Raw genomic sequence first — 52955 nt, 5'->3', positions numbered from 1 at the left:
AGAAAGAGTTTTCAAGCTAATTCTAATATTACTTTTTTCAAAATAATATTTAGAATCTAAAATGGAGTTAGAATATTTTCCAACCATTCTAAATCTTTAGGAATGAAGAACAAAAACTCAATCATAAAATAGATCAAAGCATGAACCTCAAATAAAGTAAGACACTTAGATTAATAATTCATAAAAAGATTAACAGAGCTCCTAACCTTAACAAAGGAGATTAGTTGCTCATGGTGTGTTGAAAAAAAAACTATGAATTCCAAAACAACTAGGGGGATTTGGCAAGGAATCACAAGCCCTGGAAGTGGCCCAATTTGGTGCGTAAGGTGCAAGGTTGGAGGCATGAAGCGTAAGCCCAAAAGAGGAGGAATTGGAGGCTTCTGTGAAGCTACGTGAGGTGCATGGACAGCTATGTGAGGCACATGGTGGCTGCATGAAGCGCATCAACTCATGCGTGAGGTACAGGCATGGAGGGCAACCCTTGGAGGGGAGGTTGGGGCTTGCGTGAAGCGCATGGTGGTGAGGCATGAGGCACATGAGGAGTGGCATGAGGCGCATGCAAGGAAGGTAGCCCCTGGGAGTGGGTTTGGAGGCTAGTTGTCTTAGGAGCTCTTTGTGATGTACACAAACTCCTTTGTCCAGAAACTTCTCTTGTTTAGCTCATTCCATCCTTGTCTTGCTTGTTGCTATTGTTTGCTCTTCTTCCTTCTTGTCTTTACTTGATTTCTTTCAAGATTCTCCTGTAACAAAAGAAATTCACACACTCAAAGTAATATACACTAAACTATGAATTGATTACTTAAAATAACAAGAATCATTAGTTTATGGACTAAAATTAAGAAGAAAAAACTACTAAAGATGCGGATGCATCAGCTAGCAGTTGGTGTTTTGTGCAGCACGGCATGCCCTTCTTTCTTCTCTTTGGAATTGTTCACAAGGGTGGTTTTTTTTATTATAGAGGTGTACCTGTGGACTTGACACCAGGCCCGTGATTAGAAGATTGTTCGCCTAGTCTTCTTGTCACGTTGGCCTTATTTGGTGAGAGCCCAACATTTGAAATATGGTTAACCTTTTGCATATTTTTACAGTTGACTTGGACTCACCCATCATCATCACTTACATGATTTTTACCATTAATATATGAATCATGCAATGTTCCTCCCTTTAAATCTGCAATATCCTAATTCTTCTCTAACACATCACCATTAATGCCAAATTCAAATAAAGGCTTGACTGGCATTGCCGTAGGAGGAGCACTTGACGTTGTTAGAGTGGTATGATCATTCGATTTGGGAATTTTTGAACTTGACGGGACACTTGCACTACTCGTAGGGGGTATCTCTTCCGTATTCCCTAGTAACATGTCCAAAGCAACTGCATTTGGCACATACTTTTTTTTTTTAACAAAAGGAGCTCAATACACTAAGGTGGAGCAGGTAGGACTAAAGGAACGCAAAGAAAAACACAAGACAATAGACACAATAAAATAGATTATAATCCGTTGTTATCTCCAGCATTGCCATCAACAACTAAACGGATCAACACCACACCATTCCCTGTAACTAAAAAATGACTTATCCTTGATTCCATCAACACCTGTCTCTGAGTTCTGAAACACTCTGCTATTCCGTTCCAACCAAATGTTTCAAGTAACCACAAAGAACCCTATCAACCACTTCTTTTGTTCAAAGTTACGACCAGGCACTCCAATCTGACTCTCAAAAAGTTCTTTGACAGTCCCCGGAATAGCCCAAGTTCTATCAGCACACGTCAACCAAGCACACCACACCTGCCATGTAAACTCGCAGCCAAGAAACAAATGATGCACATATTCTATTTCTTTCTTACATAGAACATAAATATTATCACTATGATGAATAATTCCTAGCCTGCTCAGTCTGTCTTTAGTGTTGATCCTACCTACTAAGGCAAACCATGCAAATAGTTCAACTTTTGGGGGAACCAATCCTCTTCATATGGTACTAGTGAAGCTATAGCTTGTGATGTCCTCCGAGAGAGTCTCTTTCTGCAACACCTACACAAATAAATTAGTAGAAAAAAATACTTGTTCTGTCAACTTTTCATATAACTGTATCCTCTCTACTAGACAATAACCTTACTAGTTGTAACCAGACGTGAAGTTGATTGAGCAACTCTAACTCCCATTGGAATAATTCTCTCCTCCACTGAAAGTTTCACACCTACTCTAACCCATCCCAGAACCCACAATCCCCTATGACAGATCCTTGTTGATTTGAAATAGAGAAGAGTCTCAGAAAACTATCTTTCAAAGAGCCACTTTGTAACCAATCATCCTCCGAAAATCGAATATGCATGCCGTTTTCCACCTCCATAGACAAACCACTAATCATCATATCTCTTATCCGTTGCTCCTTAATATTAAGCTGGCAAATATCTTTCTACGGGCCACCATTTGACGGTAATGGTTGTTTTGACAACATAACATTTGGGTTCAAATGATTACAAGAACATACAATCTTCTTCCACAACAGGCAATTCTCCTTCAAAAAGCGCCACCACCATTTGAACAGAAATGACGCATTTTTTATCAATGCATCTCCCACCCCCCAATCTACCTAACTTTTTCGAAGCTTGCACTACCTCCCATTACACAAGTAGTATACCGTTATTTCCATCTTCTTTACTCCAAAAAAAATCTTCTCTGTAACCCAATTATCTTTTCTGCAACCGCCTTTGGCATCTTATAGAAGCTTAAGTAGTAAACCGGCAAGCTATTAAGAACATATTTTATGAGACCCAGCTTACCAGCTTTGTTGAGAGACTTCCTTTCCATAAACTAAACTTATCTTCCACCTTGTCTATGATTGGTTTCCAGGTCTTCACCAACCAAGGATTCGCACCTAGGAAAATTCATAGGTACCTGACAGGTAAAGCAGCTTCGGCACATCCCAACAAACCACACATATTCGTCACCCATTCCTGCTCATAATTAACTGAAATCAAGTTGGACTTATCAAATTTAATACTTAGGCTAGACATCAACTCAAAGCAACGCAAAAGCCTTTTATAATTCACGAGTGTTTTCGTTTTCTGTGGACAAAATAAGATTGTGTCATCTGCAAATTGGATATATGACAACTCTATGTTGTCCATTCTCACCAGTAGTGGAGAAATGCGTTCATTCCTGACTGCCTCACCCACCATCTTGTGTAAGATGTGGACGACAAGAACAAATAGAAAAGGAGAAAGAGGATCTCATTGTCTAAGACCCTCTCCATCCTGAACGGCTTTGATGGTGACCCATTGATCAACACCGACATAGATGTTGTAGTCACGCATTCCTTCACTTATGTCCTCCATCTAAGTCCAAAACCTATCTTTTGTAGCACAATATCCACAAAGCTCCATCTCACCTTGTCGTATGCTTTCTGAAAGTCTAGTTTGATAATTGCCGCCTGCTTCTTATGCAACTCCAGCCATTGGACCGTCTCATAAGCAATGAGAGCACCATCATGTATTTTCCGACCCTTTACAAATGCAGACCGAGTCTCCCCCACTAAACCTAGCATCATCATTAAACGCATTCTTCTCACCAATACTTTGGATATCACCTTATAGACACAACCAACCATACTAATTGGCCTTAGGTCTTTGATTTCCTTGGCTTTTACAAATTTTGGAGCTAGCGCCACCTATGTTACATTGGCATCCGTTGGTAGCTTCGCACTTAGGAAAAATCCCAACACAGCTACAGTAAAATCCTGGCCAATCTCACCCCAACATTTCTTTATGAAGTTCATATTGTAACCATCACTACCTGGCACTTTACTGGACTCACAATCCCATACTGCCTATTGTATTTCCTCAGGTGATGTCATCACCTCCAACAATGTTGCCTCTTCGTCATCAATCTACTTTACCAACCCATCACGGATCCCAATCATAGAAGCATATTCTTGCCGATACAGATCTTTATAAAATCATGTAATCGCAACCTTTATTCTGGCCTGGTTCCGCACCAATCTGCCATTAATTACTAGTGAATCGATTCTGTTGTTCCTCTTCCCAGCCGACGCTATGTTATGGAAGTACCTAGTGTTCTTGTCCATATCTTTAGCATGTTGAGATCGAGACATTTGCTTCCAATGAATCTCCTTTTTGGCATACCACTTCTCACAATAAGTCACAAGAGCCTCACGTCTAGCCTCCACTGTTCCATCATAACTACCAACACTATCGTCAATCTTCTTAATCTCTTCCTCAAACTTCTTTATCCTGTTGTCCATGTCCCCAAAATTGTCCTTATGCCATCTCAATGGTACCGTCAAGACCTTTAGCTTATTAGTGAACTGAACATCACCCAAGTTCCTCCAGTCATCCTTCACCATCTTCAGAAATCCTTCATGTGTAAACCAGGAATCCAAGTTTCAAAAAGGTCTTGGAGTCGCACTGAGCCTTGTATCTTCTAAAATCAATAGACAATGGTCTGATAGACCTCTAGGTCCCCTTTTAACCAAGTATTTGAGAACTCCTCTAGCCACTCTAAACTGACGAGAATCCTATCAATGTGGCTACAAGATCGACCTCAAAACCATGTGAACTTCCAATCAATTAGCGATAAATCCACTAGCTGTAAATCTTGCACCCAATCCTTAAAATCTTCCGCAGTTGCTGGTAAACTTTTCTTTCCTCCAACCTTAGTATCTCGTTAAAGTCTCCCATGAAACAAAATGAAACCTGACATAAATCAGTAATATAGCTCAACTCCTCCTGCATCACCAGTTTCTCACTCCACACATGAGCTCCATACCCCAAACAAAATGCACAGTGAAAGTTATTTTTTGTCAGCAAACTTATAAAGCATAGCCAACCATCTCTTTTATAGCAGTTCGAACATCCCACATTAACAATAAACCGCCAAAGGCACCTACTGATTCCATATAATCCCAACCCACCGTGTCACAACCCCATACTCGTGCTACATCAAACTTAGTCACTACCTCCCTCTTAGTTTCAATCAATCCTAGCATATTCAACTTATAATTTTTCTTCAACTCTTTCACCATACTTAACTTCCCATTCCCTCCTAATCCTCTAATATTCTAACAACTATAAATCATTTAAAAGTATTTCTACACACCTTGTTATGTTGTTTGGGCCTGATCCTCCTCGCTTTCTCCTTTTGTTTTGTCATCCTTTTTTTTTGCCGTAATAGCTTCATTCTGACTTTGTAAAATCGCCATAATATCTTCTTCTTCATCATAAAAAACTGCACCAGATTCGACTGCTAGCTTCCATGTTTCCTTATTTTCTGTTAACTGTGCTTCCTGCGTAGCCCTCTGATAACCATTTTAATTTATATATTTTGTTTCGATTTCGGATCCAACATCCTCTGTGACCCGTTCTTTAACGTTCTCATGTCTTGCAACATCGTATTCACCTCTTACCTCTGCCACGTTGTTCCCTCTTTTCTGGAATTGCTTCTGTTGGCCTCCCTGTTTATCACAGTCCATATAGCTCTCCAACAACCCCTCTGCTTTCGTTCCCTGGTCCTGCCCCTCCACCATGTGTCGCTCCTTCAAGCTCTCGATGATCCCGCTGCATGGACCTCAAGCTTGGCTTCCATTCCGCGCTTCCTAACCGCGAGGACAAGCCATGCGTCCCCTCGGTGCTAGGGAACGCAAATCGCACTCCGTAGCCGTGGCGTGATTATCCTCAACGACCTCTGAACGTGGTATGGCGCAGCTCATCTCGTACAAGCACTCGCTGTTTAAGAACGGATCCACTTGCCCTGGTCTGAACCCGCTGCATAGTGCCTGACCCAGTCTTGCCTCCCTTGGTGGCTTTGTTGCATCTTCTCTCCACCCAACAGGCCATCACCTCTCAATGGCCCATCTATTTCAAATTCTTTCAAAGGCCTACCAGCTTTATGGTCCAAAAGGAGGCTATCCTTATAGTGATGTTTGTGGCCTTCCTTATTTTTTAAACCCAAACCGCTATCATATCACCCTTGTACACCCGTTTTTAATTTTTTGGCCCCACATCCCCTTTCAAAGCGTTCTTCTATCACTGTTCTTTTAGACTCAATTTTCACACAATCATGAAATCCCTCATAATCAATCTCTCCATTAATTCCTTTGATTTTGAATGAAACCATTTTCCGTTACACATGATACGAAATTAAATTCTCTTAATTGCATTCATTCAAAAACAAATATTTGGAATTACCATTCTACCCTTATCTTCATCACTGTCCCTAGCTCATGTCATGATGAGCTCGGCCGCCGGATTCTACACCGCTGTCATCGACAACATTCCTTCGGCATGTGAGCTAGAGCTTTCACACATTGGCCTGACGCTTGCATCTTCCAAAAAACAATTATCTCCATATATCTCACGTCCCACCACCTTTACAAAAACATCGAAACCACTAATTCCTACAGTTATATGAACCCATTCTTTAATTACGTCAAATACACAAGTGTCAATTAACACTCGGCCAACACTGAATGATATGGTGGACTTCGTTAGTTCATCACACTCGACTACTTCCCCCTATAGACCGCCTATTGTGTTAAACGTCTTCATTGACCAAACATGTAAAGGCAGTCCATAACACTCTAACCAAACTCTTCTAGTCTCACTGTGTTCCAATTCCTCCTATCTCCATACACTATGAAAGAATTGTAGGAAACTATTCATTTTGAAAGTAAAAGCTTCCTCCACATTCTTCACAGTATCAAAAACTAATAGGACTTTGTATGCTCCAAACTCTCTGACTTCAACAACCTGAGGAAAGTTCTTACTGATTGCTCTTTGTAACGATTTGAAGTCGATGGCCATCATCGTTCTTCCAACTAAACTTCTTAACAACCAATCGAATTTCTCTTTTGCAACTGGTACTTTAACCTTCTTTGTCCAACCATTCTCATGCGGGTCCTTGATGGACGTAATCTTCTTAGTTCCTTCCATTCTTGTAGAATTTTCACCTGTCTGTGGTTGGCTGTTCCCCACATCAGTTCTTGCAATGTCCCCTCTGCGTAACCCAGTGTTCTTTCCCTCCACAGCCCTTCTATACTTAGCCTCGCTTACGGAGATTATCTTTCCCCTTATACTTGTATGGTGTATTTCTGCTCCCCCTTTCATCGTATAACGAACAAACGCGAACAGATAAACTTTTTCATTTTTCAGCTTTCGAGTTAGCCAGCTAGGTAGATTTATTGACAAAAATGGAAAAAGAATCATTTTCCAAACGTTGATACTCTTCTCAATTTCAAATCCTAAGTTGTAAAAATGTAAATTCCTAATTGTACCTCTCTCACTCATTTTCTCTCCCATTTTTGAAATGCATTTGGCACATACTAGGTGCAGATTTTCATATTCAATCTCGTAGACACTTTCATCGACACCAATCTTCTTAATTATTAGCAAATCAAGATCAATTTGAAAACATGTTTTGCGTATTTTTATTTTTTATTTTATTTTATTTTTAATAGCTAAATCTACCCGAACAATCCTGAGCATGGCTTCCTCGTCATAGTACCAAATGTTTAGATGTATTATCTTATTATCTTATAATATTAAAAGATATAAATAATTTATCATTTATAAAAAATCTTTTTTTATTTTAAATTGATCGATTTCTAGTTTTGTTTGACCGATTTATTCGATTTTCGAACAGTTTTTAATCAAATAATTTTGATTTAATAACCAAATCGTATAGTCAAATGGTTTTCGATCTATGTGGTCTAATTTTGAGAATATTGATTAAAACACATTTATGTTGAAAAAAAAGACATTTATGATTTATGTAACATCCTTTGCAGATGTGAATCAAAAGACAGTGTAACTAAAGTAGACAACAATTAAAGAAAACCAATATTCTGGTGTTCTCCCTCTTCTCCTTACTACTGCACCTTCCGCCACCGAAAATCTTGTTTAGTTTCAGAAATTTTTAATTTAGGCAAAATTTCCAGAGAGAGTGAGGGTCACAATGTTGAACTCGTCGTCGATAACCTATTCAGCCTTTATCCGGACCTGCTAAGCCCAGACGGAGTCTCACCGAAGGAGAGCTCGTCGGCCGCCTCGCCTGTCGGATCTACTGCGACTCGGCGGACATCACTTCCATTACCAAAACCCCCTCGTTCTCTTGAAATATTTTGACCGTTTTACCCTTCCGAAAGCATGGCAGAGAAACAGGTCATCATAGTCGTCGAAAGCACCGCTGCTTTGGGACCCTATTGGGATACAATTCTCGTGGATTACATTGACAAGATCATCAGGTTCCTTGTCTCTGTTCCTTATAATGTTTTGTTTGTCTCTCTACTTAATCACAATTAGGGTTTCGTATTATTGTCTGGATTTGAGTATTTTATTACCATGTCTCAGAGTTGATTCTGGTTGATTGTTAATCCCGTTTTCCGCTTTTGATTTTCTTGCTTTTTAGTTGTTGATTAATGGATGGTTCTTTTATGTATTTGGTTCCTTTTCGAGAGAGAGTGAAGCTATGGGTAACTGGTTTATGAGACTGGAGTTAGTTTTGAAGTCTCACATCGAGTAAGAATGAATTAAGTGAGGCAATATGATATGGAGCGTTCAGATTAATTGCTTTAGGGCTTGTTGTCATGAGTTGGTGTCGTGGTGAAGTACAACATTAGCTTAAAATGAATTAAATGGGGAGTAAATGACATGGAGAAGCCCACAATCCCATTGTCTCAAGGGTGTTTTTTTTTTTTTTTTTTTTTTTTAATATTCGTCTTCGGAGTTGTCCAGAGGTTTATGCAGTATCTTTTATTGCTTGAGGGTTTTGATCAGCTTTATCGTGTGGCAATGATGGGCTATTCGTTTGCATGTTCCTTTTACGTTTAGTTCCATGAAAGTTTACAATAGTTTGTTTGCTTGTGTCATAATATTTGGTTTGCTTGACTCCCATATAGCTTTTACTGTCTAGGCATAGAAGTTCTTTCGAATGTCTTGCAATAATTACAGTTTAGGTAATTTTCAATGGAGAATCAAATGTGGTTTCATGGTAAGAGTGGCATGAGGCAAGGAGATCCTTGATCCTATTTCTTGTTCACTTTAGTGGTGGATCTTAGTTGCTTGACCTCTAGAGCAGTGACAACTGTGTCAAATTTAGTGGTGTCAATGTCAGGTTTTAAAGGTATTATAATATCTGATTTGCTGTTTACTAATGACACATGTTCTTAGAAAATGATAAGAGATAACTTTTTGAATTCCCCCCTAAATTTATGTTCTGAGTTGTCCTTTGGATCGAAGATTCAGGATTTTGCTCTTCTAAAGTGCAAAAGTAAGGGGCTAAACATCACTAGATTATTTAATGGGTTGCACTTGCAGTGGAAAGTATTGATTCAATGGTGTATATCTTCTCACTTTTGAACTTATGATTTTGTGCACTTTAGAGGAAATCCAACAATCTATCTGTATTAAATCGGTGTAGCTGGTATTATATTGGTCTGCTCCTACTAAGGTGCAGGCAGATTGTTTAGCCATTATTGAGGACATAGATTGATGTTGTTTCTTACCACAGGGTTTTTCTTTCCCTTGATTATTTTTTCTCTCTCCTTGTGCTTTTCTGGCTCCCTTTTGTGCGGTTTGTGGGGTTTCTTATATCACCTGAGTTGTTATTCCCTTTCTTCTGTACCTAATAAAATTTAGTTTAACTCAAGATTTCGAAATGTTGAGACTTTTTGTTCCTCTAAAGATAGCTTAGATGCAAAAGTAGTTTTATTTTATTCGAATATGTAAGAGAATCTACAAAAGAGGTTAAGCATACTTTCTTGGAGAAAGATCTTCTAAAGTGAGGAGATTGGTAAGTGAGAAAGTGAAGAGTTAGTCAATATTGAATTTGTAACTTTTATCACATGTGAGCCACACTACTTTGATTCAAAGGGTGATTAGACCCTCACTTTTTCACTTTACCAATTTCCTCAGTTTAGAGGATCTTACCATATTTGCATATATACAAAAGTCTTAAAAGGCTTAGCCTGGATCCCTTAAATATCAAGTCATTCTTTTCCATTCAAACAAATCAATAGGTAGCATAGGTAGATAGTATGTGTGCATACCGAGCTTCCTCTTCCCCCCGTGTCAAAACCCAAATAAATTGTTCCAAAGTCACAAATTCATGAAACAAAATATATATATTTTAGTTTATTGTTCACTTTTGAATTAGGCTTTTGGATAACCATTCAAGTAAAGGGTGTCAATGTTAGATAATTTTTCTAGTGTGGCAATACATGATTAGATATTCTTTTAGATTGATGAGACATACAAATGAAATCCTTTTTATTTTATTTGAACATTTTGAGTGGAAGTGGTCGATAAATAATGCCAAAGAAAGATTGGCGGTGTCTGATCGGAACCAAATATGACTCATTTATCAGTCTTGTAGTTATTTAATGTTTTCGGAGTTGACATTTTATGTTATAACTTAAAATAGCTAGGCTTGTTCCTCGCCAGCTTAAGATTGTGGTATTCGATAGAATTCACGTTTTGCCTTAGTGGTTTATAATATCATTTTCAGTATACTCCTTTGCGTGGATTTTAAGTTACTTTAAAGGTTACACATCATAGGTTACATGATTGACACATTTCGCCTGTTGTGGTTTTGTTGCAGGTCTCTTGTTGGAACTGACTCCACTGGCCAGGTATATCATTTTGGTTTGACTAAAATTTCACAATCTTTAAAAAGGGAAAAAAAGAAGAAAAATTAAACTATGTATTATGGAGAATAAATGAACTAGCAAATGTAATTACAACAAGAAATAGCAAAGAAATAGTAAAATGTGTATGGTACTTCACGAGGCCATTCCTTTCCCACTGTTACACTTGGAGATGCCACAACTCTAGATTATAGTCTGTGATGCACACCGAATGGAATATTTATTCATTGCAAAAGCAGCAAATTGATGCTTTCATCCTTGCCACATTATTCAATGCTTTGAACAGTACTTTTAAGTTTTGTTTTGATTAAATTTTCTAAACTTATTGCTGGATTTTCGTTTATGTTCCCAGTTACCTCATAAAATTGATTTTCTCTTAATCATGTTTATATTATTGTGTGCATTTCTTCGGCCCAATGGAAGTTAAAGTATTCCTTTAATCATGGCCAATTTTGATCTTGCGGTTGGTCTATTGATTTTATTTTCCCATTCATTTGCAGAAGCCTTCTGTATCCAACGTTGAGTTTGCCCTAGCCACCTTCAATACTCACGGATGTTATTCTAGTAAGGGTTGATAATTTTTTTTTTTTTTTTTTTTTTTTTTGTGTTCAGTGAATAATGTCTGTTTAAAAGCTGCTTGTTAACTTTCTGCCGAATTATAGAATTAATCATGATGATGAATTGATGATGATGATGCTTCTTCTTCTTAACCCCATGTTACATTTTCAAATAAACACGTAGCTAACAAAAAAAGAAAGTAAAAAAGAAGAGGAAAACATGCAACAGTCTTTAAAATTTCAGCATTTTGTTTTCTTGCCTCAATAAAAAGTTAAACTAGAAGACGGAAGTCCTTGTTTTCTTCTCATCAATCCCTGTTAGCAATGAAAATAATTGCATATGAAATGAGCAGCTGCTTACATAGGCATCATTAAATGCAGGTGTCCTCGTGCAACGGACTGGCTGGACAAGAGACCCCGATATTTTCTTCCTCTGGCTATCAGCGATACCCTTTACTGGTGGTGGTTTTAATGATGCAGCAATTGCTGAAGGGCTTGCTGAAGCTCTGATGGTACGTATGCTGTATACTATAGTTTCCTTTTTGTGTTCTGTCACTTTCCATTTGATAGGTGTATATATTTCTGATCTTGATTCATCATCTTTATTGTGTTTTGTTTTACTCCTAATATGGATAAATATGTCTACATATCTATGTGTGAGGACATGCTGGATAACAGTTTTTAACCAATTTCTAGTAATTGATTGCACCGTGAACTAATAGTGATATTGTTCAGTTTAAATGTTTAATGTACATGAAGCAGAGAGTAAAATGTAAGATAGATAAAATGAAATACAACTACAGTGAAGATAGATTATTAACTTTTAACGTGTTAGGTGAAAAATATATTGCTTTCTAAATGCATTTTATAGTCTTATTAAAATTCAATAATTCATAAAATTCGTAAAACTTGATTGCAAATATATTGATTTAAATGATTAATTATTGAATGCATATGCAGCATTCTTATTTTATTTAGCAATAATTTCTTAAAATAAAAGAATATTGACTTCTTGAGGTTTAATATGTTATTTAGAATTATTAAATATATTCTACTTTTATCTATGGATTTTATTCTGAAAGTCAATTTAACTTTATTCATTTCAGAACAATTTTAATTAAGTTTTGAGAAAAGCGATGTAATTTCTCATTGAATAGAATCTTATGAATTGAAACATCAATTGTATGTTTGGTTTTTATGCATGAAGCTTTATGTTTGGTTTCTATGCATGAAGCTTTATTTATTGTGATGTATTTTTTGCAATTATGCAATCAAGGGTTGTCATATTTTTTCTTCTCTTTTTTGATTTCTTTTATTTATTTTTTCCTTTCCCTCCTCTCTTTAATGTTCAATTAATGCACATAGATTGATAGACATCTTTGGAAGAATGCCTTGGTTGCACATACGTTTAATCGTAAAGGCTTCAACAATTTCAGTTTCATTTCATACTCTGTATTTTTGCAATTATGTAATCAAGGGTTGTCACGAGACCCTGTTATTTATGAGCTTTATGGGCATCTCTATTGATCCTCTTACCCCAATGTGCGAATGTCTAGATGTTCCCAAGTTCTCAAGATGGTGGGCCCAATCAGCAAAATGTGGACATGCACAAGCATTGTATCCTTATAGCAGCAAGTAATCCTTATCCACTGCAGACACCAGTTTATGTTCCAAGACTGCCCAACATAGAGCAGAGTGAAACCATTGACTCAGATGCAGGGAACCGTTTATATGATGCTGAAGCTGTAGCTAAAGCATTTCCTCAGGTACTTATTGCGTTATTTGTTTATTTACATCTACTGTTTTAGTAACACACTTCTTGTTGCTATTGTTATGATTATTTATTTATTTATTTATTGTCTTTCTGCTGTTAATCTTTGTTCTGATGGAATGTGATCTTCTGCATGCAGCTTTCTGTTTCTCTGTCAGTCATCTGTCCAAAACAACTTGCAAAAATTAAAGCCATCTACAATGCGGTAAGGATGACATAGCATGGGTGTACTGTAATCATAATCTGTCCTTTATAAACTAAATCAATCATGAGTCTTAACTTTAGACTAATATAAAACATCAAGATGGTCTGCTTTCTAAACTAAAATTAGAGAGAATCAATAGTATAATTACAATATCAACTAATATTCCACATTTCGAAATGCACACTTCCTTAGTTATTGTCACTGCTTTCCATTTTGAGCACCGAATTGATCTCTTACAAAAGATCCTTAGTCCAGAGCAAATACATGTGCTGATGGCTAGATTTTTTAATTTTACCAGAGTTTTCCTCTTTTGTGATTTGAGCAGACCTGATTAAATTAAGAAAGTGTTTTCTCCTGTGTGAATTTGTTTGATGTTTATTTTATTTCTTTGGTATTGGAGGGGAAGCGTAACAATAGAGCAGCTGATCCACCAGTTGATGTCAAAGTTAGTCATTTCCTTGTTTTAATATCAGAAAGTTTCAAGGAAGCACGCGCTGCTTTGAGTCGATCTGGGGTAACAAGCGTGCCTTCAAATCAGAGTCCTGTTAAAGTAGATGCAGTTTCTGGCATACCTGTTACAGGCGCACCACCGACTTCTATGCCATCAGGTATTCAGGATTCAATTAGCACTGAAAACTACTTTGCTTTCTGTAGTTATATTTCTTGTCTATCATGTCACATACATAATTTTAAAGAACAACTAGATAAATCATAATACATATATCTAAAATTTTACTCTAATTCATTGATGTGGGGGCAAGGATAAAATTAGTCAACTATGGATCTGTTACTCAGAGGTTTCTGAGTTAGCTTTGGATCATCACTTCTTCATATTAGCAGTACCAGTTCAATTTTATAGATCAAATGGATCTGGATACCCTTTATACATTATCTACATCTAAAGAAAAAAGATAGGTTAAATTCTCCGTCAATATAGTATGCACTGTCTTCTCTGTTTGGTCGACAAGATCAGTCTGAATTTCTTGCCTTATGTATGCCATGTTTAAATAAATGGGCATCAGTTAATAACAATCTTAAGTGGCTTGGTTGTTCTTTTGGTCTTGTGGTTGAATATCTAGTATATTTATCATGATATTTCTATGAATTTTCAGTGAATGGATCTATCCCAAACCGTCAACCAATTTCTGGTGGGAATGTGGTCCCTGCTACCGTGAAAGTGGTAAACTTAACATACCATTAAGTTTATAGAATTATATCTATAGTATGGTATTGTTTTCAGTTTTTCTTGCTTGTTTTTCAAGTGATCCTAGATACATATAATACTTCTACAGGAGCCAATTCCTGTAACAACAATGGTACCTGGACCTGGATTTCCTCATAATTCATCAGCTCCTCGTGCTACTGCTAATAATCAAGGAGTACCAAGCTTGCAGACATCTTCTCCATCTTCTATGACTCAAGATATTATGACAAGTAATGAAAATGCACAGGATACAAAGCCTACCGTATCCATGTTGCAGCCCATGAGACCAGTGAATTCTGCTCAGGCAAACATGAACATTTTGAACAAAGTGTCTCAAGCACGACAGGTGATGAATTCTGCTGCATTAGGCAGTGGAACCTCTATGGGAATTCAGTCAATGGGTCAGACTCCTGTTGCCATGCATATGTCAAACATGATATCCAGTGGGATGGCTTCTTCTATACCTGCACCTCAAAATGTATTTTCATCTGGACAGTCGGGAATAACATCAATCTCAAGTTCTGGACCTCTTAATGGTCCTGCACAAGTTGCACAAAACTCAGGTCTCAGTTCGATAGCTTCAGCCACTTCTAATATGACTGGAAGTCCAAATATTGGGATCTCACAACCAATGGGTAATGTTCAAGGTGCTGTCAGTATGGGACAGCAGGTACCAGGTATGAGCCAAGGAAACCCTTCGGGAGCGCAAATGGTGCAAGGTGGAGTCAACATGAACCAAAATATGATTAATAATGGCCTTGGTCCATCAGTTGTCTCTTCTGGAACTGGCACAATGATTCCTACTCCAGGAATGTCTCAACAAGTCCAACCAGGCATGCAGCCGCTTGTGAACAACAATGCAGCTGCTAATATGTCTTTGCCACAACAGACATCAGGTGGTATGCAATCCACACAATCCAAATATGTGAAGGTCTGGGAGGTATGCCCATTACCCCGTTTTCATTTTAGCGAGTTTTTTCCTCTTTTTTCTTGTAAATTTCAGTATATATAGTGTGGAATAAATAATTTCATTTTATTTAGAAATAACCAAAAAAAAATTTTCCATTTTCTATGTGAAAACCATTTTCTTCTCACGAAAAGGAATAAATAGTATCTTTCTTATAATTTGCATTAATTGTTGTAATCATTATCCATATGGTGGGCATTTTGAAGATTTTAGTTTGTATCTTTCAATGCTATGGTGTTTAAGTGCAATTGAGTGTAAGACAAGTAATTCACACATCTTAATTCCTTAGTTCTTTGTAATCACCTTAAATAGCATGCAATATCTTTTCATATGTCAACAAAGATTCACAGTGATATTTACAAGGTCTAAACTACTATATCAAAGTTATTATATTTATGTTGTTTCTAGTTGCGGCTGATTACCAATAAAGAGTAAATACCCAATACAGTCCCTCTGTCAATTTTCACAAAGGACGATGCGGTCCGTAACCAAAAACAAATGAGTCAATGACCCCTAACCATTCGCTTTTGAGACATACCTATCCTTTTTCACCCAAGAATATATAGAATGTAAGATCAGCACGAGGAAGAGAAACACTAACATAGAAGTAAAAATTAGAAAAAACACCCTACCGCAAGTAAAGAGATTTAAGTTTCTTGGATACATTATATAGGATAATAGAAAAATCGAAGAGGATGTAGACCATAGGATTCAAGCGGGTTGGTTAAAGTGGCGGAGTGTGTTTGATATTGTGACAAAAAAGTACATCTAAAACTTAGACTAGATATGTTATTTGGATTGGAGTGTTGGGTGGCAAAGGTTGAGTTGCTTGATATCGGGCGGTGGTGGAAAGTTTTTGGATTTCACTTTAGCTTTATTGTGCTTTGGTCAAAATTTAATAAGTGAAATTTTTGCAGGGAAGCTTATCTGGGCAAAGGCAAGGGCAACCTGTATTTATCACTAAACTTGAAGTATGTTTATCCCTATAGTCTTTTCCATCTCATTATGGCAGTTGATGTAATTTTTTGGCATCTGGCTTCTTATTCACTTCGATTTTTAAACCTGATGTATAATTTTTGTCATACAGGGTTACAGGAATGCTTCTGCCTCTGAGACGTAAGTTCTTGAATTTGCTCTCTCTTCCCCGAATACTATTGTCCTTCATATTTTACATCCCGGCGTTGAGTTCCTTTTGAACTTTAAACTGAATTTTTAAAGAAGTCTTTACAACTTCATCCTGCACTTTATTTCATCACAAGTATTGAGTTTATCGGGGAAATATGTGGAAGACCATATGTTTACTAATAACACCCTCAAGCTGATATCAATGTAATATCAGTTTTAAGGAAGAAAAGAAAAAAGAATTGGAATTGCAAAAACTGGAAGAAATCCAAATTAGAGCACTATAGAAGCTCTCTCCCTAAGCCTATTCTCAAATGGATGCCTTCCTCCTAAGCTTCTTCCGTCAGCCCTCTAATTTAATTCCACAAATAGCTTCTCATGCCAACTCCGGAGAATTGGTTACAGTTCATGCACCCACTACTTCCTATCTAAATGTGTATTGCTTCCATTTACCTGTTATTTCCATACACTATTAATATGTAGGTACCTAAAATACTCCCCGCTTAGAGAATCACTTTGTTCTCAAGTATTTTAACTACGGGGAATAATACAACAACAACAACAAAGCCTTGTTCTATTAGGTGGGGTCGGCTACATGGATTAAATGATGCTATTGAACTCTATCATTTATCATGTCTATAGAGGGACAGTTTTCACATAGATCTCGTTTGACCACCTCATGGATGATCTTCTTAAGTCTTTTTCTGTCTTTCATTTCTTGTTCATCTTCCATCTCATCCACCTTCTTGACTAGGTGTTCTGTCGATCTTCTTTTCACATGTCCAAACTACCTGAGACGCGATTCTATCATTTTTTTTAAAATAGGTGCTATTTCAACTCTCTCTTATATCTTCATTCCTTATTCTATCAAATCGCGTATAACCACTCATTCATGTCAACATCTTCATATCTGCCACATTTAACTTATGTTCGTGTTCCACTTTGGCCGCCCAACATTCTATACCATAAAGCATAGCCGGTCTGATAGCAGTGCGATAGAATTTATCTTTAAATTTTAAAAGTTTGTCATATATAAAATCAGACGCACTCTGCTATTTTGACCAACCTGCTTGGATCATATGATTTACGTCCTGTTCAATCTCTCCATTATCTTGTATGATGTACTTAAGATATTTAAAATTTTTAATTTTTCGTAAGATCTTTTCTCTAATATTCACCTCTGTATTAAGGTTTTACCTTCGGCGACCGAATTTACATTCCATATATTCTGTCTTATTATAACTTATGTGCAGACCATACACTTCTATAGACTTAAGGATGATCCCTGGTGCAATCCTATACTAATAGAAAATTCTTCTGTCACACCACATTGAGTCTTCACACTAGTTGTAGTCCCATCATACATGTCTTTAATTGCATGAATATATGCGATCCATACTCTCTTCCCTTCCAAAACCTTCCATAAGACCTCCTTGGCACCCTATCGTATGCTTTTTCCAAATTAATAAACACCATATGTAGATCCCTTTTATTATTATTATATCTCTTCATCATCCTTATTAATAGGTATGTAGCTTTAGTGATGGATCTCCCCGACATAAAACTAAATTGGTTCTCTATTACTTGTGTCTCGTTTCAGCCTCCGTTCTCTCACCCTTTTCCATAACTTCATGGTATGACTCATGAGCTTGATTCCTCTATAATTTTCGTAATTCTGTATATCCCCTTTATTCTTGTAGATAGGTACTAAGGTATTTTTTCTCCACTCATCTGACATATTCTATGACCTTAAAATCTTACTAAAAAGCTTGGTTAACCAACTAATATCTTTCTCTCTAAAGGCCTTCCAAACTTCAATCGGAATATTATCGGGTTCTACTATCCTGCTATTTTTCATTCCCTTCGGAGTGTCTATTACCTTGAAGTCTCGAATCCTTCAATTATAGTTGAAGTTTTGATATTCTTCTCTCATGCATAACCGACCAAGGCTCGGAAGAGTCTTCTGTCTTTCATTAAATAACTTGTAGTAGTAGTTCTTTCACCTTTCATTGATCTTCTCATCTTGAGCCAAAACCTCTCCGTCTTTATCCTTTATGCACTTAACATAATCCAAGTATCTTGTTCTTCTTTCATGGCTTTTTGCAATTTTATATATACATTTTTTCTCTTTCCTTCGTGCCTAAAGACTAGTAGAGACATTCATATGTTTTTGTTCTTGCTTCACTTACAACCACTTTTGTCTCTTTTTTAGCCACCTTATATTTTTCCCAACTATTTGCATTGCGGCACAAATATCACTCTTTAAAGCACTCATTTTTTGCCTTTATCTGTTCTTGTACATTCGTATTCCACCACCAGGACTCCTTGTCTCTCGGTCCTATCCCTCTAGATTTACCAAAATTTTTTTTGCTGTTCTTTTAATAACTTTTGCCATCTCCCTCCACATTTTCTTCGCTCTTCCATCCCCTTCACTTTGTCTCTTCTCCTACCCGTTTTAGGAAGTTTTTTTGTTCCTCACCTTTCATTCGTCACCACCTCGTCCTTGGGTTCTTCGTATGATGTATTTTCTTCAACTTTTGCTCAATGCGAAACTCCATGACGAGCATTCTATGTTGTTAAACTCTCTCCCAGAATAATTTTACAATTAATGCAAAATTTTCGGTCGACTCTCCTCAACAAGAAGTCGATTTAAGAGTTTGTCATGCTACTCCTGTAGGTTATAAGATGTTCGTCTCTCCTTTTAAAACATGTATTTGCAATGAGAAAGTATCCTATGTATCCTGCGGTACATAGCCGGTAAGAGGAGGGTTGTGTTACGTCTTCGACAACCAACATAACAATTTAATCGAATCTTCATGACATGGAACTACAGGGAATAATAATGTGGGAAAAATGTAATGTTCCCAGTTCCTCCGGGGTCCCAAAACTTGAAGAAGTCAGAAGCAAGTGTTCTCACAATCTAGAACATATACATCTTTTAAATAGAGATAGATGGAGACCCAAAATAACCATGGAAAACTGTAAAGGGACATAAAAAGAAATTGATTAATCTGGCTAATCCCTTTTGCTGTGTTTGGAATGAGATAGAGACAGATATACAAAACATAGTGTCTCTGTTTCTTTTTTTCATAATGAAGTAAATACAAGACAAAACAAACATTTAGAAGTCCCTTTGGCCTGATCTTCTTATGCTCACCATCTTCAATTGATACCAGACCACCACCACCACCAGCATTCCTCTTCCACCGCTGTTCACCAAGAATGAACTATCCAAACAAAAAATCACACTTACTATCACCATCTTCCACCACCATTTTTCACCAAAAATCAGCAATTCAAACGAAAATTATAAGAACAATTTTATTCTAACATAAATCTTATTTATTTCTTGAAATTCCAGAACAAATCCAATAATATCAAAAAATTGATCAAGAAACAAAGAGAACAGAGTCAAGTGAAAGATTGTGAGAAAGAAACAAAGAAAACTTAGCCAGTGGCATTCTGTCACTGATGCCAAGAAAAACCAAGTGACATGTTGTGTGGTGGTTCTGTAGCCACTGCTTACAGATCATCTTGAATCCCTCTCTCCCTTACTGGTCTGCTCACCCTTCTCCCTCTCCCTGTCCGTCATAGATCTGCTCATAGAGAAACCAGCGACACTGCTGCCTGAGAATCTGCTGCCACTGCAGTTACAGACAAGGGAAAATATGGAACCATGGTGGTCATGTCCGATGAGACAGTGAAGAAGCTTATGCCTAGTAGTACTACTAGACATTTTTAGGAAACAATGAAATTTAGGAAACTCTGTTGTAGGTCTTATGGATCTAATAATATCTTCGTCAAAGTAGGTCTTTAGGTGTCATGCTTTCTGCGATCAGTGAAGCTTAGAGAGTGCCATGCAAATTTAAGTTTTGCTTGTTTGATTAAATCGTCATAAAAAACTTATTTTCAATAATTTACTGACCGATCACTTTTGGTTGTCCCAGGCTTGCAGCAAACTGGCCCCCGGTAATGCAAATCGTTCGGCTTATATCCCAAGACCACATGAATAACAAGTTAGGCTTCATTTAACTTATGTTTTGCTTGCGCATTTTCACGTCTGTAGGTGTATCTTACCTTTTAACATTTTCTATGCGAATTTTTTTTATTTAAAACTGTGACATTAGGCAATACGTTGGAAAGGCAGATTTCCTAGTTTTTCGGGCGATGAACCCACATGGTTTTCTTGGTCAGCTGCAGGAGAAGAAGCTGGTAAGTTTTGCTTTCAAATATTAGTGAATGTAGCGACCTTCTAAGGCCTAGGAAATCAAGAAATATCTCATAATATAATATCGTAATTGTATCTCTAAAATATTAGTGTTAATATCATGAATCATGTCTTAGGATTAGTTTCCATCATTCTTTTTATTGCATGATTTGCCTTTATTTATGATCTAGATAGTTAACTTGTTATAATGACTTTCAGATCTCACAAATTTCCAAATTTAAACCATGCCAATAGATCTAGACCACTAATTTCATAACTTTTGGATAGGAACTTATATTTGGTGTGATTTTTCTTCCCTCTTATTTTGATTTCAGTGTGCGGTTATCCAATTGCCATCCCAGACGTTGCTGCTATCTGTTTCCGACAAAGCTTTCCGCTTGATTGGGATGCTTTTCCCTGGGGTAACATTTGTTTCCAACCAAATACAAATGGAAAAAACATTTGTTTGTTGAGCTTTGAGCCTTTATTAAGCTTTCAATTGCAAACAGGATATGGTTGTATTTAAACCGCAATTAACCAGTCAGCAGCAGCAACAAATGCAGCAGCAACAGCAGCAACAACACCAACAATTGCAATCAGGACAGCATCTTCCACAGTTGCAACAACAGCAGCAACTTCCTCACTTGCAGCAGCAACAACTTCCTCAGCTACAACAGCAACAGCCGCAGCAACAGCAACAACAACCACCGCAGCAGCAGCAACTTCCCCAGCTTCAACAGCAGCAGCAGCAACTTCAACAGCAGCAACAGCATCAACAGCTGCAACAACAGCTTCCTCAGCAGGTCCAGTTGCAGCAGCAGCAGCAGCAACAGCTTCCACAAATCCAGCAACAGCAACACCCCCAACTCTCACAGCTTCAGCCTCAGCAACAGCTTCCGCAGTTACAGCAACTGCAGCAGCATCAACAACTCCCTCAGCAACAACTTGTTGGGGCTGGGATGGGACAAGCATATGTTCAAGGACCTGGGCGGTCTCAGTTGGTTTCTCAGGGACAGGTTTCATCACAAGGAGGAACAAACATGGGTGGAGGAGGGAGCTTCATAAATTAAATGGCTTGAGTTTAGGCATAATTTGTAACAGGGTAGAATGACGCTTAATGATTCATGTAGCTGACCCAAACCAAACAAGGGAAATGTCTTTTGGGGACGCTATTTATATAGGTCTGGTAAGTCTTACTCTTAACCAGATAACATGTTAATAGTATATAACGTAAATTAAGAGCACGTTAGAAAGTTATTTGGAGGGTAATGTTAGCTGCTAAGTTGACTTGAAAATCGTGTTAATTATGAACCTAATTGACAGCAAATATTAGATGAACAATCTTCACAAATAATGCACAAAATGTAAATGTCACTCATTTTTTGTTTTTTCTTGGACATGGTGAATGTTCCGCCTTAAATTTTTGGCCTGTCTATGTGTCTTTATTATGTTAGGAAGAAAGACCGTTGTTCCAAGGTCTTTTTTGAGTTTGCAACTTATTCGCTCAATTTTTACATAGTCCCAAGTTTGAATAAGAGAGATTGGTTGTGTTAGGCTTTGGATGGTAATATAAAATTTTATGGAACCTTCATGACATGAATCAAATATAATATGGTGCTAAAGCTACGTCGTCCTTCACAAGACTGTAAAGGGACATAAAAATAAATTGATTAATCTGGCTAATCCCTTTTGCTGTGTTTGGAATGAGATCGAGACAGAGATACAAAACATATTATATGGCTTCAATACGATGTAAAAGGAGTAAGGGCCATTGCATTGATGTCATTTATTGGGAACAAACAAGCGTAATTAAGTTAATTCACAAAATGTAAAGATAAATGCAACAAAAAGTTGCGGTTTGAGACATGTAATATAAGTACTTAGAGGAAAATATATGGAAGTGGTAGATACTATGAGAAGGAAAAAAAATTAATATAATATGCCTATAAGAAATGAAGTGTGTGAGAGCAAAGGCAAAGGAGTTGGATACCTCTAATTTTAAGTTTTGGGATAAAGAAATGATGAAAAATAGCAATAGGTAGGCATTCACATGGATAACTAGTGGAAGAAGGATGTTATGAATGCTAAAAGGATGGACAAATGCATCATTGCAATAAAACTTGTTGCGGAGTCCGAGGCCTTTTATTTGATTAGGGCCTTTGCCCCACAAGTTGGTTTGGAATAACACCATAAGATAAGGTTTTGAGAAGACAAAAAAACATTTAATCTAAGATATGTCATAGGAAGATAAAATTTTCTATCGGGGTCATGGTTTTATAGTTGTCAACACCATGGATAAAATTATCTTGGACTCTTCAATTTTTGATCTTATAAAAAAAAATTGGTTTAAAAAGAAATACGAACATCTCATAATTTACAAGCGTAAGGAGATAAAACTGTTAAATTGATTTTCTTTTATTAAGGAGGGTTGACCAAAAATTTTGCACTAATTATAAAATTATTCTGATAAGTTTGAGCTTTGGACTATGAATTATTCTAATAAGTTTGAGCATTGGATTATGGATTATCTAATCGAAGGAAGACTCTGCCAAAATTTTTAAAGTATCTTATTGGTGCTGTGATAAGGCATGAGGTGGATGCCCATTAATGTTTGGGCGGCTAACTTTTTCAAGTGAAAAGTTTAGATTATCAAAGGAAGACTGAAATTAATTCATTTACCTTTTATATGCATATAAATAGGAGGTTAAGCCTCAGGCAAACAACATATAAGCAATAAACAATTCTCTCTCTTTTATGTTGCAATACTTCTCTCTCTTTATATTTCTTTATATTTGTTACCTCTTCCTTATTTATTTATTTAGTTATTTTATAACACGTTATCAGCACGAAACTCTAACAATATTTTAAGAAGACTTCAGGTAACAATTTTTTTTATTATGTCAAAACTCTTTCATCTTGAATATAATGCTTTTGATATATTTGGAAATAATTATTTATCATGAATACTAGATGCTAAAATCTATCTTGATTCAATGGATCTTGAAGATACCATTAATGCTGAAAATAATACATTCCAGAAGAATAAAGCCAAAGCCATATTTTTTTCCCTTCGTCGTCATCTTGAAGTATGATTGAAAAATGAATATCTCACATTAAAAGATCCTGCAGATCTGTGGAAAGATCTTGAAGAAAGGTACAATCATGAGATACTTCCTCAAACCCGATATGTTAGGGAAAATTTTGTCGACCTTCTATGTCTCGAATGTTCTCCTACAGCAGCAGTATCGAGAAAAAAAATTTAAAAATATTCTGAGTTAATTTCTTGCTTTCTTGTTACTGAACGCAACAATGAGTTACTCTTTAAGAATCATGAAGCGCGCCTAATTGGCGCCGCCCCATTTCCTGAAGTAAATGCGGCAAATCATTACCCCAGAAAAGGTAAATGACAAGGTTTTAGTAGCAAGAAAAATTATGGAAGGAAAAAGGATTATGTTCACAAAGGATCTCACCAGAAGTGGGATAAAGAAAGAAACAATGGGCAAAGTAAATCAATTGAGGATAAATGCTTCCGTTGTGGTGGAAAGGGCCATTGGTCACGTACCTGTCGTACCCCAAAGCACCTAGTTGATCTTTATCAAGCATCCTTAAAAAAGGATGACAAAGGAAAAGAAACAAATTTTGTTTCAAATGATGAAAATTCCACCACTCATTATGATGTATCTAATTTCTTTAAGGATTCTGAAGGAAATATTGGCTATTTGATCAATGATGGAATAGTTTGATATATGTATGTGTTTGTTAAGTATTCATGTGAATAATTTTTCTGTGCATGTACTTCTACTCATTTTATTATTATTATCATTTGTTTTTTAAGAAAAATGGTAAGGACATATTCTGAAGATATTTGCCTTGTGGATAGTGCAAGTTCGCACACTATTCTTAAAAGTGATATATATTTTATTCATCTTGTGCCAAAAGAAGAGTATGTTAATACTATTATTGGCTCAAGCAATGTGATAGAAGGCTCCGGAAGAGCTATAATTTTGTTTCCTGGAGGAACAAAATTTGTAATAAATAATGCACTATTATCTACCAAGTCTCTGAGGAACTTGTTGAGTTTCAAAGATATTCGCCGAAATGGATATCATATTGAAACAATGAATGAGGAAAATCATGAGTATTTATTTATCACAACTCATGATTTAAATAAAAAGGTTATATTAGAAAAGTTACCCTCACTTTCATCTGAATTGTATTATACCAAGATTAGTGCAATTGAATCACATGCCATTGTAAACCAGAAGTTTACTAGCCCAAATGAATTCATAACTTGGCATGATAAATTGGGTCATCCGGGAACAACCATGATGAGGAGAATTACTGAAAACTCTCATGGACATTCACTAAAGAACCAGAAGATTCTTAAATCTAGTGAATTTTGTTGTGCTGCATGTTCTCAAGGGAAGTTAATTTTAAGGCCATCACCAGTAAAGATTGGATTTGAGTTCCTTGAATTCCTAGAAAGGATTCAAGGTGATATATGTGGACTTATTCATCCACCATGTGGATCTTTTAGGTATTTTATGGTCTTGTAAGACGCATCTTCGAGATGGTCACATGTGTGCTTATTATCTTCTCGCAACCTGGTGTTTGCGAGATTACTGGCTCAAATTATTTGATTAAAAGCACAATTTCCAGAAAATCCAATAAAAGCAATTCGTATTGATAATGCTGGTGAATTTACTTCCCAAGCTTTTGATGCTTATTGTATGGCTAATGAAATAAGTGTTGAACATCCAGTAGCTTATGTTCACACACAAAATGGGTTAGCAGAATCACTTATTAAACGCCTCCAATTGATTGCTAGACCCTTACTTATGAGAACAAATCTCCCAACTTCGGTTTGGGGCATGCTATTTTACATGCCGCAGCACTTATTCGTTTGAGACCAACGAGTTACCATAAGTTCTCTCCTATGCAATTAGCTTTTGGCCAGTAGCCAAATGTTTCCCATTTAAGAATATTTGGGTGTGCGATATATGTTCCCATTGCACCACCTAATCGCACCAAAATGGGATCCCAAAGAAAATTGGGAATATATGTTGGATATGATTCTCCCTCTATAGTGAGGTATCTTGAGATACAAACTGGAGATGTATTTAAAGCCCGGTTTGCGGATTGTCATTTTGATGAATCAAAATTTCTAACATTAGGGGGAGAGAATAAGCTTCCTGAAAAGGAACTTAATTGGAATGCATCATCGTTGATGCATTTAGATCCTCAATCAGGGCAATGTGAACTAGAAGTTCAAAAGATTATACATTTGCAAAGAATAGCAAATGAATTGTCTGATACATTTTCTGATACAAAGAGGATAACCAAATCTTATATACCAGCGGAAAATGCCCCAATTCGAATTGATGTCCCAGTAGGACAAGTAGCCACTGAAGCAAATTCACGCCAGAAGCGTGGCAGGGCGGAAAATGCCCCAATTCGAATTGATGTCCCAGTAGGACAAATAGCCACTGAAGCAAATACACGCTAGAAGCGTGACAGGCCTGTCGGTTCCAAAGATAAAAATCTTCGAAAGAGAAAAGAGGTAAATACTATTTCTGTTAAAAAAGACACAGTAAAGACACCTGCAGTTGTCCAAAATTCTGATATAGTTTTAACGCCAAAAGACGTTCAGGTACCTGAAAATTGTGAAAATGATGAGATCTCGATAAATTATGTCTTTACAGGAGAGAAATGGAACCGAAATAAGACAATTGTCAATGAAATATTTGCATATAATGTGGCATTAAATATCATGCATGAAAGTAAGGATCTTGAGCCAAGATCAGTCGAAGAATGTCGACAAAGAAATGATTGGCCAAAATGGAAAGAAGCCATAAAGGATGAATTAGACTCACTTGCAAAACGTGAAGTCTTTGGACCTGTAGTCCGTACACCAGTAGATGTAAAACCTGTTGGATACCGATGGGTATTTGTGAGAAAACGAAATGAGAAAAATGAAGTTGTGCGCTATAAAGCCCGACTTGTGGCACAAGGTTTTTCACATAGGCCCAGTATAGATTATGAAGAAACGTATTCCCCTGTAGTGGATGCGATAACATTGCGTTATTTGGTCAGTTTATCTGCATATCATAAACTGCATATGCATTTAATGGATGTGGTAACAGCCTATTTATACGGCTCATTAGATCGGGATATCTATATGAAAGTCCCTGAAGGACTAAAGATATCTAAACCATCTAATGAATATTCGCAAGGGTTATACTCAGTTAAATTGTAAAGATCTTTATATGGTCTAAAGCAATCTGGACGAATGTGGTATAATCATCTTACTGAGTATCTGGCCAAAAACGGATTCAAGAATGATGATATCTGTCCATGTGTTTTCATAAAGAAAACTGCATCTGAATTCATTATAATTGCTGTATACGTTGATAATTTAAATATCATTGGGACTCCTAAAGAGATTCCAACAATTATAAAAACTTTAAAAGAAGAGTTTGAGATGAAAGATCTTGGAAAGACTAAATTTTGTCTCGGCCTGCAGATCGAGCATACGAAAAATGGGATCTTTATTCATCAAGTGACATACACAGAGAAGATCTTGAAGAAATTTTATATGGATAAGTCACATCTATTAAGTACTCCAATGATCGTAAGATCTTTGGATGTGAAAAAAGATCCATTCCGTCCTAAAGAAGAAAATGAAGATATCCTTGGTCCTGAAGTACCATATCTTAGTGCCATTGGAGCGCTAATGTATCTTGCTAATAATACGCGACCCGATATATCATTTGCTGTGAATTTACTAGCAAGATATAGTTCCTCTCCAACCAGAAGACATTGGAGTGGAATCAAACAAATCTTTCGATATCTTCATGGAATGGTTGATATGGGATTGTTTTATCCCTATGGATCCAAGTCACAATTAGTTGGCTATGCAGATGCTGGATATTTGTCTGATTCACATAAAGGGAGATCTCAAACAGGATACCTGTTCACATATGGTGGTACAGCTATATCATGGAGGTCCACGAAACAGACCATAGCAGCAACCTCCTCTAATCATGCTGAAATACTAGCGATACATGAAGCTAGTCGCGAGTATTTTTGGCTGAGGAGTGTGATCTAATATATTCTGTCATCATGTGGACTGATTGATCAGAAGATAGCTCCAACTGTCCTGTTTGAAGATAATACAGCATGTATTGCTCAACTTAAAGGCGGATATATCAAAGGTGATAGAACAAAGCATATTTCTCCCAAATTCTTCTTCACTCATGATCTTCAAAATCAAGGGGCAATTGATGTCCAACAAATCCGCTCAAGTGATAATCTGGCAGATTTATTCACAAAGTCACTCCCAAAATATTCTTTTGAAAGATTGGTACATCAGATTGGGATGCGCCGATTTCGAGATATAAAATAATGTCGGCAAGAAGGGGAGACTGTACTCTTTTTTCCTTGGTCAGGTTTTTTCCCATTGGGTTTTTTTTGACAAGGTCTTTAATGAGGCAGTCCCTATCACAAAGGATATTGTACTCTTTTTCCTTCACTAAGGTTTTTTCCCACAGGGTTTTTCTTTAGTAAGGTTTTAACGAGGCATTATCCTGAATGGTCATCCAAGGGGGAGTGTTGTGATAAGGCATGAGGTGGATGCCCGTTAATGTTTGGACGGCTAACTTTTCCAAGTGAAAAGTTTAGATTATCAAAGGAAGACTGAAATTAATTCCTTTACCTTTTGTATGCCTATAAATAGAAGGTTAAGCCTCCGGCAAACAACACACAAGCAATAAACAATTCTCTCTCTCTTCTATGTTGCAATACTTCTCTCTCTTTATATTTATTTATATTTGTTATCTCTTCCTTATTTATTTATTTAGTTATTTTATAATAATTGGCCTAAACTTAAAAAATGTGAGTATCCTCATCTTAAGGGAGACTTGGCTGAATTTTTTAAAAATTAGTTAGATATAGTAAAAAAGTATTTTTTTTAATACTCTATCAATTGAATTCTTACTTAATTCATATTATATTATTATGCTATCATTGTTATATAACAAAAATAATTTTGAATCAGGATACATATTCAAATAGAGTGCCAAAGAGCGATGTGATGGAAAGAGTGTGAATCAGTTGTTGGTGGTTGTATAGGCAGGCCAAGGAAGAGTATTGGTATAGCCTTTGATCTTGGCGGACCATCGCATGCCCCATTCACTACTACACCATGCAGCCACTACTTCGGGGTTACTCCCTTGATTTAGGGGGGGAGGTGGCGGTGGCCTTTTTGCAGGGATTACCACCCATCACGATGATCAATAAACTTCTATTTTATGATGATTTTTGGATAAAAAAACATAGAGTTTATCAATTTATCTTACATTTATTCATAGAAAATGCATAGTTTTATGAATTTTTGTTAATTGTGCTTAATTGTGAAAAACATACTTTTTATGTTTGAAAATTGTCAAATTTAATTCACTTTTATTCCATTTGATGTCTTAATATGTTTATTTGAGTGATTGAAAGTTTAGAAGACAATGATGACTTGAAGAAAGGAAGAAAACACATGCAAAAGTAGACAATTTATGAAGAAATGAAAATTGGAGAATTCCATGGTATATGCATGCCTTGTGCATACGCATCACCTAGAATTTGTGGGTACGCATGGCTTGTGCTTACCCACGAGTAGCAGCACGTGATTTACTTAAGTAAACATGTGGCTCGCGATTTCAGGCCTAATTTTGGCCCAATCCAACTCATTTCTTATGTATTTGAAGTGGCCCAATCCAACTCATTTCTTATGTATTTGAAGGCATGACTCAAGGGGGATCAACTAAGTAGTCATAATAGCACTGCAGAATCATGTTTTAGGCCAATTCTAGAGAAAGAAGTTTCAACTTTTCTCTAAAATTTAGGATTTTTAGTTTAGTTTCTTCTTAGATTTAAGTTTTAATTATTGTTTTAGTGTAGTTTTCTTTACAATTCCTTGTTCTAGTATCTTAATTTGTTTGATTTTACTTGTTAGTTTCTTTATTTTTATCACTCTTAGTTTATGAACACTTGTTTGAATTCTAATTTTTTCTTTAATGCAACTTCATGTTTTCATGTTTGTTGTTGCTTGGAGGTGTCGAGGAATCTTTTCTTCGCCTTCTGTGCTACGAACTCCTCGGATGTGTGAGTCAGGGGTGAGACTTGCAAAAATGACTCCGACGTTCAAGTCAATATTACCTCCAAGAAATATTTAATAAATTACTGATGGTTTAAATGAGAACGATCTTTTTTCTATCTCCTATTTATTGTGTGTTTTGGAGTCCTGATTCACTCCTATTTATTATGGCTGGTGGTAATCGACCTGTGCCTTTAGTAGTCGAGATTTCACTCCTATTTATTATGACTGGTGGTAACTGACCTGTCCTTTTAGTAGTCGAGATTTGCGCCTTTCGTAAAGGTCATGCGTAACGGTTATTGATGAGATTGGGTTGATTATTCGAAAAGCAGTTATACCGAGGTATAACGTCATTTATTCGAATTATTAGGGTACAAATCACCATGTAATCCATGTGATCAATTGAATTTTATTTCTAACTAAAATATATTTGTTAAAACTTAAAAGGAAATTCTAAAAAAAGAAAATCAAGAAATAAGAACTTTAATGAAGTACCCAAGTCTAGTTTGGCCACATGATCAATAGATTTCCCATAATAATCATACTGAATCCTTTTGGTCGCACACTTGTAACTTGTTCATGAAGTTATACATGAAGAAAAATTGGATAGAAGGAATAACAAACAAGAAAAATGTTAAGATGCTGCAAGGAAATAAATGAAGGTGGTATAGCTAGTTAGACAAGAACTGAAATTAATCAACAATATATGTCCCTTATGAAAGAAATCTACATTCTAATACAATCAATTGAAATAGAGAAAAACAGATACTTGGAGACATTACCCCTTAACACTGTACACCTATATGGAAGGCAACTTAAAACAAGGTTAAAAACGAAGAATCACCTTTCCACATTACTATTTACATTCCTATCTTAGCTATTAGACTCAACTTACAACAAAGTAAGAGATGGTTGCAATGCTCTACAATCAGCCATCAGTTCTAGCAAAAAAAGAAAACGTTTATACAGCCATTTCCACGGGTTCGCCGGCTTTACCGTCCGCCACGGAAGCCCCAAACGCCTCCGTCTCCTTGTTATCGTTATTTTTTTCGCGGTCCTTGTTATCAACATTGTCATCACTGTCCTTATTAGAATCATCATCATTATTTTCATTACCAATGCTATTCAACTCAATCACATTATTATCTGCTTGAGTATCTTTTTCTGACAAAAGATTATTATTATCATTTTCACCATCATCATCATTGTTATCTCCATCTTCAGCAACACCCTCAACCTTTTCTTCAGCAAAATCTGGTTCATTAATAGTCTCGTCACTTGCCGGAACTTCATCACATGAATTTGCAGCACCAACAGAGTCCCCGTCTTTAGCTGGGGATGTGGAATGCTTCGTGTTAACGCCGTTTATGTCGAATATAGTTGAGGTTATATCGAGCTTCGGCTTAATACCAATCCACTTGTCCCCGGACCAATCTCTAGATATTCTTAGATCTTTCTTGCTTACTTTCATTAGCAACCGTTCACCTGATATCAGAAGAATAACTCTATTTATAAAGGGGAGACAACTAATAATATAATTTAAATTTTTTAATCAGATCCTACATGCATTGAGAACAGAAAAGTACATATATTATAACGTCCCTAGAGCAAATTATTGTCAAAAATTGACTGAATTGAATTGAATAAATATAGTTTAGCTCACAAAATTAGATAAGATAGTCTATTGAATTATATAAAAGATAGTTTCATCCAAGGACTTGATCACACAATTTTATTCAATATAAGGACCTAAGTAAAAACTTTTAAATTAAAAAGGCATAAATTGAGCCATACTATAAAATACTCTACATATCATTAAATCAAAATTTAAACAAAAAAAAACAGAACAGTAATATAGCATACCAGGAAAGTATGCTTGCACATTATCATCAACATAGTTATCAGTTCCAGTTACAACTCCCTCCCACCAGCCGTCACTCCACCATGCATCAATTGCAGTTCCAACCCCAATAACCAATTCTTGATCGTTGGAAGTTGGAGGAGCTGGCCTGATTGTTGATCGGCCAGGATGTCTCATCCCAAGTTTATCTGGCATGGCCAACTTGAAAGTAGGGATCCATTCCTAAAACATGGAAAAGATTAAGGTAAGAGTGTTGAATTCCAAATTAAGATGTGCAAATGTAATGCATTGAAGGAAACTATAAAACTTTTGCTTTGCAATATATCATTTACCACTTGGCTGTTGGTTCCATGACTATTTTTTTCACATAAAATTTTAAAAGGTTCTAATCATATCATACTCTACTTGAGTTTGGGATTACAATCCTTGTCATTATTGGTCATGCCATACCCATTTAGCCTCTTTTCTTCTTCCCTAAAAATTTCAAATTTCTCATACTTCTGAACAAAGAAAAATTCAATCCCTCAACAAGACAAGCCTAGATATCTTCTGTCATTCTTTCATAGCATTACTTAGCAAAAGAGATCAAGGAAACTGATTCAAATAACATCCTTAGCACTGGTACTTCCATATATGAGTATGCAGATCCTTATCATTTAGAAGATTTTTAACAAGGAGTGGTTTATTTCAGTTCAATTTGGACCCATCATTAGTCTAGCACAATCCACATAAGATATAAACTACAATTATAAAAGAACATTTCTTTCCATTTACAAGTTGCTGTAGAAGAAGTAGAGCCTTAAATGTTCTTTTTGACCATGATAACAAACAGTAAATAGGAGCCGGCTTTATATATGCCAACTATTGTAGGATTTAACCAACAAAGGAAACAGAATTTGGAGAACCACAAAAGCAGGACTATACCTCAAGATTTCCACTTCCATCTTCATCCTGAATATCATCATATTGGGCTTTCATCTCTTTCCGAGATACCTGCACAACCGTACACCTGAACCAGCAGCCTCTGATACCACTATCCTGACAGAGGACCTCTATCTTGTCATCAATCTTGTATGTGACATTATACCAAGGTTGAGATTCAACTTCCTTCTGAGAAAACAATTTCCTATCTGTCCTAGAATTATTTACACCCTGAGAGTTTTTGTATACCATCATTTGCTGACTCCTAACTAACTTCCTAACTCCTTGTCGACCCATCAAAGACTGAGGAGTTCCCCTATCCCTTCTCTTGGCTCTGAGCTTTACATTTTCACCTGCACTCAACTCTTCATCTCCTCCTGCTAGGCTATTTCCCTTGGGGTTCAGCATAGAATCAAATTGCAAGCAAGAAAGAATTGGTTGATCATAGTAGCCACGCAGTTTACTCAAGTCAAAGGGTTTGACTTTGTTGCTCCTAAATTGCCTAAAGCACATATGTATTCTATCAGATGAAGTTGGGGAAAAGCAAGGCATGCATTTTTCATAATGTTCACGACTTAAGACCGCGGCAGGACCATCAATACACTCTGCACTAATGACTTGAGAATATGGTGTGATGAAAACTTCCCGAGGATGTGGATTTCGTATGGGAATCACACCCTTGACTTCCTGATTATGGTGAAACCACCTCGCTTTGACCTTTTTCTGCCCCCTCCTATCTTCATACATATCCTCTAAATAAGCAACATAATGATTCTCTCCCTTGCCCATGACAAAAACAAATGATTGAACCTGTAAACCAGAAAGGGGGCAATGATATATGTGATGTTATTAGCAAAGAGATATGTACAACTCAAATATTTTCCTCTATGCTAAACTCAATGCACTAGATCCTTCTCTGTATAATCTATAGAATAAAATATCAAAGGATGAGCAACAATACTTGAAACCTCAGTTCAAGTCCATTTTCCAATACTTTCATGTTTGTTTAGCAGTTGGATGGATGAGGAATACTTACAATTATTTTGATGCCATTCCTGCAAAAAGCATGATAATGTTTAAGCTGCTTGCCGCACGTCCACGCCACTCCAGACCAAACAATGTCAGACTTGGATAATTTGGAGTTTCGGGTTAGAAATCCCTGAGCAAGAGATGCCTGTATACATAAAAAATATTAATTACAACTGGAATTAAATGACATAAATAAAGGAAGACAAAGAAAAAGTAAACAAGAGGGATATACCTTGCCATTCGCTATCGGGGCAGGAAGACCAGTAATTTCATTGACACTACCATTTGTGGTATCATAAGCATGTCCTGAAGAATGACTAGGTGATCCTATGATATAAAAAAATGTAAGTAAATATATATAAAAGAAGAGAATATTAATAATCTTAAACGAGCTTTCAGTATCATTTTTACTATATGTGAGCATCGGCAGTTTTGTTGAACGGGTAAAACGAGTTTTATTAGAAAAAAAGGAAATGGCACTGGTATAAAGGTCTATTATCCTATACAACAGGAGTAAGTAAGAACAAAACAATATTAGAGAAAAATGGCAGTTTTAAAAAGCTTTCAAAGTTCAGACTACACATGATAGAGACTCCATATAACTCCAGATTAAATGACATAAAAAATATTGAAGAATATAAAAACTATGAGAAAGATACATTTACATACATACATGAATGAGTTTTATGCACTCATGCCACAAACAACAGCTCAAAGATTTGTATTGAAAGATATGCATAGCATTGCCTTACACAAGAAAAAAATATATATATCACTATACATTAGTTCATGTAATTTGATTGTAACACAAAGTTGTAACATCCTTATATTATTTTTCATTTTGCAGCTGCACACATACATTCAACCGACAACAACTAAAAAGCATCAAAATGATAGCAATAAGATAAAGTTATAGGCAATAAGTATCAATTTACCACTTCTATCTCCTTGAAGATGCTGCTTTGAAAGTGTTGACGTCAGCCAATCAACAACCTCTCTTCTAGATCTCCATTTGAAACCGGCAGGAACAGAACCTTCCTTCCCACAAATTTCCAAAAACTCATCGGCAACAACATAGAACATGTGTCTAACACTCCTCTCAGTGCCCACAACAGCAAGTATGGATTCCCCATCAGAATCCTTCAGGTAATAGTGGACCACACGGTTACCACGCTCTTGGGAAACAAACTGCTCTTTCCATTCCACGAAACACCGGTCGGTTACAGCCATCTCGAAAGGAACTCCAAGAGGAGTGAGCTAATGCAAAAACCAGATTTGCACTTGAATTCAAAGCAATGGCAAGGGCTCCAAACCCTTTTGTTTAACTTGTCCAATAGGACAATCTTTCAGATCCAAACTCGTAAAGTAATAACCTTCTAGCATATTATCATCCAAACAAACCCAACACCAAAACAGCTTCAATCTTCTCACTCTACATAGCAAAAGATATCAAAGATAATTACTACAGAAAACAAATAACCCTTTCAGAAACACTAATTAGAAAGATTTTCCCTTTCTGATGATATCCAACAAAAACAAGCAAAAACAAAAACAAAAAATCTTCTCTCATCAATCAAGAAGGGCTATGCAGTTAGAGAAAAACGAAACACCTTATGAACTAAATTGACCCTTTGCTCTCAATACCAGAAAGCCTCATGAAGATGCATGATCCTCAGCTGAAACTGAAAGTTCTTTGAAACTTGACATGAGCCACTAAGCAATATCAATCTAATGCATCTTCACAAACAGATCAGAGAGAAAAACCGATCCAGGATCTGAAAACCCCAGGAAGCAAAAGGCTATTGGGTTTTTGGCTGCTCTAGAGGTTGTTGCATAAAAGGCAAAAGGGTGTCCGAAATTGAAGAAAAGATTGAAACTTCTTTTCTACAGAAGACGTTGATGAGTGATCATGGGGTCACTAGAAAGAGGATCTTGGACTAAAAGCAGCTCAGAGAGAGCACGGAAGAGAAGAGAAGAGGGAATGAGGCTTGCGATACTGATGATGAAGAAGAAAGAGGGTACCTTGAAGTTGCCATAGACATGGAAAGTGAGAGAGTTGCAGAGCTGAGAGATTGTGCATCCAAAATGAAGCGGCAGGTTTTGGAAACCAGAAGAAGAAAAGAAGTGGGGAAGTGGTGGTTGGTTTTTGGAAGAATTAAGGTGAAAATAATCGGTTAGGTGTAAGATTTTGGTAGAGCAGTTAGATACACGATGCTAAGTTAGATGTAACTATGTAAGAGTAGTAAGACCAACCATTTTTTATTTTATTTTATTTTATTTTTTTACAGCATATATCATCTTCTTAAGATGAGAATATTCAATTATATTATAATGTTAAAAATTTACCATCTATAGGTAAAAGGAAACCAGCATATATCCGACTTTCATTGGTACAATTTTTAACTGTTTGGAAAGTTTTTTATTCTAGAAAAAAAATTCTATTCTGTTAATAAAATAATTTAATTTTATAGTTTGAATTTTGAAATGCCTTTAATATATTTGATTTAGCATAATTTTTTAATGAGTTAAATTTTTTTCTTGTATAATTTTATGTTTGTTAAAGTCATTTTATTAAATATTCACTTATAAATAAAAATATTTTTTACTATTTTAAATATTAAGTATAGTTAACGTAGGAATTGATTTGAAATATTTTATTTAAAATAGCTTAATAGTAAACTTATTTGTCTACTTAAATAAATGGGTAAATCACAATAATAAGCTCAGGGGAGTAAAATTTTACATGAATCAGCCAAAACAAAAAATGCTTCATGAATCCACCAATGCACGTTTATATGTAGTTCGAACCAGCTAAATTCGAACTCCATTTCTACATAATTCGAACCAACTGGGTTCGAATTATACACAAACACACGCACACACTGGTTCGAATTATACACAAACACAGGGCACACACTAATTCGAACCAGCTTGGTTCGAATTACACACAGTATGGTATAATTCGAATTATGCTGTTAAACAATTAATAATTTATTAAAAAAAATTTATTAAAAAATTTATTAAAAAAATTAATAATTTAAAAATTAAAAAATATATATTTTATTTCATACGTTAAAAAAAAGCTAACAAAATATTTAATTACGAGTAATGAGCTATCAATTCGAATTCCATACAATACTTTTCTGTCCATTTTTAATAGCTCATGAATATTTTTTAATAAATTTTTTTAAATTATACTACAAAAAATATTTTATCCTATGCAAAACAATTTAAAAAAAATGGCTTAAAAATGTTAGGAGTACTATAAAAATTTGTAATGTTCTAATAACTTAGGTAAATACATGCATGTACTCAAATTTTAAATAAAATATTCTACATAGTCAATAATAATTTAGAAATGAAAGAAAATATTTTATTCCATACAAAATAATTAAAAAATATATTTTATTCTATACAAAATAATTTTTATATGAAATAAAAAATTTTTAAATTTTTTAAAATTATTTTGTATAGAATAAAATATATTTTTTAATTATTTTATATGAAATAAAATATTTTCTTTCATTTCTAAATTATTATTGACTATGTAGAATATTTTATTTAAAATTTGAATACATGCATGTATTTACCTAAGTTATTAGAACATTACAAATTTTTATAGTACTCCTAACATTTTTTAAGCCATTTTTTTAAAATTATTTTGCATAGGATAAAATATTTTTTGTAGTATAATTTAAAAAAATTATTAAAACAATTTATTAAAAAATATTTATGAGCTATTAAAAATGGACAGAAAAGTATTGTATGGAATTCGAATTGATAACTCTTTAATATTTTAAAGAAGTCTCGTAATTAAATATTTTGTTAGCTTTTTTTTAACGTATGAAATAAAATATATATTTTTTTAATTTTTAAATTATTAATTTTTTTAATAAAATTTTTAATAAAATTTTTTTAATAAATTATTAATTTTTTAACAGCATAATTCGAATTATACCATGAATTATACCAAGTTGGTTCGAATTAGTGTGTGCGTGTGTTTGTGTATAATTCGAACCAAGTTGGTTCGAAGTAGTGTGTGCGTGTGTTTGTGTATAACTCGAACCTAGTTGGTTCGTATTATGTAAAAATGGAGTTCAAATTTAGCTGGTTCGAACTACATATAAACGTACATTGGTGGATTCATGAAGCAGTTTTCGTTTTGGCTGATTCACGTAAATTATTTTTTCCCTTGGCTTATTTCTGTTTTTTGCCCTAAATAAATATTAGAACTTTAGAAGTTTATATTCCGTACATGCATTTAACTATTTTTTGTCTTATTTATATAATTAAAAATCTCAAATGAATCAAAATCATTTATTTTTATTTGTTCTAAAACATACAAAAAATTCAATTGAGCTGTCATTATAAGTATATTTTAAATTTTGATATTTTTAAAATTTTTTAAAGTTTGGATGGTTTTCTTTTCATTTTAAGAGTTCTCTTGTCTTCAGAATTCGATGGCATAAGTAATTCTAAAGAATATTAAAAAAGAAGACCAATTATTCTAAACATAACAAAATTCTAAAAAAATATTGAAATTAGCTTTTTATAAAATGATCTTTTAGTAAGCTTTAAAATTGAATGCACCAAAAACTAATTAACAAAAGACTTATGTCAACTGCATTTACACTATTTATTTTATCTCTAAGGAAAAAAAAACTTATATATTCTGAATTTAAAATGAAAATGAAATGGTGAATTTTCGCCACTTATCATTATCATTCAACCACAATCATGATTATTGGGAAAAAGTAGCTAAATTCTTTTTTATTATATTATAATTGTTTCGAGGGTTACCTGAAACGTTGATTTGAGCTTGAATGTGAGGTCCAGGTTCCTTTGTGTAGCAGCATCCGACTTGTTAGTGCCAAGGTGCCGCCTGTCCGAGTTTCTCGTGAGAAAGTGGGGGTGGTACTTGCAAGAGATTTCGATGCTTAAGTTAACAAGGGCTTTAAGCAGGTTCAAACGTAAATTATACGTAAAGGGTGTCAATGTATTTATAGTAGAGTTGATAACCACATTTGTTGGAATAGTTCCATCTTTCATGACGGATAACCATTCCTTTTATCTCGGGGAGTTTGTTAGGATCTTTCTTTTAAGAATATAGAGATAGTGGGAGAGATTTGGGGAGGCAGTTACTTATTCAGATAAGTACAAGCAGGCCGTTTCACTGCGTTCGACCTCTTAAAGAGGTGGGGTATTCGGAAGATCAGAGGCCATCCTTTGGGGTGGGTCTTTTGTCTTTATTGGGCCTGGCTTTGTTTATTGGGATAAAGTATGAACAGTGCCCTTACTTGAGCCCTAATCTTTTGTAGGTCAGGCTCAAGTATTCTATGACTTTTGTTTAGACGTCGGGTGCCCCTTTCTATAGAGGTCGGTGTTCAACCTGTCTGAAATTTTAAACGTTGCCTTTATTTAAATGAGGGGTTGAATTAACGAGACAGTTTTCTTGATCTACGTGCTGATTTAAAGAGGAGTTAATGGGCCCGTTATCCTTTGTTTCCTATAAAAGCTTCGTGGCCTTTCTTCTTCTTCCTTTCTCCATTTCTAAAGTTCTTTCCATTTCTCTTTTCTTCGTGAAGAATTTTCTCCTTTCTTGATTTTTTGATTTACTTTTGTTACCAAGGTTTTGTTGCCAGAAGGGGAATGTTTGTGTTTAACTGCGGCTTTATGTGCCCCTCTTTCTTTTGATATCTTCGTTAAGGTTGGTTTCCTTCTGTCTCTTTTATGGCACTTCTTGTATCATGAAGCTACTTTGAGTAATGGTGTGGATGTTGATATACTTTATATTGTTGATTCTTTGAGGTTACTTGCTGTCTTGTTTTTTTGCTAGAAAAAGCCTTTTCTTTTTCTTTTGTGGGGCTGGTGCAGAGCGCTTGGGTTTAAGAAGAGGCTCCCTTTGTTGGCTGATTGGTATAATTCTTTTGTTGGTTTTGGGTCTTTTGATTTTTCTGATCATTGTGAAACTTTATGAGTGTCACCATTTTGTCTGTTTATACCTGTGTTGCCCCTTAATGGTGTCGTTACGACGTGACGATGTTGCGTGGGAGGGATAGCTTTTGGTTTGGAACAATTTTGAAAAAATGGCTTTCTTTGATTTTGCTATTTTACCCGACTTCTTTTGGGTAATGTCTGAATTCTTCTAGTAATGACTTCTTTACTTTGTATTTTTAGGTGTAGGTTTTATGTCTCATTCTGCCATTCTGAGCATATCGACTAAGGTTCATTCTAGTCTCTTGGCCTAGGTGGATACCCCCGTTTTGTCTTGTGTTCTTGTAGTGGATAGGGAGTATTGCGAGGCTTACCTTAGATACCATAGGATATGTGATAGTAGGGAGGATGAGAAAAACTATGAGTTGGTAGCGCCCAACCCTGAGGAGAGAGTTTGTTTTCCTCCTTTAGATAGATTGAAGCGCCCTTTCTTTTATGCTTATGACTGCTTTTTTACTAAGTTGGGCATATCTCTTCCCTTTACTGATTTCGAGACAGACGTCCTCTGATCCTGTAATGTAGCCCCTCCCAGCTTCATCCCAATTCTTGGGCCTTTCTGAAGACTTTTCAGCTTCTATATTGGGAACTGGATGTCCGACCTTCCACTGAGCTCTTTCTTTACCTGTTTGTTTTGACCAAGCCTGGGACGTTGAAAGGGAAGGCTTCTTGATTTTTCTTCCGTGCCGTTCATGGTAGAAGGTGTTTTCCATTTTTGATGAGTCTTTCCATGATTTTTTAAAAATTATTTTTTCAAGGTCTGAGTTGTGGAGAGTGCCCGACCTTTCTTTTTGGATGAAAATGACGAGCCAACCTTTTTCCTTTTCTGGCAAGAACACCCTGTAGTGACCAAGTACACCATAGATAGTTTAAACGAAGTTGAAAAAGCCTTTGTAGACATGTTGCAAGAGTGTTGGAGCTGGGCTCCTCACTTGGACACAAAGAAGTTTTTAGGGGACCCCAGTCAGCTCTGATCCGAGTTAGGTAGTTTTCTGACCATTAACTTTGTAATTCTTTTTTAGCTGCCTTTTACTGTTCCTGACGCGTTTTCTTCCTTTGCAGAAACAATGGCTTCCAAGACCTCGTCTATGAAGTATCTTCACATGACCAAGAAGGAGGTGGTAGCTCGGAGTCTTCAGGGCCAAGAGACTGAGGGTGCTTCCTCCCGACCTTCTCCCCAGAAATCGGGTTCTGGCACTTTTGCTTTGAGGAAGGTTATCCCTACAGCTGTTCACTTAGTTTCTGCCGACCCGACCTTGGAGAGTTCGGGTACTCTATCGCCTCAGGGACCTCCTCTTAAAAAATAGAAGACCTCCGAGGAGCCAAGTATTAATAACAAAGATTTTGACGGGTTTGCCTGGAGTGAAAAGAATATCCTCCCTTACAGCCAGATATCCATGGATGACGTGGCCATCCACAGTCACCTCAACCATATGGCGCGTAATTGTATCCGTATGGTGGGGGTGAGTACTACTCTGGCCAAGGAGCTGAAGAAGACTCACATTCGTGCTATTAAAGCGTTCTTGATTCCACCCGAGCTGAGGTGGAGAGGGTGGGTAGCCTGAAGTCGGAGTTGGAGGAGGAAAATGTCAAGCTAAAGTCTGACTTAGAGACGGCTCGTGCCCAAGCTGTGAAAGCTAAGGCCGTGGTGCTGATGGCAGAGGAGATGAAGAAGAAGGTCGAGGAGAGTTACTCCCGAACTTACGGGGAGTTGATTTATATTTGGGAGGAGCTGAAGGCTGCCCGGGATGACCATGCCGACCTCCAGGAGCATGTGGTCGGGGGAATGAACGAGATGTTCGAGAACTTGAAAGCTTAAGTTCAAGTTCTTGCCCCCGACCTAGATCTTTCTCTGTTCATCATGGATAACATTGTCGTTGAGGGGAAGATCGTACTGGCTCCTGATGAGGATGAGGGGCCTCCTCTCAACCAGAAGACTTCTGCTCCTCCGGCCGGCCAAACTTCAGAGGTCCAGCTTGAGGTTCATCCTGAGGTCATTGTCGTGGAGACTCCCCTTTCACCTACTGCTATCCCGGCCGTGCTGGTTTCCATGCACCCTCCATCTTCACTTGTCGAAGGAAAAAATGCCGCTACGGGCGAGAGCCTCAACCCGCTCTTCGGTGAAAAATCTTAATTTTTTTTCTGTATTGGAATGACCCGACCTGTGGGTCCTTATAACACTTACTTTTTTGTAATAGTTGGTAGCTTTCTTGAACACTTCTACTTTTTATTTTTAGTTGTTTTCACAAATTTATAAAATAATGTTCTAAGTTATTCTCTTTATATCTCAGAGAACTTTTTCGGCATTTAGAATGAAGTTATGTCTTTGTAGTTGAACATAGTTTGCTTGACTTTTAGGTCTTAGCAACTTTGTTAGATTATGAGTTATTAGTTTTCTTTCATAGTTCTGACTTCAAGTAGTCGGCCTTTATTAAGTTACTTTTACAACTCGGTTTTTGTCCGATCTCGTTGAGGTCACTTTATACGAGTTGTTTATATAAATTCTTATATTAATTTGTACCTCGTTGCTTCATCTTGCTGACCATTTTTAGGTCGGACAATGATTTTTGTGGTTTGTCGAGTTTAATTAATGCGTTCTAAATTGGAAACTTTTGGAGAAATGGGAGTGAAAGAAATAGGAATTTTTATTAGTAATTAAGAAATTCCTTTACAGAAATCTATGTGCTAGGGGCTTGAGTACCCATAGCCTTTGTACTGGTGCCTCATTAAAAATCCTAAAATCGGGAAAAAAGAGTACACCTCTACGCAAGGTTTGCTGTCTAGCTGTAGTACCTTCTTAGGTTACATGCGTGCCAGGACCTCAGGAGCTCTCGTCCTTGGAGGTCGGACACTTTATAATAACCTTTGCCTAAGACCTCTAATATTTTGTAGGGTCCTTTCCAATTGGCAGCCAGTTTTCCTTCTCCCGATTTCTGTACCCCGATGTCATTTCGGATCAGGATGAGGTTGTTGGTGCTGAAGCTCCTCTTGATCACCTTTTGGTTGTATCTTAGGGCCATCTTTTGTTTTAGAGCTTCTTCCTTAATTCGAGCTGTTTCTCGGACTTCTAGGAGGAGGTCGAGCTCTTCTTTTTGTGCCTGGACGTTGGCTCTTTCATTGTAGAATATTACTCTAGGTGAATCTTCGGTTACTTCTATGGGGATCATGGTCTCCATTCCGTAAGCGAGTCGGAAGGGTGATTCCTCTGTCGTGGAATGCGGGGTGGTCCATATGCCCACAAGACCTGAGGTAGCTCGTCAACCTAAGCCCCTTTCGCGTCTTGTAATCGGTGTTTCAACCCAACTAGAATGACTTTGTTGGCAGCTTCAGCCTGTTCGTTGGCTTGGGGGTGCTTTACCAATGTGAACTGGTGCTTTATTTTTAGGTCGACTACCAAGTTCCTAAAGGTTGAGTTGGTGAATTGGGTTCCATTGTCAGTGGTGATGGAATGGGGGACTCCAAACCTTGTGACAATGTTCTTGTACAAGAATTTTTTACTTTTTTGAGTAATAATGGTTGCTAAGGGTTCTCTCTCGATCCATTTAGTGAAGTAGTCAATCCCTACTATGAGGTATTTGACTTGTCCTAGTGCTTGTAGAAATGGTCCGAGCAGATCGAGACCCCATTTTGCAAATGGCCATGGCGAGGTAATGTTGATGACCTCCTCGGGCGGTGCGACGTGGAAGTTGACGTGTTTCTGACACGGTGGGCACTTCTTAATGAACTTGGCTGCTTCCTTTTGTAAGATCGGCCAAAAGAAGCCGGCCCGGATCACCTTTTGGCTAGTGACAGCGCTTCTAGATAGTTGCCGCAGACGCCGCTATGTACGTCCTCTAAAACTTCTTTCGTGTTAGAAGTCGGAACACACTTCAAGAGGGATGTAGTTATCTCATTATAGTTTTCTAGTGGATCAAGTTTTTTAGATAATAAATTTTTTGAAACCTACAGAAAAGTAGTAGTAGTAGTAGTAGTAGTAGTAGTAGTAGTTAACAATGACTGGATGATTATGTTCATTATTTTTAATTGGATGGTTTTTTCTTTTGATTCAATTTACTCATGCGCAGTTAACAATGACTGGATGTTCAATTCACTAGGTGTGCAGATGGTTATCCTAATGTTAAGGTTTAGGAGGTAATTTGGAAGTAGAGTATTTTTTTACTTTATTTAGTCAATTCTAGAGCCCATTGTTTACAAAAGTCATTGTTTACATTATTTACAAAAGTCATTGTTTACTTGTTATGTGCATTATTCTCCACCATATTCATGACATATTATGCTGATTCATTACCAATTTGTGCTCCTTCTGATTGTGGTAATGGAGTCTCCATTAAGCACCTGTTCTGGAAATGATCTGGCACCGTCGGAGAAGTTTGCGGTTATCCGGATTTTGTTCTTGAATGTTCAAAAAATGGCTACCCTATCCTCCATATGAAAACTGACACATACTATGTTACAGACATAAATTATGAGAATCATTCAACCACACTTGTTAACATTGATGTGATGAATGATCCATGTCCAAGGGCAAAGAATAACGTTTCGATAGGGAACATACCTTTGTCTTTAAGTAATTTGGATATGAACATCACTTTCTACTTCAATTGTAGTTCTCAGCCTTCAGTGGTTGGTGGTGTTGTGCCTATCAAGTGTTTGATAAATGGTCAGGGGAAGAAGTCTTATGTGTTTGAGGTTGGAAAGGATATTGTTCAAAAGAGTTGGACTAAATCTTGTGATGCTGAGGTTACGGTGGCAGTGAAGCATGATCAGATCAAAAGTGGTGACTTGATCAATGAGTTTGGTGTAGCTATGAGCAAAGGGTTTGTTCTTGATTGGAACAGAGCTGTGGATTGTGATGAGTGCGAGCTTTCTGATGGGTATTGTGCATATGCGAAGATAGCATAATTGTTGCCAAAAGTTGAAAAAAAGGTACGTTTTCATATTAAATTTTTAATTACATCTTAAGCCCCAATAATGTTTTGAACCATAAGATCATGCAAGTGTAGCAACAAAAGTACTTATCAAGATGTTGAGATAAGCAATGATATGTTGAGAAAAATACTAGGTATTAATCTAAATTATTTTATTCGTGAAAATCATAGAAAACTGACATCTCTAAATAAAGTTGCCACTGAAAGAAAGTACAAAGTAGCCTTCATTCCAGTGACATACATATATTTATGGACTCAGGAAGGCATTGTGTACTTTTGTGGACTAAAAGTATTGGTGTTTACATGTGCAGAATGTTTTGCTTTATTTGAATCTTGGAACCATTGAACAACATTAGTTTTGCTCTTGGTCTTGCTGTTACAGCTGCAGGTAATTGCTGGACTAGACTAAAGAAAGTCATTCTTGGTAATACATCCAAAGGTTTCCTTCCATATTTTTCTTTTATGGTAGTTTCGTTATATTGGCTAGAATATTCAGAAATCATCAACTCTTCTTCACTGAGGAATAATAAACAAGTTCTAAGGCTTAAGAACATTTCTCTTCTCTTTTCTCAAGTATGAAAAAAATTTAAATTTTTATATCCTTTACAATACTTTTTTCTTAAATTAGAAATAACATTCAAAATCGAATATCAGTTGCTTTATGCATGGCAACGAACATGACTCTTTAGTGATCTGAACATCTGTATCTTACTCTTTCACTCTTTTACTATGGCATCTGTCCGCTTCAACTACTTTTCCAATTGTTCACATTAAAAGGGGTAGACCATGAAATGATTTTTGTCAATTTCATGCCAAATATCATAACTTTCTTAAAGAAGATCCCAGAAGTATAACAGATTACACTTATTTATTTTGGTTTTTCTTTCAAAACAAAAGTTTATAGATTTAAAAGCATATTGACAATGCTCTTCTAATTCTTTTTTGCTAATTAACCGGTGCTACAGCAGCTATAGTAATTGCAGGATTGTTAAGTATTTGTTACTTTACATACAAGTTACCAAGATGTTGAGAAAAATATTGCTTTCTGACAGAAGATAACCAAGATATTGAAACTTTCTTAAAAAATCATGGCGTGTTAACTATAAAAGGATATAAATTCTTTGATGTGAAGAAACTGACCGACTCCTTTAAAGTTAAACTAGGACAAGGTGATTTTGGTGTTGTATACAAGGAAAAGTTATCCGATGGTTCTAATATGGCAGTCAAAATGTTGAATCCATTCAAAGAAAATGGTAAAAAGTTTATCAATGAGGTAGCTAGCATTAGTAGAACTTCTCATGTTAATGTTGTCACCCTTTTTGGATTCTTCTTTGAAGGCCACAAGAAAGTTCTTATTTATGAATTTAAATCAAATGGTTCCCTTGACAAATTTATTTATAGAAGGTAAGGAGTTAAAGTTACTACATTGTTGAGTTTGGATAAGCTGTATCAAATTGCCAATCAAGGGATAGCTAGGGGGTTAGAGTACTTGCATAGAGTATGCAACGCTCAAATTTTACATTTTGATATAAAGCCGCATAATATTCTTTTGGATGAAAATTTTTGTTCTAAGATATCAGATTTCGGACTAGCAAAACTTTGTCCTGGGAAGGAAAGTCTTATTTCCATGTCAGATGCTGGAGGAACAATAGGGTATATAGCTCCAGAAGTGTAGAATAAGCATTTCGGCAACGCTTATCATAAATCTGATGTTTATAGTTACAGAATAATACTTTTTGATATAGTGGGAGGAAAGAAGAACATTAATGTAGAAGGGAGTCAAACAAGTGAGATATATTTTTCTGATTGGATATACATAAGGCTTGAGCAAGGCACTCAATTAGGGCCTGAAGATGGAGAGGTGACAATAGAGGAAAATGAATATGTTAAGAAAATGACGATTATTGGTTTATAGTGTATTCAAACTTGAGTTGAAGTTATCACTACATCTAAGAATTTTAAATTAATCAATCTTCTAGCAATAGGAATTAAAAATTAAAGATCTTTGACGAATAATAGATATTGCTTAGTTATTAACACAAGCCTATAAATTACTACAAACTTAGACCTTATAAACTTTTAGACTTATAGATATGATTTACTTATAACCAATTTGTAGAAATAAAATTATCAAAATAGCAAAACTTATGCTATATATTATTTGAAAAAAAAATTGAAGGGATCGGAGTACCTTGCAATTGGTCGTCTAACACTTAGGGTATTCGTGGTGTGGTTTGGATCGGTTGTGAATCAAAAATTCATCCGGTTCGAACACTAATTTTACTTGCGGTGCGATTTGGATTGGATGATATTTTTTAAAGAATCCGATCAAATCCAATCTAATTTCAAGCGGTTTGGATTAGATTGGATTTGCGGTTTCGTAAATTAAAAAAAATTAAATATATAATTATATGTAACAAGTCTTAACATCAAATTTTAAATAACCAACAATAACATAACAAGTCTCAACAATATCTTGAAAAACTAACAATAACATATCAATAAAAATAAAATTATGGGTTAGTTAAAATAAATAAATAAATCTCAGTTTGAACCCAAAATATTTATTAGATAATAATAATAATACATGAATAATATAAAAATTATAACAAATGGAACATATTATAAGTAAAATTGTAAATATAATAATAAAACAACAAAATCATAGCACATTGTACGTTTTAGATTGGACTGGATCGATTTTGATGAGTAGATCTGAAATCCAATTCGATCCATGTGTTTTGCAAAAAATAGAATCCAATCAAATTCAAATTAGTACGGTTTTAATCGATTTTCGATTTGGATTAGATTGGATAAACGGTTTAATTTGGATCGATTTGGATTTAAACACCCCCACTAACACCAGGGGAGACTTTAATTTGGATCGATTTGGATTTAAACACCCCCACTAACACCAGGGGAGACTTTAACATTCACATCATAATCAGACTCGTCTTTATCATCCTTAGTTTCTTCTTGTTTCTCTTCCTTCTCTTCCTTCTTGTCTTCCTTCTCTTTCGACTCCTCTTCTTCTTTAGAAAAGCGAGGAGATGGATTTGTAATGAAAGGACGTGATGACGATGCCTTCTCTTTGTTCTTTTTCTTGAGATTCTCAATAATTCTTGATTTTATGCTTCAAGAATACAAAAAATCACTCAAATTTATTTAATTAAATATGACTACTCACGTGAAGATATCTTCACGTAAAAAAATCATTAAATAGTTACTCAATTAATATTTCTTAAATCACATTGAATTGAAATATATTTGATATATACTAGCTTTTTTTTTACCATACCTGGCATCAAACTCATTAACGTAATCACGCACATGTTCGAGGCTCTCCAAAGTCTCCCAAGTGTTTGATATACATTTAATTTCTTGACTTTCTCAAACTTGGACACCTAGATCCCTCCGTTTATCTAGATTTACAAAACGTAACGAAGACGTCTGACATGGATACTATTCTATAGACGTAGTCGTCACAGTGTCCCAGGTGAATGGTATAAAAAGGTAACAGGACAAAAAAGCCCCCAATGCTCAAACGAGGTCGTTTGAGTCTTCACCTTCTCCGAAGCTCATTCCATTGGTTTTCTGTATTCCCTACGAACTCTAAAGTAGTAATATTCCAATAAAAGAAATAACAGCAAAACGTAACAAAATCCTAAGAATTCTAATTAGAAACTCTCCCAAGATTCTCCCAAACGAGTTCCCAAAAGCCAAAGCAAGAACCAATTTTGCCAACCTTAATTCAGGAATTGAGAAATTAAAAATCAAGAACAGGGTTGAAAGCACAACCCTAACCCAGAAAGAAATGCAGAATCAACCCTAATCCCTAACTACTAACACTAATGGAGCAACTATGGGATCTGCTGAAGACAAAGGTTAGATGGTGTCCTCATCGTTGTCAGTGCCTAAAAGGCATCCTTGTCGAAGGAAGAAGGAGTAGACGAGGTGCAGCTTGCCGTTTGTAGAAAGAGAAGATGTCTCATTCGTGGAGTCTTCAATAAAGTAGAGCCAACCGAGGCATCTTCTCATCGCAGTAGAGGCAACGACAATGAGCTTAGAAGATGGCAGTGGCAATGTTGAGGGAGAATAATGTGGGCTGCGGTTGAAAGAAAGATGATTGCGGCAATGTGAGGAACCACAGATTGAGAGGAGGAGTGAGTGATGAGTGTAGTATCGTTTGGGGGGGTTAAGATGGACTTCAGAGTTTTTGTTTGTTTTGATAAATGGGGGCAGTAAAGAAGAAGCTTGGGCGGTTTTTTTAGGACGAAAGTGTGAGTTTGACTTTTGATCTTTCTTTAGTATTTTTGGAATTGTGTTCAAAGGTTTAAGGCTGTATAGAGAATACATATAATAACCAAAGGGATAAGCTTGGGAGGGGATAGTGAGTAAAACGACGTTGTTTTACAGTTTTAGTATCTAGGGACATTTTTGTCCCTAAACTTTTTTCCTAAACCGTCCACATCATACACTGTAATAGCCACGTCTGCAGAATGGCGTCCTTGTTAGACTTTTCCATTACATTTCACAGCTCTAGATGGATAGCAAGATTCAGGTGTCAAAGTTTTGAAAAAGTTAGAGATTTAAATGTATTTTTAATTTTCAAAGACTTAAATGTCAGCGAGACAAAAAGTTAGAGACTTATTTGTCCTTTACTCATATAAGTATAATAAAATAAAAGAAAAGAGCATTAATAATAATCATAAGCACTAACCATTTGAGCATGTACTGTGGCTTACCCTGTATATGACATTTCCATATTCAAAGATTTTGATTAGATCATGATAAATCAATAGATAACGATAACGTACACTATAGTGATGAAGAATAATATATTAATATATAATAAATTAAAATAAAAGAATAAAAAATTGTATCCATATTCATCATCAGATTCATTATTCTCAAAAAGGTGACAAAGTCTCCAATCAGTCACACATAATATTTTTTTTGTAAAAAAAAATATTCAATGAACACAAAATTAAAATTAGCAAAAACAAAAAACCTTAATCAGTAATCTCATACACACAAATATATGATATTTCAAGTATTTTTTTCACAGAATAATTAACTTTTAGAATAATTAAATATTCAACAGTAGAATAAGTAAATCTGTTATGATAATATAATTAATTTATTTTACAACAATATATAACCAATTTTGTTCTATGAACATCAAATATATATTCTTATATGGCAGATAATTGATAAATAATTTTTTATGTTTCCATATAACATATTTGATTTTCAATTATATATATACCCTATGAATTAATAAGATGAAAGGAATATGCATATACCTTATGAATTCTCTTACGGCGTATGGAGTGGACTTCGTAAGTGCGATCATCATTATCTTTTTTTGGTGGCATTATTGATTGTTCTCACTCACTGTTGACTCTTTAGTATAACACAACTCACCGATAATGTATGAAGACACCCTTTAATGTGTGGATTTAAGCCTTAATAAGGTTAACATCTAATGCATTTTCCAAATTTGGTAATATTTATGTATAAATAGTATTTTAATAAACACGTATCTTTTCTCATTTGTCATTTGGCAATTTTTTTAAATATATTTTTCTACCGTCTGAGTTGTAGATATGCATAGATGCTAAATATGGAAAGATATATTTTTTCTTATTAATTTAAAAATATGTCAAAATAATTTATCAAATAATTCATCGCTTAATAGGAGATAACGCGTCCGAAGATATTTTCATGTTATTATGTTCCATATGTAACCAGATCATCTCACAAGCGTTGAATATAACACTACAAGAAAAATGTTGATTACCATTAGATTTATCAGCGAAATAATAAAAATAATTCACCGGTAAATTGGTTACCGTCAGATTTTGTGTGGATACAATCCAATGTATAAACCTTGTTGGTAACTGATTACCGGCGAATTTATTTTTTCGATAGCAATTTGTGGCGAAATTAGTGTCAAAATATGATGTTAAGGTTACGAAAATCTGATGCCAGTTACTATCGAAAATTATCCGAGGTTAAATTTTACGTCAAACGATGTGACTTCGTGCCGAGTAAATTCGACGGTGGATTTAGTTTTTTATTACATTGGATGATCGTTATCGTTGAATAATTCCGACGATAAATTCAACAGTAGGTTTAATGTTTTTTTCGAACCTATAATGGACCCTAATAGTGAATAATTGATAATCAACTCCCAATTAGTAAAGAATAAATTAGTAATTTGTCTGAAAACAATAATTTATATATGATGTGAAATATCACATACATAGAATAAAAACACGAAGGAATAAGATGTTGTTAAACTAATCAAAACAAAGTCTTAATGACTATGGAGTCTGATAGTCATCATTGTTGTAATCACAAGGTATGCTCGTGACAGGTCAACCTATCGTCATCCCTATCTGAAACAATGTAATTATATTACAATCTAATCAAAGTTTGATAAAGAAATACAAACAATAGAACTAAGGCTAGTGACGTTGGGATTTTATGGTGGTAAAGAATTTTATAAAAACAGTCGCGTTGTAGATATAGTCTCTAAACCAACAGAAATCCCTTCGTACAAACGTTTGGTTGTCACAAGTAACAAACCCCTTTAAAATTGATAACCGAGTATTTAAACCTCGGGTCGTCTTCTCAAGGAATTGCAGGGAGGTGTTCTTATTATTGGTTATGAGTCTTGTAAATTGGGGGTTTTGGAAAGAAGGAGCAAGTAATGTAAGATAACAAGTCGTTAAAATAATAAATAACAAAGCTCTTGGCAAGGTATAAGAACTGGAAGTCCTATCCTGGTTATCCTTATCAATTGTGATGAGAATTAGATTTTTCTCCCACTTTGTTAACCTCTAACTATGAAGGTAAGTTAAGTGGATGAATTAATTTTTATTCCTCAGATCCTAGTCTTTCCTTGAGAAAAGTTAGAGTTATTGGAACTCGAATTAATTCTTGAAGAATTTCAATTTTCAATCAACAATGAGTTTGATAACTCAAGTGTCTCCAATTATTTAACCAAAGCCAAAAGGGAAAATATCTAAATTAAAAAGCATTCATATAAATAAAGCAAAGCAAAATTAAATCTGAAAATACATCGAATTGCATTAACAAAAGGAATCAAATCTAACATGGATATTCATAAAAATTGAGAAAATAAATAAAAAGAACATTGAACCTGGGATTGAGAGTCACTCCTAAAACTAAGAGAAATCCTAAATCCTAATCCTAAGAGAGAGGAGAGAACCTCTCTCTCTAAAAACTACATATAAATCCTAAAATTGTGAATATGAAAAGCTTGTCATTCTCCATGAATGGATGCATTCCCCCACTTTATAGCCTCTAATCTGTGTGTTCTGGGCTGAAAACTGGGTCAAAAACAGCCCAGAAATCGCCCCCTGCGATTTCTGTTACGTTCAGGTCGCGGGCAAGTGACGCGGAGGCGTCGTCCACGCGTCCGCGCGGATTGAAGTTCGCAGATGCGACGCGGGCGCGTCATTCATGCGTTCGCGTCACCTAACTTCAGAGAAGCTATAACAAATTATATATCAAATTGAAGCCCCGGACGTTAGCTTTCGAACGCAACTGAAACTGCGTCATTTGGACCTTTGTAGCTCAAGTTATGACCATTTTAGTGCGAGAGGGTTAGGTTGACAGCTTTGCAGTTCCTTCAACTTCTTGTATTCCTTCCACTTTTTCATGCTTCCTTTCCATCCTCTAAGCCATTCCTGCCCTGTAATCTCTGATAACACTTAACACACATATCAAGGCATCTAATGGTAATGAGAGAGGATTAATATTAGCAAATATAAGGCCAAAGAAGCATGTTCTCAATCATAGCACAAAATCAGGAGGAAAATGTAAAACATGCAAATAGTATGAATAAGTGGGTAAAGAGTTGATAAAAACCACTCAATTGAGCACAAGATAAACCATGAAATAGTAGTTTATCAATCTCCCCACACTTAAACATTAGCATGTTCTCATGCTAAGTTCAAGAGAAGCTATAAAGATGAAGAGGAATGGTAGATTAACATGAAATGCAACCTATCTATATGAATGCAATTACATGCAAAATGTTTCTACCTACTTAGTTAAAAGTAAACAAATCCTTCAAGAAGAAATATGAACTGGATTTCACTAATTCAAATCACAAAATAAAGTACAAGTAAACTTGCAGAAGAAAATAGCTCATGAAAGCAGGGAACAAGGAATTTGAGCATTGAACCCTCACTTGTAGTGTATATCACTCTAACTCTCAAGTGTCTAGGGTTCGATCTCTCAATTCTCTACTAACCTTGCTTTCTAAGGCTTGCTCTTCTTCTACCAATCAACAAAAATTTAATGCACAAATACACATATCAAGAGGTCTTTTAAAGGTTGTAATGGG

General features: G+C 35.8%; 2 protein-coding genes across 4 annotated transcripts; one reads left to right on the top strand and one right to left on the bottom strand.

Moving 5' to 3' along the window:
• The first annotated feature begins 7509 nt into the window (after positions 1 to 7509).
• LOC112737979 (mediator of RNA polymerase II transcription subunit 25) lies at positions 7510 to 22117 on the top strand. The gene is made up of 15 exons (XM_025788172.3): positions 7510 to 8264; positions 10619 to 10649; positions 11165 to 11228; positions 11603 to 11733; positions 12778 to 12987; positions 13132 to 13197; positions 13598 to 13805; positions 14310 to 14377; positions 14490 to 15341; positions 16286 to 16339; positions 16456 to 16484; positions 20438 to 20506; positions 20618 to 20702; positions 21033 to 21119; positions 21207 to 22117. The coding sequence occupies exons 1-15, from the start codon at positions 8167 to 8169 to the stop codon at positions 21765 to 21767; spliced, it is 2613 nt and encodes an 870-aa protein (XP_025643957.1). The 5' UTR covers positions 7510 to 8166; the 3' UTR covers positions 21768 to 22117.
• Positions 22118 to 30491: 8374 nt separating this feature from the next.
• Positions 30492 to 35874, bottom strand: LOC112737977 (uncharacterized). Of its 3 annotated transcripts, none has more exons than XM_025788170.3 (7): positions 35676 to 35874; positions 34589 to 35085; positions 33886 to 33980; positions 33661 to 33798; positions 32628 to 33434; positions 31706 to 31925; positions 30492 to 31327 (listed from the first exon to the last, which is right to left on the bottom strand). In XM_025788170.3, exons 2-7 carry the CDS (start codon positions 34881 to 34883, stop codon positions 30804 to 30806), a joined length of 2079 nt encoding a protein of 692 aa, XP_025643955.1. In that variant the 5' UTR covers positions 34884 to 35085; positions 35676 to 35874; the 3' UTR covers positions 30492 to 30803. The 3 variants fall into 3 exon arrangements, with proteins under 3 accessions (XP_025643955.1, XP_025643954.1, XP_025643956.1); XM_025788169.3 differs by having other exon boundaries at positions 35264 to 35859; XM_025788171.3 differs by having other exon boundaries at positions 35298 to 35859.
• Between the last annotated feature and the right edge of the window lie 17081 nt (positions 35875 to 52955).

This window comes from Arachis hypogaea, chromosome 13 (genome assembly GCF_003086295.3).
Source record: "Arachis hypogaea cultivar Tifrunner chromosome 13, arahy.Tifrunner.gnm2.J5K5, whole genome shotgun sequence".
NCBI classification, from domain to species: domain Eukaryota; kingdom Viridiplantae; phylum Streptophyta; class Magnoliopsida; order Fabales; family Fabaceae; genus Arachis; species Arachis hypogaea.
The sequence above is the reverse complement of the archived record's forward strand: the minus strand, read 5'-3'. Positions and strand labels throughout refer to the sequence as shown.

Coding starts and splice junctions, on each gene's coding strand:
- LOC112737979 (XM_025788172.3), top strand. CDS start 8,167: ATGGCAGAGAAACAGGTCATCATAGTCGTCGAAAGCACCGCTGCTTTG. Junction 11,734..12,777: donor GGCTTGCTGAAGCTCTGATG/GTACGTATGCTG, acceptor GCGAATGTCTAG/ATGTTCCCAAGTTCTCAAGA. Junction 16,340..16,455: donor TATTTATCACTAAACTTGAA/GTATGTTTATCC, acceptor TTTGTCATACAG/GGTTACAGGAATGCTTCTGC.
- LOC112737977 (XM_025788170.3), bottom strand. CDS start 34,883: ATGGCTGTAACCGACCGGTGTTTCGTGGAATGGAAAGAGCAGTTTGTT. Junction 33,435..33,660: donor GGAATGGCATCAAAATAATT/GTAAGTATTCCT, acceptor TCTGGTTTACAG/GTTCAATCATTTGTTTTTGT. Junction 31,926..32,627: donor ATGGAAGTGGAAATCTTGAG/GTATAGTCCTGC, acceptor TCCATGTTTTAG/GAATGGATCCCTACTTTCAA.